Source organism: Nicotiana tabacum, chromosome 11 (assembly GCF_000715075.1).
Source record: "Nicotiana tabacum cultivar K326 chromosome 11, ASM71507v2, whole genome shotgun sequence".
In the NCBI taxonomy this organism is placed as follows: domain Eukaryota; kingdom Viridiplantae; phylum Streptophyta; class Magnoliopsida; order Solanales; family Solanaceae; genus Nicotiana; species Nicotiana tabacum.
In genome coordinates this window covers 177,251,456-177,323,544 of record NC_134090.1, presented here as the reverse complement: position 1 = coordinate 177,323,544, position 72,089 = coordinate 177,251,456, and the positions used below count along the sequence as shown (strand labels likewise).

The following is a 72,089-nucleotide window of genomic DNA, read 5'->3' as shown; positions in this document are numbered from 1 at the left end:
CCTTTAGCGCCTTGGGGACGAAGATTTATAAGGCTGTGTGGGTCAACTTAGACCAAAAATTCTAAACATGACCCGAAGGTGGCTATTTATGCAAAGTCAGCCTTCCGGCGTCCCTTTCGGGAACATTCGGCTATTTATGACAAAACAGCATCACCTGACTTATTTATGACTCTTTTATCGTTTTTCAAATTAGAAAACTCAATATTGCAAGCACGGCCTTTCAACATCCCGGGGACGAAAATTTTTAAGGCTGTGTGGGTCAACTGGACCAAATCTAAAAAAATGACCCAAAAGGTGGCTGTTTACGCAAAGTCAGCCTTCCGGCGTCCCTTTCGGGAACATTCGGCTATTTATGACAAAACAACATCACCTGACTTATTTACGACTCTTTTTATCGTTTTTCAAATTAGAAAAGTCAATATTGCAAACACGGCCTTTCAACGTCTCGGGGACGACGATTTTTAAGGCTGTGTGGGCCAATTGGACCAAATCCAAAATATGACCCAAAAGGTGGCTGTTTATGCAAAGTCAGCCTTCCGGCGTCCTTTTCGGAAACATTCGGCTATTTATGACAAAACAACATCACCTGACTTATTTATGACTCTTTTTATCGTTTTTCGAATTAGAAAAGTCAATATTGCAAACACGGCCTTTCAACGTCTCGGGGACGAAGATTTTTAAGGCTGTGTGGGTCAACTGGACCAAATCTTAAAAATGACCCGAAGGTGGCTGTTTATGCAAAGTCAGCCTTCCGGCGTCCCTTTCGGGAACATTCGGCTATTTATGACAAAACAGCATCACCTGACTTCTTTATTAAAATTTGACATATATATTTTTTGTTATTTATTTGTTTTTGGTTATTTTTTGAATTTTCGTTTTTTTTATTCTAAAGAAAAGAAGAAAATATTTTTCGGAATTTTACCTTTAATAAAAGAAATGCTTCTCAAAATGTTTTTTTTTTAATTTTGAATTTTCTTTTCAATTTTGAAAGAAGAATCAAAATATTTTCGGATTTGTTTTTTTTATATTATATTTTTTTTATTTTTTTTTATTATTATTATTATTTTTTTTTAAAAAAAATAATTAGAAAGACTTTCTAAAGAAGTCAAGAATGGAAAATATTTTTGGATTATTTCAATTTCGGCATTTTCATAAACAAATAAATAAACCTATTTTAAAAACAAGACTTTTTTATTTTATTTTTATTTTTATGGCAAGACAAACTATTTTCTTTCTATTTTTTTTTTTGAAAAACAAAACAGAACAATGATGATTTTTTTTCTACTTTTCCTTTGCTTTTAATAAAACTAACTAATAAGATATTTTTTTTTATTTTCTCAAAAATTCGGCAGAGTTTTGACAGTATTTGGGTATTGGATTTTTTCAAAAATAAACAATCAATTCCCTAACCGCTATTTCTTTTTTTTTCAATGTCACAATATTCATAATATTCAAACACCGGTCAGTGAGACAAAATAAATGCACGGAAAACAAATAGGATGCATCAGGATGGTCTTTTCATATCAGGTTGCTAGTCCTAGACGGACCCAACCCCTGTGTTGAGTCCCCTAAGTCAAATGCACATGATGCAAATAAGTGTTCCTACTAGGGATCCGGCATGAGGCTTTGTTATACTAAGTTTTAAAGCCTAGGTGTTTGTTCTAGATCTGGCTTACCCGAGCGGACAACTCGAGCCAAGGATGGGAGCTGTGTACCGGTAACCAAAAGGCCATCCGGTTTTGCAACTCCTCCGAATCCTCATTCTATTTTGGTATACGACACTAACAGAAAGAAGCCACGACCAGCGTGCACTCCTCAAGAGGGAAGAGAGGGGTTTCGGCACAGTTTATATATACAGTCCAAATAATATCAAAGCGGTAAAAGCAACATTTAGCACATTAGGCTCAAACATGTAAAAAAAATCAGATAAAGCTAAATAATAACAATTATTCTAAGCTCGAATTCTTAACCCTGAACCAGTGGTTCTGGGTGTAGTCCCCAGTGGAGTCGCCAGAGCTGTCACACCTCCTTTTTCCGCACCCGCGGGGGTGCAAGGGAGTTTTTTCCAATTAAAGGACAATCGAAACGGGATTTGTTTATTTATTTCAGAGTCGCCACTTGGGAGATTTAGGGTGTCCCAAGTCACCAATTTTAATCCCGAATCGAGGAAAATAATGACTCCATATTACAGTCTGCGTACCAGAAATCCGGATAAGGAATTCTGTTAACCCGGGAGAAGGTGTTAGGCATTCCCGAGTTCCGTGGTTCTAGCACGGTCGCTCAACTGTTATATTCAGTTTGATTATCTGATTTTATACAAGTGCGAACTTATGTGCAAAATTTAACTTTTAACCGCTTTTATCATTTACTATTTTTATCAAGAATTGCAACGTTGTGAAAATGTATCTCGAACCGCGTTACAATCAATGTACCCGTGGTCATCGACACACTTTGACTCCGTTGAGATTTGGATTTGGGTCACATCAATGTGCACCCGAGTTTAAGGAAATTAAATTATTAAAGGCGCGCCTAAAGCGACTAGCGTATTTATTTTGGGTAAGACCGTGGAATTTTACTAAACGGTCCATCCCGAAGTCTAAACAATTTTTAAAGCAAATATTTACTGAGGGCCCTGCAATTTGTATTTTATTTGGCGAGGCTCATCTCATTCTTATTTTTTAAAATGAATTTGCAACGTCATGGACACGCATCTCGAACCACGTCACAATCAATGTACCCGTGATTAGAAACACATTTTGACTCCTTTGAGAATTGGATTTGGGTCACATAAATATGCACCCGAGTTTAGGAAGGTAAGATTTATTAAGGCGCGTCTTAAAGAGTCTAACGTATTGTTATTTTAGGAAGAGGCCGTGAAGGTTCATTAAACGGCCAAATCCAAAGTCTAGTCAATGGTTATGTATTTTATTGAGGGCCCCGGCGGTTTGTGATTTATTTGGCGAGGCTCGTCTCATTTTTATTTTAAAAAGGATAAACCTATAGCGACTACATTTTTCTATTAAGTTTTTCTCTAAAATAAAAGAAAAATCTCCTAATTATTTACATGCTGAAAAACGCAACTTATTAGTTATTAAGTTACGGCTAATGTGAACGGAAAATTGCGATCGCGTTTGTACAAGGAAAAACTGCTTTCATTCCACATTTTATTATTTGCTAGAACATGAGATAAATACACAATAATATCAAAACAGATTAACTATTCTTCGATTAATGTAAACTAACATTATTAGATGAAGAAGTTATACATATGCGACATCATTGCTCATTTAATCAATCAACTACATTTTTACACCAAGAGAGGGAAATTAATATTCAAACACAAATCCAAACAAAAGAATTCAACAGGAACAGGAGCCTGATTAATATTTTATTTTTGCTTCGAACCAAGAGTGTACAAATGTGTACCTGAAAACAGCAGTACAAGAACAAAAGAAGTAGGAGTCAGCAGCAGTAATAACACAGCAACAGCAGGTTCAGCAACACCGCGAAACCAGTAACAACCAGTAGAATGACCCAGTAACAGATTGAAAACTCAGCAGTGCAAAAGTACAATCGCAGTCAAAGCAGAAGAGAGAAAAGATACGAGATGCAGCAGCTTCGGATTTTTGAATAACACTCGAAGAAAAGCAAACAGAATTGTTCGAGTGAAAGTTCTAATTGTCTTTCTCTTTTACTATCACAAACTCTCTCCAGTATAAAAGTATGTCAACTCTCAAGTGTAAAAGTCTCTCAACAATAATCTCTCAATAATGTTCAACCTTTTTTCTTTTCTCTAAAAATCCTCTCAATGTTCAAGTTCTAGTCCCCTTTTTAATGTCAAGAATGACTATATATATAGCAAGACAAGTCTTCCATTCCCAACCCCAAAATTATTCCCCCAATGGCATGCTTTGGCCCACTATTAAATGTCTTCTTTATTTTAAATTTTGTCCCCCATGCCTACATTAAATAACTAATACATTCCCAACCCATTACAATTTGTCCCCCATGCCTATATTAAAAAAGTACAAGATTCCTCCCCATTATGTTTTGTCTTGTCCCCCATTATATTAAACAAGTACATCAAAAACTCCACCCCATTATATTTGTTCCCCATGCTTAATCATAAAGAATCAAAATAATATTTAATTACCAAATTACCCCTCTGACATTATTGCAATTACCATTCTACCCCCGAATGCAATGCAATTTACCAAAACTACCCCCTCAGCTCTAAACAAACAATTAATCATAACTCAACCAAAATATAGTCAAGATGACCAATTTCTCAACAATCTTCAACAACAATTTACATGAACATGATGAACAACACAAACTCCAAATTAATGGAAATAAATCAACCATATCGGGAACCAATCCTGGTTAATTTAGACCATTAATGGATGAACAAAGAGACACTAATACAAACAACAATATGCATGATTCAAATTAGATTAACAAATCACAAACAAACATAAACTCACATTAAATCACTGAATTTACACACGAACTTCAAACCAAGACGAACATGAATTAAATCTATCTTTAAGCAACAAAACATGACAGATTTAATGATTCAAACAACATTACTAATTTTCGAAAAATACATAACAACATGAGACAAATTGAAGAGATAATTAATTAAATTCCAATTTGAATCTAACAAACATTAAACTAACAAATATACACTTGAACAATAATACGAACATGAAATAAACATGAAAAATAATTAATTAATCTCTCATTTGGAATCTGGAAAAAATTAATTTAACAAACAACACATGAACATGAACTAAAAATTAATTCAAACGATAAACAAAACAAACATTTGCCGATTTTAGATTCGAAAATATCAAAACAAAATACGGACAAACATAAAATTCAAAAACAAACTAACCGGATCAACACGACATATGTATGAACTGTTTTGACGACCAAAGCTTAGAACAAATGACGATGAACTTGGATGAAAAACAATCTGTCCGGAAATGAGTATCGCACCAAGATAACTTCACACCGAAGACGACCACGAACGGACGACGAACGAGAAGGCTGTTCTGTGCAGCCCTTTTCTTCTTTTATTTTTTATTTTTCCATTGGTGAAGAAAGCAACGGGGTCGACAAAACAGAAGCAAAAAAAAAACGTGGTCTGGGGTTCGTCCATGGCGATGTTTTGGCTGGTCGACGTAGCAGTATCTATGGGGGTTTGGTTTGGACTCAAGATGAAAGCGGAAGAAGCAGATATGGCAGCCATGGATGGAGGTCGAGACTCGAGCCATGAACAACAACTACGAACAACAGCAGCGACGCATCCATGGACGACGAGCTGGAACAGATGCAGCTCGGCCATGGATTCAACAGCGACGAGCTGTTGTGTCATTTGGATGGGGGATACGAAGGCAGTGACAACAGTAGCAGCTTGCGCGAGCTTGCAGCTGAAAGCAGAAGAAGCGAGGTGGAGGAGGGCAGTGTTGACGATGGGGGAGGGGACTGTTTGGTCGAAGGTGTTTGGACGTGAGGGAGTCCGGACTGCGTCTATGGTGGTGGTGTTCGCGGTGGGAAGGTGCTGGGTGGTGGACACAGAAGAAGGGAGCATGGTTTGGGAAGCCATGGATGCTTGGTGTGTTTGGTATCTCGGAGAAGAAGAAGAGAGGGTGGGGGGCGGATAGTTTAGTTTAGGTTTTTTAGGGTTTTTTGTTTGTGTTTTGTTTTGTTTTGTTTTGTGTTAGGACAAAAATGAAGAGTGGGTATTGGGTTAATGGGTTAATGGGGCGGACCGGGTCGACCCGGTCTGAAGTGGACTGGGTCATGGAGAAGATTGAGAAATTTTTTGGGCTTTTGGCTTACAATTGAAGAAGTGGCCCAATCCGACTTTTCTTTGTATTTTTGTTCTCTTTTCTTCTTTTATTTTTCTAAAACTAAATTATAAAAGTACTTAAATTATTATTAAGAACTAAATTAAGTTATAAAAGCACAAATTAACTCCCAATAATAATTAACGCACAATTAGGTAATAATTAAGCACAAAATTGTTCATTTGGACATTAAATGCTAAAAATGCAAAAATGCCTATTTTTGTAATTATTAATTTTTGTAAAACTAATTTAATTATTAACAATTGTAGAATTAAATCCTACATACAAAATGAGACATATTTTTGTATTTTTTATTAATTTAACAAATAAGCAAACACCGACAAATACAAATAATTATCCAAAAATATCACAAAAATACACAAAATTTCCCACCAAGGAAAATCATTTTATTTTGCATTTTTTGGGAGTATTTCTCATATAGGGCAAAAATCACGTGCTTACAACAAGGATTTGTGCTTGTTCCCAAATGTACAATTACCAGTTGGCTTCAAGATGCCTAAATTTGACCTATACAATGGGCACGGCGACCCAGTAGCCCACTTAAGGGGTTTCTGCAGCAAGATGCGAGGAGCTGGGGGAAATGACGAATTATTGATGGCTTACTTCAGTCAAAGTTTAAGCGGATCAGCTTTGGAGTGGTATACACGCCAGGACCATGGGAGATGGTACACCTGGGATGACCTGGCACAGGCATTTGCATACCATTTCCAATACAATCTGGAAATCATCCCAGATCGACTATCTTTGACAAAATTTGAGAAACAACACAATGAAAGTTTCAGAGAGTATGGCTTCCGGTGGAGAGAACAGGCAGTAAGAGTGGATCCTCCTATGAAGGAGAGTGAAATGGTAGACTACTTCCTTCAAGCCTTGGAACCAACTTACTATGCCCATTTGGTTTCAGCGGTAGGAAAATCATTCAACGAAGTAGTTAAGATGGGAAGTATGGTGGAAGAAGGCCTCAAGACAAATAAAATCATGAGTTATTCGGCTATTAAGGCAACTACTCAAGCTATTCAAGGCAGGGTAGGAGGAATCGGAAGAAAGAAAAGGGAGGAAGCAGCGGTAATTGATTCAGGAACTTGGTCGGGATCCAGAGGTTCACCTTCTTACTATAATCAACATCGACCTCACCAATCAACTCACCACCACAATTCACCTCAACACTACTATCACCCTTCGGAACCTCATTTTTCCATCAACCATGCACAAGCATACAATCATCCACCTGCTCACGCTAATTGGCGTGCTCCTGTCATACCAAGTACCTACCCTTATCCGCGAGCCCACTCCGGACCAGGTTTCAGACCTAGTCCAGTATTCAGGGGTGAAAGGGGGCAGAAAAAGAAAACCTACACTCCATTGGGAGAGTCCTACACTAGTCTGTTCCACAGGCTGAGACAGCTGGACATGCTAAGACCAATACAATCTAAGCTACCCAATCCTCCTCCAAAGAATCTGGACTACACCATTAGCTGTGAGTATTGTTCCGGTACACCAGGCCATGATACGGAAAAATGCTGGCATTTAAAAAATGCAATACAAGAGCTGATTGATACTAATAAAATCGAGGTTCAAACCCCAGAAGCTCCCAATATCAACAGAAATCCAATGCCAGCCCATCAGGAGGCTAATATGATAGAAATAGTACAGGTTGATGGGGAGACAAAGAAGCCGTCACAAACTATCATGATGATCAGGTCTCATAAAGCCAAGCCAGATAAGCAGTTAACAGAGGAGAAGCCGGTACCTAAGCAGAACAGAAATGGTGATGAACCATCTGTGGTAGTCGAGAAGGGATCTTCGAACAAAGTTGCCACAAAGCAAGAAAGGCCGAAAGTGATAGTACCAGGGATTGCCAGCAAACCCATTGTAGTCGTGGAAGGAGCCCGTATAGATCGGGTTATTATCAAACCTGTAACCCAGCTACCAGTGATCAACAACAAGGCCATTCCATGGAACTATGAACGGGTGACTGTAATGTACAAGGGAAAAGAAGTGAAGGAAGAAGTCTGTGAGGTGCAAGGCTTGACTCGTTCGGGAAGATGTTTTACTCCCGAAGAGTTAAGAAAAACTAAAAATAATCCAACACCAATAAAGAAAGCTGTGACGGAATAAGAAGCGGAAGAGTTTTTAAGAAAAATGAAGCTCCATGACTATTCTATTGTGGATCAACTGAAGAAGACGCCCGCTCAAATTTCATTATTGTCATTACTGATCCATTCAGAGGAGCACCGTCTGGCTTTGATGAAAATCCTGAATGAGGCTCACGTTCCCGATAAAATCTCTGTAAATCATTTGGGAAGAATAGCCAACAGAATCTTTGAGGCGAACAGAATTACATTTTCTGATGATGAATTGCCTGTTGAAGGGACTGAGCACAACAGAGCTCTTTACCTCACCGTGAAATGTGAAAACTCCGTAGTAACCCGGGTATTGGTTGACAACGGGTCAAGTGCAAACATCTGCCCTCTCTCCACTTTAAGCAAATTGAAAATCAAAGAGGAGAGGATCCAGAAGAATAGCATTTGCGTACGGGGGTTTGACGGTGGAAGCAGAGATTCATTTGGCGACATAGTGTTGGAACTGACAATAGGGCTAGTTGAATTCACGATGGAGTTTCAAGTACTGGACATAACTGTTTCTTATAATTTGTTGTTGGGTCGACCATGGATCCATGCTGCTAAAGCAGTCCCGTCAACACTACACTAGGCGGTCAAGTTTTAATGGGATCATCAAGAAATAGTTGTGCATGGGGAAGAAAGTTTAAATGCTCACAGCAATGCCATTGTACCGGTCGAGGGAATAGAAAATGACCAGGGACCATGGGTATACCAAGTGTCCGATACAGTGTCGGTAGAGAAAATTCCAGAGGGGAAGTACCTTCCGAATCCAAAGATAACCTCTGCATCAGTCATGGTAGCCTATGAAATGTTAAAAAATGGTTTTATACCCGGCAAAGGTCTGGGCTCATCTTTGCAAGGAATTATACAACCAGTATCTCTCCCCGAGAACTGGGGAACATTTGGTTTGGGATTCATACCCACTGTCACCGACGTGAGAAAGGCCAGAAAGCTGAAACAAAAGGCATGGGTTCTTCCAAAACCAGTCCCACATCTATCAAAGTCTTTTGTCAAAACCAGTGCTAAAAATCGCCCGATAACAACAATTCCTAAATCTCTGGTCAATCCTGAGGAGGAATTAACTGAAAGATTCGAGAAATTGTTTGACGATGTGAATGTGGTGGAAAGCAGGGAAGGTTGTAGCAACGCAGAAGTTCAATTCGTTGGGCCAGAAACAAAGCTTAATAATTGGAAAGTCACTCCTCTCCCCATTCGAAAGGAGTTTTGGTAGTTCATTTTTGATTTTCCTTCAGTTTGTTTGGGTTACCTCAGGGTTATAATCCTAATGCTTATCTTACAGTTTGTTTGAAGTGTGCAAACCTTGTTATCTTTCATCATCCAATAAAATACAGTTTCCTTTTTTTTATCATTCCTGATAGTTATCTTTTCCTTTTTCTTCTTTTTCTGTACAGTTCTTTTTACACTGGCTCTAGTGATATGGCATGCATGAGGAATCCTCAACCCAGTCTTAAAAATCAATATGGTTCCATAATAATAATTCAAGAAATATATTGTGATTATGAATCAGAATATGATGAAGATGAGTCTTTTGAAGAGATTAGTAAAGAGTTAATTCACTTTGAGGAAAAAACCAAACCTAACCTGAGTGATACCGAAGACATCAATATAGGGGACGCGAATAATATCCGGAAAACTAAAATAAGCGTCCATCTCGAACCAAGGATCCGAGAAGAGTTAATTAAAGCACTCATAGAATTCAAAGATGTTTTTGCATGGTCATATGACGACATGCCGGGCTTGAGCACTGATTTAGTGGTTCACAAATTGCCCACCGATCCAATGGTGCCTCCTGTCAAGCAGAGGCTGAGAAAATTCAAGCCTGATATGAGTGTGAGAATTAAGGAAGAAACCACCAAACAGTTGGAAGCAAAGGTCATTCGAGTCACTCGATATCCTGTTTGGTTGGCTACTATCGTTCCTGTACCAAAGAAAGACGGCAAAATTAGAGTATGTGTCGACTACCGCAATCTCAACAAAGCAAGTCCGAAGGATAATTTCCCATTACCCAATATCCATATTTTGATCGATAATTGTGCCAAGCATGAGATAGGATCTTTCGTGGATTGTTATGCCGGGTATCATCAAATTCTAATGGATGAAGAAGATGCAGAAAAGACGGCATTCATCACACCATGGGGAACTTATTGCTACCGGATAATGCCATTCGGTTTAAAGAACGCCAGAGCAACTTACATGAGAGCAATGACCACAGTACTTAGATAAAAAGTTTAAAAAATAAATAGAAAGTAACCGTTGGGCCCACTTAGGCCCACATAGGCCCAGGACCGGCCCACTTAGCCTGGGACCATTAGCTCGTGGTCCCGGTCCCGGGCTGGTTCTTACAAAAAACCCACGAAGTCCGGGACCACTTAGGACCGGCCCACGAAGCCCGGGCCCACTTAGGATCGGCCCTCGAAGCCCATTTAGACCGGGCCCGACCTACATTACAGCCGTACACAAAACTAATCTATTTTATTCTCATTTTAATTACAACATACATATATTTAATATTTAATGTTAATTTTTTTTTTGTTATTTTCGTTTTCGTTCTCATTCTTATGTGTAGTTGAAATTGAGTTAAAAAGTAAATTCTTGGGATTTAAACTTTCGGATAATTTCATAAGTTTATATAGAACTTTACCCTACATTTTCCAAAGCAATGTACAAGACTATCTATAAAGTATTTATGATCCAAGAATATTGTGTTTTGGATGACTTGAGACAATGAAGAGAAGCCTTTTAGCAACGGTAAAGTTCTTTTTGTGTGATCTATAGGTTATTGATTCGAGCCGTGAAACCAGTCACTAATCCTTGTATCAGTGTAAGCTGCATACATCACATCCCTGAGTGCGGCCCTTCCCTGGACCCTGTATTAATATGTGATGCCTCGTGCACCGGGCTACGCTTGAAACATCACGGTAGGCTGTCTGCATCACCCCCCTTGTGCTGCTCTTCCTGAGACCTGTATTAATGCGGGATGTCTCGTGCACCGGGCTACGCTTGAAAGATCACGGTAGCCTGCCTGCATCACATCCCCTTGTGCTGCTCTTCCTGAGACCTGTATTAATGCGGGATGCCTCATGCACCGGGCTACGCTTGAAAGATCACGGTAGCCTGCCTATAATATACCCCTTGGGTGCGACTCTTCTCGGGACCCTGCGTTAACGCGGGATGCCTTGTGCGTCGGGCTGTCCTTGAGACAATAAAATCAAAGCAGCTCCTAGCTTGAAAATGGTTGAAGTTTAACTGGCTGGATATTAGCAGGCAGTAGAATAAACATTAATCCATGAAATTCTTTGCACAACATAGGAGAGATATTGAACTATGGTTAAATATATCAAGCTGTGGTTACTGGTTAGCTTAGTTTACTTAAGCTTAGGTCGGTTAAGCTATCAAGCTATCTGGCAAACTTGTATAGAGTATATATTTAGCTCTTGTACAGATATTGTAATAAGGATTCATTTTGATTTATTTTCTAATATTGTTGATTAAATCTCTATCAATGATAAAGAAGCTAAAATCCGGTGGGAGTCTCTGACTTAGAACATAACTTTTACATCTTTTAGGCAATACATTTTTTATTTATTATTTTATGGCTAGAATATTACTTGAGAGTTGAGAAATCTCGCATAGGTACATAAATTACTGAGCACATTTTATGCATTAAAGAGAAATAAACACTATTTTAGAATTTAAATCTCCAAATAAAGATCAAAATATATTCGTCTCAATATACTTCTTTTGTGTTTGGTCACTGGGATTTGTTCATTGTGTAATAACTCGCAAACCACACAGGAAATGTGAACCATATTAGGCAAGCGCGGTGTAACAAACTCGGACCGAGAAGGCTACTGGTAAGGAGAATCAATCTCAAATCTCCCGTGTTGAGAACCACTCACCCAACCAACTCAGTCAACCGCACACATACAGATAAAGAAGATAAATCCGGTGGGAGTAATGCTGTACGGTGGGCCGGGTTGGGATCAGGACCGGACTGGACCCGCGGTCCTAACGGGCTAAACGGGCCTGGCGGGCCGGTCCTTAATGGTTCAAAAAGCCCGTGGCGGGCCGGGTATGGTAAAAAAGCCCACGAGCCCGGGACCGGCTGGCGGGCCTGGGCCGGTCTTACCGGGCCTAACGGCTACTTTTTTTTAAAAAAAAAAAATTTAAAAAAATAGCAACGGTCAAAAATTAAAATTATAGCCGTTGGGCTGCAATTTTGACCGTTTGGAAGTAATAGCCATTTGGCCCCCAAACTTTATTTTAACCCCAAACTTTATATAATTACACTTTTTCCCAATTCTCAACTATAAATACCCCCTCATTCTTTCATTTTTACTCACCAATTCATCAATCTCTCTCAATCTCTCTACTATAATTGCTTATTTTATTGTTGAAATTTCGTGAAAAATTGTGAAGTTGGTGAATTGAAGTATTCAAGTCTTCAACGATTTTCAATTTTCAAGAAGTTGTTCGGCAATTCGGTAAACGCGTTCCAACTCTTAAGTTTTAATATTATAGTTTTGTTAGTTTTATTTAGTATAATTATAATTAATATGACATTTTCTTTGAAAAATATTTTTGGTGATAAGGGTAAAGCTAAAATTGGTGAAAGTAGTGGCCAACCTACTACCCTTCCCCCGGCTGCCCGACCCAGATCCGGTAGACTTCCTGCTGCTCCTATTATTCTTGATAGTGATAACCCCTGTTTTTAATTTTTCGATAGTCAATTTTGCTATAATGTTGCACCAGGTGAAAATTTAGATGATGAAACTATGAATACTCTTTATCCTAATGAAACTATCTTTGAAAATGAGGATGAAGATGAAACCCAATCGGATTTAGATGATACACCTACTAGTCCTTTTAATAACCCAACTGATGTACCGCCCGACCCACCTGTAGAAACCCCTAGTTTTAATAGACAACCTCCTAAACACCTAGAAACATCATTAGTTTGGAATTTTTTTACTCAAGTAAGAGAACAAAATAAGGCTAAGTGTAAAACATGTGGGAAATTACTGGCGCATAAATATACTGGAGACCGTAGCGGCACGGGTAGTTTGACTAGGCACATAAAAACACACCCTAGAGATAAAGCTAGATATTTACAAATGAAAGCGCAGCTAGAGGGAACACATGTAGATTCTGATGTTAACCCTAGTACAGGTTCAAATCTAGTTCAACCAGGAATTAACATTGTGACCGGAGGTATTTTATATTACGATCCAAATAGAGATCGTGAAGAATTAACAAAGATGGTTACCGTTATGTGCTTACCCTATTCTTTTCCCTCTAATCCTAATTGGGTGCATTATATTAGAAGAGTTTTTAATCCTACTTATAAAGGTTGGCCTCGCGCAACAGTTAAGAGCGATATTTATAAATATAAACATGAATATGAACAATATTTGCGGTATTTATTTACTCATATAAGTAATCGGATTTCTATTACTACTGATATTGGTAGAAGTGGTAATGATTGTGATTATCTAACTGTTACAAGTCATTGGATAGATGAGGAGTGGACAATGCAAAAATACATTATTGCGTATAGAATAATTAATTCATGTCACACAGGTAAGTTTATAGCTAACACTGTTGCAAATATTTGTAGATATTTTTGCTTTAGAGATAAAATAATGACAATTTCTATGGATAATGCTTCTAGTAACACTAGTGCTATAGACATACTTACAACAACACTAAATCCCGCATTTAGGAATATATTCCATGTTAGATGTATTTGTCATATTTATCATTTAATTGTCGGTGATGGTATGCGAATTTTAAATTTAGAAATTGAAAAGGCTAGAATGGCTCTTAATTGGCTTTTTTATTCAAACCGTAGAAGTAGACTAAGAGAATATTTTAAAAAATGTGATGAATATGACCTTAGAGAAAGAAAGGTTCCTAAAGCTTGCCCGACTAGATGGAATTATATGTACGAAAGTTTAGTAGTTGCATATGAATATAGAAACCCAATTAATGCAACGTTTAATGCTCGGGTGGGTGGTGAGGAAGATGATGAATATATACATCATACAATATATACTACAAGAAAATTTATAAGATAATATATATACATAACATACAATATATACTACAAGAAAATATATAAGGTAATATATATACATAACATACAATATATACTACAAGAAAATCTATATATATACTACAAAACATTATAAGAAATTATATTTGGAAATATATATACATAACATACTATACTAGTATACTATATATACTACAAAATAAGAATTTTCAAAATTCAAAATGAGGGCCCCACCCCCAATGACCACCAACGGCCATATTGCACAAATAGCCGTTTTTTTTAATTTACAAAACTAACCTTCTCTAACACTATAAATACCCCCCCTCTCTCTTCTTCATTTCAATACTCAATACTCATTTATCAATCTAAATTTCTCTCAATCTCTCAATCTCCAATTTTCAAGACTTCAAGTCTCAATCTTAATTTTCAAGTTACATCATGCCTCGTTTGGAAAGAGTGCGCTTATTTGTTTCGCACTACTATGAAGTGCTTGAAGAAAATGAAGAAGGCCAAATATTAAAATGCAAGAACTGTGGAAGAGTCTTAAATTTTCGTTCAGGGTGTACCACATGCATTTTAAGGAGGCATATAACGTATTGTGTTGATGGTATTTATCCGCAAATTCGTCTTTAAGATATTTCAACAATTTGTGTTATTTTAAAATTATTAGACGTATTTATGCTTCATGTTGTACTTTCTTATTAATTTATTATGCATGACAATTTAGTTTTACTATTGTTTTGTTATTTTACTTTTTCGTCAAGCACTTTAATAATTAGATTTCTACATATATATTACATATATATTTTTTATATAGCAATGATATGGTTTACAAGAAATTGCCTTAAACAAATTTTTTTTAAAAAAAGCCCGGAAATAAAAAAGCCCGTTAGGCCCGCTAAGCCCACGAGCCCGGCCCGTTTAGCCCAGGACCATATGGGCTTAGGCCCGTCACGGGCTGGTTCCACCCGTTGAGCCCACGAAGCCCGGGACCGTGAGGCCCGGGACTGCCAGAGCCCAGGCCCGTTTGACCCATTTAGGCCCGGGCCCGGCCTAGAATACAACATTAGGTGGGAGTCTCTGGCTTTCTTTTCTTTTAATATTTTTTTAGCAATTGTTTATTTTAATAGAAACTTTTATATCTCTTAGACAATACATTTTTCTTTTATTATTTTATGGCTGGAATATTACTTGAGATATCTCGTATAGGTACATTTTACCGTGCACTTTGCATTAAAGATAAATTAACACTATTGTAGAATTTAATATCCAAATAAAGATCAAATTCATATTCAATATACTTCTTTTGTGTTTGGTCTTTTATAGGGGTAGATTTAGCACGTCATGGGTTTGACTGAACTCAATTACTTTAGTATTTTTTTTAAAATTTTTATTTAAACCTTTAATATTATTGCATCAAAAGGGAAACAAAGTAACAAAAGAAAACTAGCTAGAAATCAAGCGAGGGAATGAAACCCCAATAATATTTCCAGCAACACGCAAAAAAATGCTAGAAGGTACAAGTGCAGGCCATTCAATGCAAGGCTCTTGACTAAAAGCCAAACTGGTTAAACTATCAGCTACTGAAACCAACAGTTTTGGTTCGAACTTTGTATCTGTCTTTAAGAATCTATTGTATATATATAAATTATTAATTTAAAATACAATAACTTAAAACGATTAAAATTTTGAAACCATAAGCTTCAAATCTTGGTTGCGCCTTTTACCGTACAATGAAATATTCATGAGAATAGTATTTTGAAATGTAAATGATAATTATATACAGATTGAATGATAGAAAGTTGAATACTATTACCACCCACAGAAATTTTTTAATCATAATCCATGTCCCTTCAGAAGAAGTAAAAGCTCACACGTACTAATCAAATTAAAATGCATTTTATTAATTGCCATAAAATAAAACAATCTAATACAAAACAAATCTCCAAAATTAGACAGAAGGAGATAGGTATAAAGAATTGGGAAAAAAAAACAAAAATAATAAGGGAAGATGAAATCTAATCTCCTCAAATTTATGATACTTTTATTAACAACATATATAGTGCAATGGGAGCAAAACTAAATTAGAAAAAGGGAAACACATTTTCAAACACTTCTGTAGTTAAACTTTCCATTATTGGCTCAAGCTCCAACTGATTTCAGGGACTCAACTTTTCTTGGCCTGCCAAAGTACAAAAACCAAAAAAATAAAAAAATAAAAATAAAATTAACATTTCAAAAGATTAGGCCTGGTATTTTATATCAAATCAAGTAATTTAATCATAAAAGTTAGTACAAATTAAAGTGATAATGTATATCTTTTTTTATATAAACATATCATATCTGAAACCTACTGGCCGATTAATCTTCGTTTGCATCAAGTAGAGCCCATGTAACTTGTAAGGGGGAAAGCTTCCTACCAGGGTTTTCCTCCGTTCTCAGGGCTCGAACCGAACTTGTAAATGGTGGAGGGATCTTATCCTATACTCCTCATTAAACCATATAGTTAAATGATAAAAGTGTATATGAAAACACATGTTCTATATAACCATATAGTATTTGAAACCTACTGGACCAAGTAGAGACCATGTAACTTGTAAGGGCCGGGGAAAGCTTCCTACTAGGGGTTACTTCATTTTCAGGGCTCGAAACCGATTTGTTAATGGTGGAGGATCCTATCCATTCCACCCGACCCCTTAGTGGTGATGATATATACTCCTCATTTAACCATAGTTAAATGATAAAAGTTTATATAAAAGGCACATGTTTTACATCATTTATTCGGCAAAATATAAAATTGAAACTAATTGCATTCGCTAGCCAAAAAGGCAGCTCGACGCACTAAGCTTCCGCTATGCACGGTACTCGGAGAAAGGCCGGACCACAAGGGTCTATTATACGCAGTCTTACCCTGCAATTCTACAAGAGGGCAGCCCGGTGCACTAAGCTCCCGCTATGCGCGGTGTCCGTGGAAAAGCAGGACGTAGAAGGGTCTATTGTACGCAGCCTTACCCTGCATTTCTGCAAGAGGCTGTTTGCACGGCTCGAACCCGTAACCCTCATTCGCTAGCCAAAAAGTGAACCAAAAATGTATATTTTATGTATATAATACACATATATACAAAAAAATATATATTTTATCGGCTATTATTTTTTAGAGCGACTAAAAATACCTGGTGTAAGGGTCAAGGTCAAAGGCAGGATTAGGCTCCTGGATTCGGCCAACTTTCCTCAAGACAGATTTGTCAATATACTTATTAGCAGAGCCAGCTGTTGCATCTGGAAAATCAACTTCAGCTAGATTTTCTCTCTTCTTTTTGCTGATATAAACTCCTGGGCCATGAAACAATTGCTGTTTCATTGTGAATAAACACAATGCTATTGCCACTGATAAGGTTCCACCCAATACATACACTGGTGCCAAATCCCCACTCATAGAAAACCTTTAGAAAAAAAAACAGAAGAAGAATTAACCAATATAGTGGTTCACCCAATTGCTTAAGATTGCTTAAGTTAAAAATAGCCGATCGATGTATAGTATATGTATAATAAGTATATAACTATGTATAACAACAACATCAACAACTACCCAGTAAAATCCCACATAGTGGGGTCTGGGGAGGGTAATGTGTACGCAGACCTTACCCTTGCCCCGATAAGGGCAGAGACGCTGTTTCCGATAGACCCTCGGCTCAGCAAGACGAAAATAAAGTAAAAAAAAACAAACAAGAGGAGAGTGTATAACTATGTATGATCAGTATATAATCTAAGAAAAATGACACACTATAACCGCACTCACAATAATAGCCGAAAAATGTATATTTTTTTTGTATATATATTTATACATTTCTGTATGTTATGGACAAAAAAAAATATAAATTTTATACACTTTTAATACTACCGGATGTAAATAGATTCTGTCGCGGGCTAAAATGATCTTTGCCCTATAATCTATAAATACCAACTAGAAAAAGCAAACAGTGAATCCGACCTACTATTATATAAAGATCCCCCAAAAAAGGAGCATGATGATCAAACATTAAGGACTATATTGTCTCATTAACGTAATGAATGGGTTTTAGAGTACATTTGTCAAAACGACTAATTTTCGTTGTGAATTCAGATAGTATTAATTATTATTTTTTTCTTTTTAAAAAAAATACATTTACATATTTAAAAACTATACAAAAATACAATCAATTGCAGTTGTTATAATCAAAAATATTTTAGAAGTGTTGTAAAAATATAATAGTGAAAATTTATATGTTTATTTAGCTAGTAATATTACTATGTCAAGATACATGTAAATGTTACACACTTATGGCAAATTATCAAAAATATTAGCTAGGCCATCAAGAATTTCTTTGACAAATCAAATGAAAGAGTTACATATCCAATATAAATTCCTAAAAATAAGGTTAAATGCAGTTGAAAAAATTAAATTATAGGGTAAGAATAAGAGACAAACTTGGATTTAGGGGGTGTAGGATTGGCATTATGCATAGAACCACCACTAGTAGCAGTAGCAAATTTTGGAGCAGTAGAAGAAGGAAATGAACGATTTGCCTCCACAGCATTCACCACAGATTTCCAGTACCTCTGTTGCAATAATTTTAGACAATAATAAATACAGAAGTTATCGTCAATAATAAAGACTTTTTTTTGGTACGTGTTGGTAATCAAAGCATGAAAAGGGTCAGAGTACTATACGAAATACAACAATTATATTCTCCGTTTAAAGTTGGTAGTAATTTTGCCCCTGCCGTTAGGGGTGTACATTGGTGTAGAGTCCGTTGTGAGAGGCGCTTAAAAGGCTATAAGTCGGGTTGGTTTGAATTTTTTAATTACCAAATCAAACTAATGGTATCGGGTTTTTAAATTTATAACCAAACTAAACAAACAAAGTCGGGTTTGTCAATCTCGGGTTTTCGATTTTTTTCGTGTTTTCGAATTTTTCGGTTTAAGAAATATTTATAAATTATATTACAATAAATATTTATATGTATAAAATATTTTTAAAAATTGTATAAATGTACTATTGGGTTGGTTTGGTTTCAGTTTGATTTTTTTAGTTAAAACAAAACCAAACCAATTATAGTTGGATTTTTTTCCAATACTAAACTAATTATGGTCGATTTTGTTTTCCAATACTAAACTAATTATGATCGGATTTTTTTTCCAATACCAAACCAAATCAAACTAAACCACAATTAGATTTGTTTTTCCGATTTGACTCGAATTATCGATTCGGTGCGGTTTATCGATTTTTTGCACACCCCTACATGTGATGACCAATCGGGGTCATCCTTACCCTTCCCGACTAACAGATCAATTTTCCAAAAAATTTAAATCCCGGAAATTATTTTCTCCATTTTTTCAATTCACGTGGCATTCATAAAATACCCCTTCCCCCCCGCCCCCCCCCCAAATCTGTTTTTATACCCTTCCACTGCCCCTATTTCACGCGCATATATATATAATACAATTGCATTATCATGTCATAATTTTACAGATCGTTAGATTTTATATTTTTCAATATATACCGAGATTTAGATAAACAATAAAAGATCTAGTAATTCAAACTATAAGACATAAGAGTTTAATTTCCCATTTAACATTCAAAAAAAAAATTCAACAAAAGAAGAAGAAGGAGAATAATAAAGGGTTTTTTTACTTACCATTCTGAAGGCCATTTTCGAAGTGATAGAATTAGAAAGAATAGTTTCATAAAAAGAAAAAGAAGTCAGTTTTTTAAAAAGGAAAGAGAGTTGATTAGTTCTAAATATAGAGGATGGATGAAGATTAGAGATTTAATTTGGGTAGTTATTAAAATTCCTAAAAGAATGGTAAAGAAGACAGGCAAGTTTTATATGCTCGATTTGCATGGAAAATGCATGGGATTTACGGAAGGAAGTTATTTTTTTTTTCTTCCTTTTAAATTTAATCCGATTTACTAGATTATACGTGTGTGAGATATATTTTACCAATCGAGTCACATGTATATAATATATTGTGTGTGATACTATTTCACCTATCGATTAACAGATATGTAATATATCCATATTTGTTACATATGAGAATCGTTAACAAAGAATTAGAAGAGAATAGTGAGAAATAAACTCACATGCGCTGTACCACTAATCTATAAGTCTTAGTTGTAGTTTATTTTTTCATTATTATTATTATTATTATTATTATTGAATGTTGTATCAAATTAATTCATGACGAGCTCTATTAAATTCACATCTATGGTGCGATAAATTCACAGGAGTACCACTAAACTACAAGTCTAGTGGTAGAATTTTTATTATTATATTTACGTGAGTGTTATCTATTAATTAAAATAACATATGCAACAGTTATGCTTGTTCATAAAAACAAGCATAACTGATTTTTGATTTCTGCCGTTTAGCTTACTGTAAAATAATTTCTTAAAAAGTAAAAACTGTTTCCTTAAGTTCAAACCAAATGTAAGTTTTTTCGCTATGCCTTTGTTCGGAAAGTGCAGCTTAAGTCGCATTTCAGGAATGGGATTTGTAGCTATCTCGAATAAAAATCTATATATCTATATAAAGTTGAGAATAAAAAAAATTATCTGGCACATATCATAAGTCATGAAAGTACCTTGTCTTTTTTCTCCTTTTTTGGGCTTTTTTCTTTCATTTGATGTCTACAAAATCTGGAGAAAATTTAATACTTCCTATTTATGTCATTCCTTATTATCATCTATGATAATAGAGGAAGAGGAAAAATGACAGTTACAAAACTGAAATCATCTTTCAAAGTCAGCCTTTTATTCATTTAATTATACTATATTCTCTTCCTTAACGGTTACAGAGATAATTACTCACCTTTATTGCTAATTTCAATGGGGATTCATTACGTATAATAATTCAAGAATTTTTTGCCTTATAAAAAGGTCCAACTCTTCTGTTAGATCTTATCTTTGTTTGCTAATTTTATAGGATGAGAAGCATGATATTGGCCAACTCAATTGTTTATGAGTTTTAGCATTTTACTATGCTTTCGTACAAATTTTATTGATGTTTTATTACTCTGTTATTCATTTGCCATTGGCAATGGACATTTAAACCATGAATCTCTCTTCCACTTTGATAAAAAACAAAAGTATATTTCTGAGCAGAAGAAACTTCAATTAGCAACATTATTTTTGCAGTTTTGTGGAAAACGTCTGATTAGCAACATTTAAGGAGGAGTAGTAAATGCTAATTTGTAACAATTATTTTCTAGAGTTCTTGAAACCGTCTGCAACGTTTCGGGAAAAGTTGTAAATCCAAATAGTCCCTTCGCTTAACCATTATTAGTAAATGGTAATTAGTTACAACGATTTTTGGGACTGTTCCTTTCGTTAATGAGGGGAGATTATATTTAAGTTTTTTATACCAGGAAAAAAAAGGTAATGATCACCTGATTTAGAAGAAAGACTTCATTTTTGGTTTAGAGGAGCAAACTTAGCAAGGAAAACAAGTTTTTCATTTGCGGACGAGGAGATAAAATCTTATGTTCACACAGATAAACTCCAACAAATTTATGACAGTTAAATGAGATAAGTTTGTAAACTTTTAAATGTTCTCTTAAAGTTAGAGGAAAGAGGGCTGACTTGATACGGTGAAATGTTGAGCTTTCATGCAACCAGTACCAAACACATGTTAGCAGCTTCTTTTTATATATAGTATTGTTAAAATTAACTTTATATATATATATAAAAGTTACGTTTAAATTTTATTTACAGTATAAAACTTCTTGGTAGTTAATAGGGAGGGTTTTACTAAGGACTTATCCGGTACAAATCTCAGTTAATTACATTAGTAAGAAAATATTGTCGTTGGAGAATATGCAAAAGATAAAATTGTTTAAAGAGTACTATTTTCGTGATAATATATTGAATACTCTTGAAATACAGCTATGATATTATTTGGATAAAAATATAAGGATGTCAATAAAATTATAATGTAATTAATCTTGAGGACTGTGAGAAGCGCGGGCAAATTAACTAGTGCTATTTATATAAGACGCAGGGTTAATGTTAATTCGGAAATGATACGTTTCAGTGTTTCCTCTTCCATTCCTGTTTTGCACTTCCTTATCAGTTAATAAATTTTCTTTCCAAAATGTCACTCTTCATTTGTAATTCTCCAAAAGAGAATGATTGCTTAATCATGTTTAGGAAAAGCATTTTCTCATGCCCTTTATATCGATGGAAAATTCAACGCGATGTCTGGGTTAAATACACGTCACAAGTTCGAATCTTACTAGGGACAAAATCTTGATATTTAAGTGGAAAAGAGTAAACGAACGACTTTTTATCTTAGGGATAAGTGTTGGGAAGAAGAAACCATATCCTAATTCTAACAGTCATGGAGATTCACTTAAAAAAGAAGGGTGAAGAAGAAGAAGGGTGAATTGATCGTGCATGTTAAGTCCTTAGATAGTGGGGGACAAAATTAATGGGTTAGGGAACATCAATTAGTGGGCATGAGGGACATAAATTAATGGGGGTTAGTAAGAAGATTATAATATTAGGAGACAAAAGTTAGTATGTTAGTATGAGGGAATAAATATATATGTAAGTGTATAATATAAACATGTACAAGAGCAAGAAATGAAAATGCGGAAGTTTTTCCTCAATCAAGTTTCTCTTTCAATTTCTTACATGGTATCAGAGCAATAAGCTCGATCCAACAGTCCAATCATCAAATCCATTTACATCAGATTCATCATCATAGTCAGTAACCTAAAATGCCTGAAACAACCATCATCTCTACTAGTGATACGAGCAATGCTGCAAAACCAGTCAGCTATGATGTCAATCACCCTTATCATCTCAACAACTCTGATTCACCTGGAATGACTCTAGTCAACATTGTGTTTGATGGAAGAGGATATCCAGGGTGGAGGAGATCTATTCTCTTGTCATTGTCAGCCAAGAAGAAACTTGGTATCATCAATGGAGCGAGTCAATCTCCAGATCTGAAATCTCCAGACCATGAACAATGAAATTGTGTGAATGACATGATCATCTCTTGGATTTTAAATGCTCTCTCAAAGGATATTGCAGACAATGTGATATATTCCAAAACTGCAAAAAGAACTTTGGGACAGTTTGGAGCAGAGATTTGGGAGATCAAATGGAGCCAAGCTTTATCATCTGCAGAAGGAATTAATAGGTTTAGTACAGGGAAACAATGACATTGCAACATACTACACTATGCTCAAACGACTGTGGGATGAATTAGATGCTTTAAATGTTATCATATGTTGTTCATGTGTGTGTGTTTGTGAAAGAAAGGCAAAATTGACTAACTCTCTTGAAGATCAGAGATTGATCCAATTCCTTATGGGATTAAATGACATCTATGCACAAGCAAGAGGAAATATCCTCATGATGAACCCTTTGCCTAGCATAGATGTTGCTTATTCACTTCTCTTGCACGATGAAAATCAAAGAGAAGTTTATGCAAATACACATTTTAATTCTGAATCAGTATTGTCATACCTCCTTTTTACCTACACCCCCGGAAGGGTATAAGGGAGTTTTTTCCAACTTAAAGTGACAATCAAAACGGGATTATTTTTATGTAAAATTCGGAGTCGCCACTTGGGATAATTTATGGTGTCCCAAGTCACCGGTTCAAATCCCGAATCGGAAAGATTGACTCTGTTTTATAGTCCGCGAACACAGAAATCCGGGTAAGAAATTCTATTAACCGGGAGAAGGTGTTAGGCATTCTCGAGTTTAGGAAAGTAATTTTTAAATAGCACGCCTAAAGCAACTACGCACTTTCAAATTTGCGAGGACCGTGGAAATTCAACTAAGTGGCACGCCTCGAATTCTAAGGATTAAAATACTAACTAAGCGAGGGCCATGCATTTTAAGATTTTATTCGGTATGGCATACCTCGATTCCAATTTTAGAGGGGAACTCAAACTAAGCTTTTGAGGGCCATAACTGAGCTTATTTAACATGGCACGCCTCAAATATACTTTTAAGATCTAATATACTAATTAAAGGAGGTTTTGGGAAAATTGTAACCACAATAGGCTAAAGTTCGGGCTTGATTTACTAAGTGGAAAGGTGTAATGCAATTGTTCTAGTTACCCAAATGGCTCGAGCCTGGCCTGAAGCCCAAAGCTAAATGCTGGATACATAGTAATAGCGAGCAACACAGTTGGGCTCAGCATGAAGCCCAAATTGAAGTTTAATGGCAAGAAAGGGATTTTGGCACAACTGGGCCAACGCTAGAGGCCCAGGTCTAACATTTCATCATCAGTACTTAAAGGCCATCTTCACTAAAGATTTACCATTTTTGCACAAATGCTGGCAGCCATGAACAAATTCGGAGCATTTTTTTTAAAAAATGAGCATACCATGTGATGGTCAACAGCAACTCGTATGCAACTTATTTTTGTCATTCAATACCCAAACCGAAAATCATGCAAACTATACGCAATCGTTTCAAACTTACGCCAAAAAAGAAAACTACTTTTATAATGGAAATATAAGAACATGTTTTTCCCTTTTAAGCCCAGACTAAGAGTTTCAGAATAAAAGAAACATGCAAACTATAGCAATATGGAGAATCAGAACTATTACTAACCATGGCTAAAGCTAAACACCTAATGAATATGCTTCAGAATACTATAATCCATCACCCCCTTTGATTACTATATTCAACAAAGGAATTGCCAAGCAAATAACAAAATAAAATTTCTGAAGCTCACATTAGCCTCTTCAGTACTCATATATACAGCAAACAGAAGCTCCTATGTTCAAATAGTTTTCATGTCCTTTTAATAACAGATCATCTAAATTGAAATGCTACTTGAAACTTTCAAGAACTCAAGGGGAATTGAACAACGAGGAAAAGAAAATCAAATGTCCACACATAATGGAAACCAAACTAAAATACAACAATTAACTAGTTTCAAAGGTGCAGAAATATCATTTAACCAACTGCTCAATTACAAATTTTGGCTTGATCAAACCAACTTCACGTTCATCCGTTCTCATACATTAAGAGGTGTGATGAATACCTGGAAATCGAAAGAGAAATAGAAAGGGTGAAGAATCAGCAGAGCAGCAGCAGAAAATGAGCCCAGATTTAGTCAATGAAACAGCAAATCCAGCTCAAGAACAATCAATGGAACAGTAGAGGAGTAATAAATGCAAAAACCAACTTCAAACCAGAAGCTCAAGCCATTTCTCAACTAGTGGTGTAGCTAGGAAATTGTTTTAAGTATTTTAGCCAAACAAAAAGACACCAGGGATCCAAATAAGCTGAATTTGGATAGTTCTTTAACAATGGAATGCAGGAATTTCAGAGTTTCTAAAGAATTCAGCCGTTTTTGCTTTCAGGGTTTTTTGTCTCTCCCCTCCCCCCCGAATATCAAGTAATGGTGCCTTTATAGCAAGCTATTAGGGTTGCAGAGATTGAACTAAGTTTTGCCCTTAGGATCTTTTCTAATTTTTATTGTTGCCTAGAAAACTTTCTTCAATTTTGGTTTTTGCTCAAGTACCCTTAATTTAAAAATCAGAAATTCAGAATAGTCCATATTCCCCCTTCCTAGAAGCTTCTCAAATCAGTTACTAAGATTCTTTTCACCTAAACTTCCTAAACTACCCTCCAAAACCCTGTTAGTTACCCCCAGGAAATCAAATGGAATGTTGACCCAAGGTCCAAACCCCAAATGAACAGGCCAGAATTGAACTTATGGCCCGAACATCACTCAAAAACCCATTTAGCTAAATCAATGAGAAGCTGAAAGGAGAAACAAATAAACAACTTCAAAAGTCCAAAATCTAAACTAACAATTGATTTTCTTTTTAAGCTAAAATACCAAATCAGAATTAAACTAAATTAAAAAATTAACAAAGGTCTAACTTAAGCTAATTATAAAAAGGACAGTGTTATAATTAACCGAAAGAAAACAGATAACATCATTCAAAAATTTAAAGAGGAAAACTGAGAATTCATAGGAACAAATACGACCACTGCTTTAACCAACATGGAAAACTAGACTTGAGACTTTTTATCACTTTTCAATCGGAGAAACAAGCATTAGAAGAAACGAAATAGAAGAAAGAAGTAGGAAGATGAAATAGCACGAAACCGAAAAGAAAAAATGAAGAAGACTTACCAACTTAAACTACGAACCCAAACTGATTTAATGAAACTAATGTTATTCATTTGTTCTTTGTCAAGAACAAATGAACAACATCAATTTGTGATGAATCAAAGCTCCAAACTTGAGATAAACGGAGTCCCCTAGTCATGCATGCCAATGGAGTCAGAGATAAGGCGATTTGATATTCTAGGGTTCCGAACTCAGATTTGGGATTCGAAGAGATCGAGAGGGATTCAAGAGGAACTGTGTTTTGAGTTGGAAAGAGGAAGGTGAGGGGGTTCAGGGGTGTGATTTTGGGGTGATTTGGAGGCGCCGCCGCCGAGCTCGAGGCGGTGGAAACTGGGCGGCGTCTCTAGGGTTCTTCATAGACGATGGGGTTCTGAGAGATGAGACGGGGGAGGGGGGGTTCTGAGGGGGGTGGTCCGTTTCGGACAGTTAAATAGTGTCAACACCCAGCTTCACGACCGTTGGATTAAAGAAGATTAATGGCTGAGATACACTCAATGCAAAATGGGGTCGTTCGGATTGTATGGGGGTGGACCAGGTATTGGGAAGGTTTGGGCCAATTCGACCGGATTTTTAAAGGGGAAATTGGTTTGGGACTAGAGATTTTGAATTAAAAAAGGCCCAAGAAATCTGAATCTCTCTAGTCCCTTTTTTCTTTTCTTTTTCAATTTCAAATCCCCTTTTTCTCAAATTAAAAATAAAATCCTAATATTAATTCTTACAACTAAATTAACCTACAAAATTATATTAATTACCCAACATAATATTCACCACAAAATAAATTAATTCCCAAAAGAAACTACAAAGTTTAAGGTTAAAAAATGCAAAATGAGTTATTTTTGTGATTTTCTATTTTGGTAAACAACTAAATTACTAATTTAATTCAAAAATATAAAATTAAAGCCTAAACGCAAATGCATTATATTTTTATATTTTTCATGAATTGAATAAAATAAACGTGCACAAACAAACTCAAACAGTCGACAAAAATGCCACAAAAATTTACAAAATTACAAATAATGTGAGAAATTTATTTTCTTGAATCTATGGGAGTAATTCATATAGGGCAAAAATCACGTGCTCACAGCTGCCCCTCCTTACTCGGAAACCCGAAGAGTTTTCGTGAAAAGATAAAGTGAGCGGATACGAGCGATTTTTGCCCGTTTGAATACTCCATGGGAAGTATTTTTGAAAGATTTGACCGCACCCTTCTTTCGAGACTGCCTACATATTCTTGGCTATAAAAGAATCGGGTCAGTGTAGTTCGGAAAGTTTCGGTAGCTGGGACTACCAGGAAGCTGTGATTTCACTGTTGTTGCTGCTGCTACTGCTTATTGAACCCCTTATTACACCAAGACAAAATAAATGAAGCTAGACTAAACTATGATCTATGCATTACAAGAATTCTATCTATATTTTCAAACTTGATCTTGCAGTTCCTGTTGCTCTGTCGACTCGTACTCTCCAGGTGAAATTCCTTTGTTGCTGACTTGAATTGTAATCTGAGATGCTTTCCCTTTTCTTTAGGTGGACGCCTGATTGATAAACTTGAACCGTCTTCCTTTGAACATTGTTGTTTCCCTTCGTTCTTCAGGTGGGCTCCTGATTACCAACACTTGAACTGTTTCCCTTCGTTCTTTAGGTGGGCTCCTAATTACCAACACTTGAATTGCTGCTTTGTTCTCCACATGGGCTCCTGATTACCAACACTTGAATTGCTGCTTTGTTCTCCACGTGGGCTCCAGATTACCGACGCTTGAATTGCTTTGTTCTCCAGGTGGACTCCTAATTACCGACGCTTGATTTGCTTTGTTTTCCAGGTGGGCTCCTGATTACCGACGCTTGAATTGCTTTGTTCTCCAGGTGGGCTCCTGATTACCGACGCTTGAATTGCTTTGTTCTCCAGGTGGGCTCCTCATTACCGATACTTGAATTGCTTTGTTCTCCAGGTGGGCTCCTGATTACCGACACTTGAGTTGCTTTGTTCTCAGGTGGGCTCCTGATTACCAACACTTGAATGCTTTGTTGTCCAGGTGGGCTCCTGATTACCGACAACCGATACTTGAATTGCTTTGTTCTCTAGGTGGGCTCCTGATTACCGAAACTTGAATTGCTTTGTTCTCCAGGTGGGCTCCTGATTACCGAAACTTGAATTGCTTTGTTCTCCAGGTGGGCTCCTGATTACCGACACTTGAATTGCTTTGTTCTCCATGTGGGCTCCTGATTACCGACACTTGAATTGCTTTGTTCTCCAGGTGGGATCCTAATTACCGATACTTGAATTGCTTTGTTCTCCAGGTGGGCTCCCGATTACCGACACTTGAATTGCTTTGTTCTCCAGGTGGGCTCCTGATTACCGACACTTGAATTGCTTTGTTCTCCAGGCGGGATCCTGATTACCAACAATTGAATTGCTTTGTTCTCCAGATGGGCTCCTGATTACCGACACTTGAATTGCTTTGTTCTCCAGGTGGGCTCCCGATTTTGACAAAATATACAAAACAAAGAAAATTTTCTACCCCAATTTGGTAACTGGGCACATCTATGAGTGTTAACTGAATCATGTTACCAAATATCACTAAGAATTTGAAAGCTAGATCCCATTATCCAGGAGGGCCCTGAAAACTCCTAGTTAAATGACAGTTTTAAAGCTGAATTATGTTTTCTAAAGGTATGACTTTCGCTAAATCTTGTTATCTAAGAAGGTCTTAAAACTACATCCCATTATCCAGGAGGATCCTGAAAATCTAAATCAAGTCTTATCTTAAGAGTGACAATTTTTAAGGCTGAATTATGCTTTCCTACAGCAGAACTTACGCTAAATCTTGTTATCTAATGGAAATCTTAAAGCGGGGTCCCATTATTCAGGAGAGTCCTGAAAACTCCTATTTGAATCCTATCTCAAGGATGCAAACTTTGAAGCCAACTTATATTCCTTTGGGGTACATTTATGCTAGATTTTTCTACTCATGGTTATTTTGAATTTAAACTAGGTCCCATTTTCCAGGAGAGTCCTGAGAATTTATGGTCAAACCTGTCTGGTGCTTGCTTTTTCTTACGGAGGTTTTCTCCGAAACAAACGAAATTTTCTGCCTTTGTTTTAATCAAAAAAAACTTGTAAATTTAAACATGGTGGTTGGTTTGTGGCCTTGAACTTTGAGGGCGATTTCTCCTTCACTTCCTATGGTAACTTCGGTTTTAACTCGAAAGATCTTGCCTATTTATTGACTGACCACTTTTCTCTATCACCTTTATCACGGAGAATACCTCTAATCCGTTCAAACCCAATACCATTCATCTGTTGCATTGTGCTCATGTACTGAACCTTTGTGTTTCTCATGAATCCCAAAGCACGTCAATTGCCATTCACTCAGTGTGCATGCTGTTCTTTCCTGACTCAAATCACTGGCCTTGCCCTTGAGGTCTATTGCTCCATCACTTGCCATGATAACTTTGATTTCTGCTTGGAAGACCTTGCTTGTCACTGGTTAACCACTTTCTTTGTCAATCTTATCACAAAAAATACCTTTGATCCGTTCACCCTACACCCTCTATCTGTTGCATTGTTCATGAATTGATATATACCAAACCTTTGTATTTTACATGAACCCCAAAGCATGTTGAATGTTACTAACTCAGTGCGCACGTTGTTCTTTCCTGACTTATGTCACTTTGATGTGCTAGCCAGATCCCGTTTTGTGCAATTGAAAAGCTGGTGGAAAATTTTGAAGTCATTTCTCACTTGTTCTGACCAAACAGACTCAGGAAAAGGAAGTAAACAAGACAAAAGGAACAGAGTAAAGGACAATGGAAAGAGGTTATTCCTAACAAGAAAACTACAAAGTAGAAACCTATCAAATGTGGATACCAACTCTAATGACCATGACATGCACCTGTGGATTAAGTGGCCTAATCTATCAAACAAGTCTGATGTTCGACTCTTGTTGTACCTCTAAGCTGTGAAACTAAGCTTTCATGCTCCGATTATCCTATCTGATTCACGACCTTTATTCGACTTGTAGTGCCCGAAGGGTTTTCACCATCAAGCCTCTCTCATTTTGTTCTTTTTCTTAACTCACCGTCGCCTTATGGTGCCTGTGAAGGTTTTCACCAATAAGACTTTCTCATTTTGTTCTTCTCTTTGTTCAGCACGGAGTGTTGCCCCTAATATGAATCACCTCTACTTGCTCGACTTGGCATCTCTCGAAGACTAGTCGGAAGGTCTTTCTTTGGACCAAAATGTGGGATTTTGGATTGGGTTAGAAAGAAAGGGTATCACGAAGGCTCAAAACAACTTGAATGGGTTCAAACTTACAACTTTTGGAATCAGATCTTTTACATAACCCCAACTTCTGCCCCAGTTTCTTTGCCTGGGGGATTTTGGATTTTTATTTTGATGGGACCGAACCATGAGGCTGCCTACGTATCCTTAAAAGGAATCAGGTCGAACGTAGTTCATGAAATAAGAATTACTTTGTTGTTGTGATTTTTCTCTTTCTTTTTCTTTCTCTCTTTTTCCTTTCTTTTCTTTTTTTTTCTTTTTATTTTCCTTTTCTTTTCCCTCTCTTTTCTTTCACTCCTTTCCATTCTTTTCTTTCTCTTTTCTCTTTTTCTTTTTATTCACCTTTTGCGCTCGTGTTTCTGAACTTTGCTACTGATTTCAAAAGAGGGGTATGAAAGAAAATAAATAAGGCTCAAAGGAGTAACAAAGGATAAAGTGTTTAGATAGCAAAACAAAATGCCTTCGTCATTCCAATCTTTAAAACATGCCAAATACAAACAACAACCATTTAAACCAAAGAGATCATACATAATATCTTAGACTGTATCAGAATTGATAGCCATATCCATACATTTGACTTCTACATTTGCTAAATACAAAACACCATTGGATAACACTTTCATTACCACGAGTGGCCCCTGCCAATTAGGGGCAAACATGCCTTTAGCTTCAACCTGATGCGGCATGATGTGTTTCAATAGTGTTTCTCTATGTTCTATCTGCCCCAGTTTTACACAATTCGGGCTTGAAGTGATCTCAAAATCCTTTCACTTATTTTCCTCAAATGTCCCTATCATCTTCAAATTGTTTCAATGCTTCATGACTAAACTACCTTTTAAGACCAGGCCTAGAATTACGCATGCATGTCATGTCACTAGAGTCAGCAGGAAAAGAACTATAAAAGGTGGAGAGAACAACAAAAAAATGATGAGAAATAACAGAAGATAGGAAATTGCATTAGACAGACGGTGAAACGGTTCGAACAACAAAACAAGCAAACTACAACGGGGTTACAACCTTAGAACAAACCTAGACAATACTAAATGAGTTACTATGACTAAACGAACTAGGTAAACTAAAAGGATAGAAGGGTTTGAGTCACAAGACAATATACGGATACAACCCTGAAAATAATCCGGATAACAGAAATGACAACAAAATAAATCACCAAGACTCCTCCCCAGCTTGCCAAGAGAGGAGCGTCTTTCCAGTTACCAAGCTCTGCATCTTAGCCACTGAGTTCAACATCAACATTGCTAGAACCTTCACAAGTCTTCATCTCTTTGTTCTTAGCAAATTGCTTTTGGGTCCCTTTAGCCGGCCCGTTCTTATGATCAACTTCCGGAACAAAGAGTGATAGCGCTGAAAGCTTTGCGGCAAGTGGTCCTCCGAGGATCTCAGAATAGTTCATATATTCCTTTTCCACACAAATCATGTCCTCCATATGAGTCTTATTGTGAACAGGCAATGGACTTTGGCTAGTATCTGCTGCATTTGGATTTTGCACGGTAATGTCACCTGCATCAATAAGCTTCTGAATCGCATTCTTCAGGCGCCAACACTTTTCTGTACTGTGACCCGGGGCATCGGAGCAATATGCACACCTTTGAGAAAAATCAAACTTCTTTGGCAGAGGGTTTGACATTTTTATCTGAATTGACTTTAACATATCCAATTGCCTCAACCCTTGGAAAAAACTGGCATATGATTCTCCAATAGGGGTGAGAGCCTTTTTTTTTTCCAGTAGTCTTTTCAATTTGTATTCTAGCCTCGGTTGGAACCTTTTGCGGGTAGGTGGTTGATATGCCTGAGGGGGCGGGTGAGACATTTATGGAAGTGGCGCGGGCCATCGCGGGCCTCGGGTATGTGGAGCATATGGTGGTGCATTGTGGACGGGGTATCGAGGAAGTGATGTACGATTTTGGGGGTTCTGTGGAGAGAAGTAGCCGTGGGGAGGATTACAAGGATATCTACGGGGTCGACATTGAGGCTGAAAGCGTTTAGCAAGAACGACCACTGGACACTGTCATCGGTGGGGCTCAGTAACATCTTTTCTATCAATGAGAGGACTATCCCGAGCAACTTGTTCGTTCCATCTGATCCTAAAATCCCTAAAACTTTCCTTGGGTTTCTTTTCCATCTGAGATAAGGAGGAGCGGTCTGGAACAATGTCTATATTGTACTGAAAATGTCGCACAAAATCTTGAGCCATGTCGCCCAATATATGCCACTTACCGAAATCTTGACGATTATGCCATTCCAAAGCTGCCCCAGTCAAGCTCTCACTAAAATACGCCATCAACAAATCATCTTTCCCGCCAACACTTCTCATTTCACTGCAATAATCCCTCAAGTGGGCTACCGGATCTCCACACCCATCATACAAGTTAAACTTTGGTACTTTAAACTCCCCGGGCAAGCAAACGTCAGGGAACATACACAACTCTTTGTAAGACATGTTAACCTGGTCTCCCATCCCTTGCATGTTCTTTAAGGATTGTTCTATGCTTCTCAGCTTTCTGGATATCTCATCTCGCCCTTCTTTTCCTGTGACTTTTTCATTTTCAGCATGAAGCTCATCCCGAGGGCTCTTCTTGTATGAGTCAGGGACCTTGTGGGCAACCTCTGCGGGGTAGTATTGGTCATCATGAGCTTTGAGTGGATATTCATTGTTGGGAATAATGGATATGATAGGAGGGCACTTTTGGAGAGAGGTAATTGGAGGATGAGTGATGGAGCTACTAGGGTGGTTGGGAAAGCTATGATAAACGGGTGGATCTGGAGAGTATGGGGGATCATCTGACACTATGACCGGAGTTTGGGTAAGGGTAGCATCTAAGAAGCTAGGTGGTGGCGGGGGTGGTGCCTTCTCAGTCATCCAGACTTGATACATGTCCGTCATGTGTTGTCTTAACATCCTTACATCATCAGCCAAACCAGTGTCTTGTTCAACTAACTACTTTCGGGAACCGGTATCTACCAACCCAATTTTGTTGTTATCCGCCACTGCCTTTTGACTTTATATTGTGGAAAGGAGTTACTACTTCGAGAACCACAAACCAACCACCTTTCTGCTATGAAGATATCAAAAGGAACAAAATGGAGTCATCCCGTTAGCGTTAGGGCATTTAACAACAAAAAAATATCACATTGCATGCAATGCACCTAGCAACAATTAATGGTTCTAGAATGACTTCGAGGGTCATAAGGTCACTTGGCATCATCCCAATTTGTTCATTTGAATCTTCTCTTTTCTTTTCTTTCCTCGCACTTCTTAGCTCGCTCATTTTCTTTTCCTTTTTTTCTTTCTGATTATCGCTCTTTTTCTTCCTTCTCATTTCTCACATCCCATAATTTCACCATCTTTTTTCTTTTTTTTTTCCTTTTTTTCCTTTTTCTTTTCTTTTTCTTTTGGTAAATAAAAAAAATAATTTGATCGAACCTTATGTAGGTTGCCTACGTATCATGATGTCGCATGAATCAGATCTTTGCGTAGTTCTGGAAGAACGGGAATAAAGTAAGCAAACTGACATTCTCTTTTTTTTCTTTTTTACCTTAATGATTACTTTGGTAAGAAAAGAGAAACAAAAAAAGCAAATTTTCTCTAGACTGAATGTTCTATACCTATTCTAAACTCAAACTTAACGACCAGGTCCTTTTTTTCTTTATGTTTTTCTTTTTGAAACAAATACTCTATGAGAAATTATTAAGGAAAAAACCCTACAAGAGAAAAATATTTTTGATTCTTTTTTTTTTGTTAGGAAGAAAATCTAAAGAATAGACCAAAGAAAAATATTTTGAATTTTCATTTGATATCCTGAAAAACGATTTAGAATAGAAGAAACAAAAATATTTGTGGATTTCAATTTTGATCACCTAAAGACGAAACTCTAAAAATAAACCAAAGAAAAATATATATATTTTTTTCTATGTACAATATCCTAAAGTTCTAATGAACAATAAGAAAAGCTTTTTTTTTCTCATTTTTCATTAATTTCCGAAAGAAGAACCTCAAAGGAAAATCTTTTTGGATTTTTTTGGAATTAATATCTTTAAATTTTTTTTAAAAAGGCACTAAAAGAAAATTCTTTTTTCTTTTTGATATTTTAGTCTTAATATACTAAAGGAAGTATAAAAATAATTTTTATTTTGAGTTCTAGATAATAATTGGCTAAAGGAAAAAATCACCTCAAATGAACTTTTTAAAATTTTTAATTCCTAGAATTAGTATTCTGAAGAAAACTTCTAACGGAAATATAAAAACGCAAAATTTCTTGTTTTATTTTGGATTTTTGAGTTACACCACACTTTTTCAAATACAAAATAGAAAGTACAATAACAAAAGACTCGACATTACTATACAAAACTAAAAAGTAAACGACGACGTAAAATGAAGAGCATACTCAAAACATAAAAACTAAAACAAATCTCCTTAAGCAACTCCTGAATGAGCGATCCTGACTAGATGGTCACGGGGTGTCTGTCATGCTCAAACCCCGGTAAGTAGATCCACAACTGTATGAAAAAAAACTCAAACCAACACTAGGTGAGAAAATAAAACTCCCTATTGGACACATATAAGACCTATTTGACATATGCAAGACATAATTGAGGCATTTTTGGCCAAAAAGTGGCTAGAAGTGCAAAATTTGGCTATGACCCTGCAAAGCCAAAAACCTAAGATTTACTAGGAAGACCGGACCCTATGTGGGTTGCCTACGTATCACGCCCCGAAAGACGAGAATCAGGTATGCGTAGTTCGGGCAGATTGGATATGGCCGAGAAAAAAATAACAACTGATTCATAGAACAAAAAATATTTTTTTTGTCTTTTGTTTTGAAAAAAAATGATGAAACATGTAAACATCTTTTTTGATTTTCTTTTTCCTCTTTTTTCGATTTTTGATTTTCGGAAAATGATGAAAAAGTGCAAAATCTTTTTGAATTTTTCCTTTCATTTTTTTTGCCTTTTTCTTATAAGAAATTTGACAGAAAACATAATTGGGCCCTACTTGCTTTATTTTCACACTCTATCCTCTCTTTTCTCTATTAATTTTTTTTCATTTGCCCTCAACTATTATTGGTCCGCCAAATAACCCTTTTACCCTGGAAGATTGCAACATGTAGCACATTAGGATGCATCAGTATGATCTTTTATTTTTAGGGTACACCTGTCCTAGACGGAGCCAACCCCTGTGTTGAGTCCCCAAAGTCAGATGCACGTGATGCAAACAAACGTTCCTACTAGGGATCCGACATGAGGCTGAGTTATTCTAAGTTCAAAACTTGGGTATATTGTTCTAGACTTGTGTACCCGAGCGGACAACTCGAGCCGAGGAGGGGGCTACGTACCGGGAACCAAAAGGTCATCCGGCTTTGTAGCTTGTCCGAGCCTCTTTCTTATTTAAAGGTATGACACTAACAGAATAGGGAGTCACGCCAGCGTGTACATCCTTGAAGATGAGAAGAGAAGAGTTTTGTAACAGTTTATATAAAATTCAACCAAATATCAAAGCGGTAAAAGCAGCATTTAGCACATCAGGCCCAACCATGTAAATAAAAACCAGACAATAAATAAAGCCAAATATAACAATTATTCTAAGCTTGAATTCTTGAACCCTGAACCAGAGATTCTGGGTTCGATCCCCAGCAGAGTTACGAGAGCTGTCACACCTCCTTTTTACCTACAAACCCGGAAGGGTATAAGAGAGTTTTTTCCAACTTAAAGTGACAATCGAAACAGGATTATTTTTATGTAAAATTCAGAGTCGCCATTTGGGATAATTTATGGTGTCCCAAGTCACCGGTTCAAATCCCGAATCGAGAAAAGATTGACTCTATTTTACAGTCCGTGAACACAGAAACCCGGGTAAGGAATTCTGTTAACCCGGGAGAAGGTGTTAGGCATTTCCGAGTTTAGAAAAGTAATTTTTAAATAGCGCGCCTAAAGCAACTACGCACTTTCAAATTTGTGAGGGCCATGAAAATTCAACTAAGTGGCATGCCTCGAATTCTAAAGATTAAAATACTAACTAAGCGAGGGCCATGCATTTTAAGATTTTATTCGGTGTGGCACACCTCAATTCTAAATTTAGAGGGAAACTCAAACTAAGCTTTTGAGGGCCATAACTAAGCTTATTTAACATGGCACGCCTCAAATCTACTTTAAAGATCTAATATACTAATTAAAGGAGGTTTTGGGAAAATTGTAACCACTCTAGGCAAAAGTTCGGGCTTGATTTACTAAGTGGAAAGGTGTAATGCAATTGTTCTAATTACCCAAATGGCTCGAGCCTGGCCTGAAGCCCAAAGCTAAATGATGGATACTTAGTAATAGCGAGCAACACAGTTGGGCTCAGCATAAAGCCCAAATTGAAGTTTAATGGCAAGAAAGGGATTTTGGCACAACTGGGCCAACGCTAGAGGCCCAGGTCTAACATTTCATCATCAGTACTTAAAGGCCATCTTCACTAAAGATTTACCATTTTTGCACAAATGCTGGCAGCCATGAACAAATTCGGAGCATTTTTTTTAAAAAATGAGCATACCATGTGATGGTCAACAGCAACTCGTATGCAACTTATTTTTGTCATTCAATACCCAAACCGAAAATCATGCAAACTATACGCAATCGTTTCAAACTTACGCCAAAAAAGAAAACTACTTTTATAATGGAAATATAAGAACATGTTTTTCCCTTTTAAGCCCAGACTAAGAGTTTCAGAATAAAAGAAACATGCAAACTATAGCAATATGGAGAATCAGAACTATTACTAACCATGGCTAAAGCTAAACACCTAATGAATATGCTTCAGAATACTATAATCCATCACCCCCTTTGATTACTATATTCAACAAAGGAATTGCCAAGCAAATAACAAAATAAAATTTCTGAAGCTCACATTAGCCTCTTCAGTACTCATATATACAGCAAACAAAAGCTCCTATGTTCTAACAGTTTTCATGTCTTTTTAATAACAGATCATCTAAATTGAAATGCTACTTGAAACTTTCAAGAACTCAAGGGGAATTAAACAACGAGGAAAAGAAAATCAAATGTCCACACATAATGGAAACCAAACTAAAATACAACAATTAACTAGTTTTAAAGGTGCAGAAATATCATTTAACCAACTGCTCAATTACAAATTTCGGCTTGATCAAACCAACTTCATGTTTATCCATTCTCATACATTAAGAGGTATGATGAATACCTGAAAATCGAAAGAGAAACAGAAAGGGTGAAGAATCAGCAGAGCAGCAGCAGAAAATGAGCCCAGATTCAGTCAATGAAACAACAAATCTAGCTCAAGAACAATTAATGGAACAGTAAAGGAGTAACAAATGCAAAAACCAACTTCAAACCAGAAGCTCAAGCCATTTCTCAACCAGTGGTGCAACTAGGAATATTCTTTAAGTATTTTAGCCAAACAAAAAGAAATTAGGGATACAAACAAGTTGAATTTGGATAGTTCTTCAACAATGGAATGTAGGAATTTCAGAGTTTCTAAAGAATTCAGTCGTTTTTGCTTTCAGGGTTTTTTGTCTCTTCCATCTCCCCCCGAATATCAAGTAATGGTGCTTTTATAGGCAAGGTATTAGGGCTGCAGAGATTGAACTAAGTTTTGTCCTTAGGTCCTTTTCTAATTTTCATTTTTGCCTAGAAAACTTTCTTCAATTTTGGTTTTTGCTCAAGTACCCTTATTTTAAAAATCAAAAATTCAGAATAGTCCCTATTCCCCCTTCCTAGAAGCTTCTCAAATCAATTAAGATTCTTTTCACCTAGACTTCCTAAACTACCCCCCAAAACCCTGTTAATTACCCCAAAAGAAATCAAATGGGTATGAGTCAATGTTGACCCAAGGTCCAAACCCCAAATAAACAGGCCAGAATTGAACTTATGGCCCGAACATCACTCAAAAACCCATTTAGCTAAATCAATGAGAAGCCGAAAGGAGAAACAAATGAACAACTTCAAAAGCCCAAAATCTAAACTAACAATTGATTTTCTTTTTAAGCTAAAATACCAAATTAGAATTAAACTAAATTAACAAATTAAAGAAGGTTTAACTTAAGCTAATTATCAAAAGGACAGTGTTATAATTAACCGAAAGAAAACAGATAACATCATTCAAAAATTTAAAGAGGAAAACTGAGAATTCACAGGAACAAATACGACCACTGCTTTAGCCAAGAGGGAAAACTAGACTTGAGACTTTTTATCACTTTTCAATCGAATAAACAAGCATTAGAAGAAATGAAATAGAAGAAAGAAGTAGGAAGATGAAACAACACGAGACTGAAAAGAAAAAATGAAGAAGACTTACCGACTTAAACTACGAACCCAAACTGATTTAACGAAATTAATGTTATTCATTTGTTCTTTGTCAAGAACAAATGAACAACATCAATTTGTGATGAATCAAAGCTCCAAACTTGAGATAAACGGAGTCCCCTGGTCATGCATGCCAATAGAGTCAGAGATAAGGCGATTTTATATTCTAGGATTCCGAACTCAGATTTGGGATTCGAAGAGATCGAGAGGGATTCGAGAGGAACTGTATTGAGAGTTGGAAAGAGGAAGGTGAGGGGGTTCAGGAGTGTGATTTTGGGGTGATTTGGAGGCGGCGCCGCCGGGCTCAAGGTGGTGGAAACTGGGCGGCGTTTCTAGGGTTCTTCAGAGACAATGGGGTTCTGAGAGATAAGACGGGGGGAGGGGGTTCTGAGGGGGTGGTGGTCCATTTTGGACAGTTAAATACTGTCAACACCCAGCTTCACGACCGTTGGATCAAAGAAGATTAATGGCTGAGATACACTCAAAGCAAAACGGGGTCGTTCGGATTGTATGTGGGGTGGACCGGGTATTGGGAAAGTTTGGGCTTATTCGGCCAGATTTTCAAAGGGGAAATTGGTTTGGGCTTAGGGATTTTGAATTAAAAAGGCCCAAAAAATCTGAATCTCTCTAGTCCATTTTTCTTTTCTTTTTCAATTTCAAATCCCCCTTTTTTTTCAAATTAAAAATAAAATCCTAAATTAACCTACAAAATTATATTAATTACCCAACATAATATTCACCACAAAATAAATTAATTCCCAAAAGAAACTACAAAGTTTAAGGTTAAAAATGCAAAGTGAGTTATTTTTGTGATTTTCTATTTTTGTAAACAACTAAATTACTAATTTAATTCAAAAATGTAAAATTAATGCCTAAATGCAAATGCAACATATTTTTATATTTTTCATGAATTGAATAAAATAAACGTGCACAAACAAATGCAAACAGTCGACAAAAATACCACAAAAATCTACAAAATTGCCAATAATGTGAGAAATTTATTTTCTTGAATCTGTGAGAGTAATTTATATAGAGCAAAAATCACGTGCTCACAAGTATCATTAATGGCAGTTGGAGAGGCCAAGCAGCCTAATGCACAATTTCTAGCTGATTTTGCAGCTTTTATGATCATAGGACAAGGGAAGAATTATTAGAAACTTAGAAGCCAAACACAAAGAGGAGCAGGAATATCACCCAAATACAACAACTCAGGGAAAAAGTTTGTTAAACTTCAACAAAGGTTTAAAGGGAAAAAGAAGTACAATCCAAATGTGTCTTGTACTTATTGTGGGAAAACGGGGCATATACAAGAGGACTACTATAGAATTATTGGATTTCCAGAAGATTTTGAGTTCACTAATCACAAAGGTTATCAGACTCAAATTAAAGGAAATGCAGTCCTAGCACATGAGGAACGCGAGAATTTAGCAGGACAAAGCACTGAGCTCAACAAAAGTAATTTTGGACAGCAACTCATCAAGGAACAAATTGAAGAAATGATGCACATGTATAAGCAGACAAAATTAGCACATGCAGGAAATACAGGAATCAATGCTAATGCAGTTGTTGGTACTATTCTAAAATTCTCAGGTTCAGTGTTTACTAGTCTAAAATCAGACACCTGGATCATTGATTCAGGTGCCTCAGAGCATATGTGTTTTGATCCTAATTCATTCCTGTTTCTAACTCCGCTTCCTGTACCTTTGAATATCAGTCTACCTAATTTTTTCAAGGTAATTGTTACTCATATAGGGAGTATTTCTATTCTGCCAGGTCATATCCTTAACAATGTGTTACATGTTCCAAATTTCAAATATAACTTATTATCGGTTAATAGGTTTTATGTTCAGTTCAAGTATGATGTCCTATTAACATCTATTGGGTGTGTATTGCAGGGCCTTTTAATGAAGAGTCCACAAGTTCTTGGTGAAGTTAGGGAGGGTCTCTACTTGTTGGAACCAAGTAGCCTCAAGTCTAAGGGGCTATTCAGTAGTAATGTACTTTCAATTCCAAAAGAAAGAAATCATGTTTCAGAGTCTATTTCTTTTTCTAGTGCAGTTCAAGTTAATGGTATTCCTGATGTTAAACTTTGGCATGTATGATTAGGACACCTCCCATTTTCAGCAATGAAACATTTAGATTTCCTTCATTGTAAGCCAAATTCTGAGTTTATATGTGATGTTTGTCATAAGGCTAAGCAAACCAGGAATCCTTTTCCTGTCAGTAGCATAAAATCCAAGCATATATTTGAAGTTATACATGTAGATACACGGGGACCTTATAAGTCAAATACGTACAATGAATTTAGATATTTTCTTACTATAGAAGATGACTATAGTAGAGGAACATGAACATTTTTATTAAGTGCAAAAAACAATGCTTTTCCAATGCTTAAATCTTTTCTGTGTATGGTTGAAAGGCAATTCAATGTGAAAGTCAGAATGATAAGATCTGACAACGCATTAGAATTGGGAAAAGGTACGCAAGAGGCTGCTTTCTTAGCTTCAGAAGGAATTCTACACCAACTATCTTGTGTAGCAACCCCTCAACAGAATGGAATTGTTTAAAGGAAGCATAGACACCTTTTAGAGATTGCAAGAGGGTTAATGTTTCAATCCAAGCTACATATGTCCTATTGGGGTGAATCTATTCTAACTGCCACACATCTTATTAATAGGATGCCTTCTAGTGTTCTTAAAGGAAAGACACCATATGATGTTTTATTTCAAGAGAAACCTAAGTATGATCATTTAAGGAATTTTGGATGCCTCTGTTATGCCTCAACAATAGCCCAGGGAAGAGGCAAGTTCGATGATAGGGCAACAACTTGTGTTTTGCTTGGTTATCCACTTGATCAGAAGGGATATAAGCTATTAGAATTGTCCACAGGAAGAGTATTTGTGTCAAGGGATGTGACATTTCATGAATCACATTTCCCTTTTGTTGAAACCAGCACATCACAACATCCTATATTCCCTAGCTCAATATTTACTATAGAACCTACCTATTCACCTTCATCACAGGATCAATCCTCACCTATCTCTTTAGAACTTGAAGTTTGTGAGACTTTCTCCTCACCATCATCACCAAGTTCTTCATACACTCCCTCTCATCACCAATGGTATACTAGCTCAATTCTTTTTTAGTCTATCCTAGATACACCACACACTACCTCATCTATGTCTATACTCAAGCAGCCTATACCATTGAGAAAGTCAGGAAGAATTTTCAATCAACCAGCCTACTTGAAAGGATTATGTATGCAGTAATATCATATTCACAAATGTAGTAGCAGCTTGTTTCACTCAATCAAGTAAGACTAGGATTTTTTTTTCTTTTCTCTGTCACCCAACAATCAACATGTGTTGTAATCCCTCTCTACTCTCACAGAACCTAACAATTTTGGACAGGCTTGTCAACATCCATGTTGGATAGAAGCTATGAATTCAGAGATTAAAGCTCTAGAAGACAACCACACATGATATGTGGTTGAATTACCTAAATAAAAGAAGGCTCTACCTTGCAAATGGGTGTACAAGGTAAAATATTTATCGGATGGAAGGGTTGAAAGGTTGAAGGCAAGACTGGTGGTTTGGGGGGATATCCAAAGAGAAGGAATAGATTATAGGTGAGACTTTTTCAATGAAAACCATACGGTGTTTACTCACTATTGCAGCCAAAAGAGATTGGAGTGTGTGTCAATTAGATGTCAACAATGCATTTTTTCATGGTAAACTACAAGAGGAGGTGTACATGAGGTTTCCAATAGGGTTAACACCTCCTAGTCCTAAGTATGTTTGTTTACTAAGGAAGTCAGGGAAGATTGTAACACTCCTCAAATCTGTAAAAGTTTCAAGACCCGCTAAATAAAGAATTTAATTTTCATAATCTTAAATTATACTTCTATTACAGATTTAAACCCTTGTGATTGATTTTGAGTTACCTCTCTATTTATAAATAATTGAATATATTATTAGGAGAATATTAATAATTTTAATATTATTAATTAGTAAAAGTTGGTATCATTAATTATTAGTTAAGTGAAAACAAAACAATAATAATAATAAGAAAACATAGAAAAATAAACAAAGGCCTAAAGACTTGAAAAAGGTAAGGAACAATACAGAACAACTGTGTTGTTCTGTTTTAGTCACGACACAAAAGAGAAAAGGCTTAAAACCTTAAAAACATTAAAAGCCTAAAGCCTCTTCATTCAAAAGAGAAAAGGCTTGAGGCCTTAAAAGCAATACATAACATTCACGACACAAAACATAGAAAATGCAACCTTACGAACGACAGCAGCCAGAAAATTCTAGGGTCCTTCACAACTCACTTATTCTTGAACTCAGGTATGTAAAACTCCTTATTGTCAATTACCCTATAGTGGTAATTGGTAAGAAGTGAATATTTAATTCTCTTCTTCCTCTATAGCAACAATAATTCTCATGTTTAGGTGTGAAACCTAAAAATCAATTAAAATACACTTGTTATAGAATCAATTATTTGACGGGTATAAATTGGACTGGGGTCTACGCATTGGCTCAAGGAATTTTGAGATGAGTGGATATAATCCTTTACTAAAGTGGTTCTACTCACAAAAACATGCCCACAAAGTATTTGATAAAATGCTTTAAAGAGTCAACATGTGCTTAATTGGAACAAGTTAATACATGTTGACTAAGTATATTCTAGTTCAAGCTTATATATTTTACTTGAGAAGTATAACCGTCTATTCTTCATATTTTTATGTTTTTTTACATGATCTTACATGTTAAAGTTTCAGGAGTTAGATAGAGCTTTTAGACATACCTTGAGTAATTTTATTTCATGTTGATGTTATGCATACACTCAAGTATATTATTGTAAATACTGATGGAGCACTTTCAAACAAGATTTAGACTTGAAAAGTCACAAGAAGAAGTTTTAGAAAGAAAAGATTTTTGGGAGTATCCTTTATTCTGCGAAGGGGTCATCGCCCAGGCCGAGGGTCCTGATATAGGCATTGACTTCCTGAAACTACTTGTGCCAAAGTAGGGAGTACACGAGCCGAGGGTATCGTTGCTGAGAATTTACTTAGCCATGCTAAGGTATGAGACATGAGTGCTGAGAAACATGAAGCGAGTGGCACCTCGTGGATTAGGCCTATTCGATCAGGTTGGGATCGAACCCGTGCCGATCACACGATGACCGAGACAGAATTAAGTCAGGATAGTTGGAACTCCCAAAGTATAAAGTGAAGTAATATTTTTTTTATAAGTAAGAAAAAGAAAAGAATTTCTTAGAATATTCATGAACTGCTATTATGCAATTATTTTAGAATTATTCTTATAAGCTTTATGTTTTACATGAATTTAGAACCTTTGCTCATAATGTATATGTTATTAAAGTTTCGCCCCCTGTTGTTGAGACTCACTGAGTACAATGGATGGTACTGATGTTCTCTTTTGGGAACCTACGTTGGTCTGCGGTACAACGGGGAATCGGATTTGCAGGCGAGCAGGCTACGAGTTAGGACTTCCTTCTCTTCCAGTGCTATTGGTGAGCTCCGCTTTTGTTCGTGGAGTATTCCTTAGAGTCATCTTTATTTAGTTATTTCTTTGTTACTTAGAGAACTGGCCAGAAAATCTCATGTCCTGAGCAATGCGTCGGTTTATCAGTAGAGGCTTCATAGACATAGTCAATGGGTTAAGATTCAGATTTTTTTTATAATAACTTAGCATAAATTTAGTAGTTATTACGAATAAAGTTTTGGAGTTAATTTATTTAAATATTTACATTAATCAAAAGTATTTGGTTGGAGTATTGCCTTGTTGCATATAAAGTTTGGAGTTATAATAGATTTGATAAGCAGAGATGGTTCGCTCGGTCATGTTTAGTGATCGAGTGCCGGTCTCTGCTTGTTCAGAAAATAGGTCATGACAGACTTGGTATCAGAGCCTAAGGTTTATGGAGTCCTTGGGGTCTATGAAGCCGTGTTAGTAGAGTCTCGTTTATGTGTATGAAGCGCGCCATACTTATGAAGAAGAGGCTACAAGCATTTAGGAAAAGTCATTTTTTTGCCATACTTTAGATTGTGCAGTAGAGTCTACCTCTAAGGAATTATCTAATTTATTCGTTTCTCCAAAACTCGCAGAAATGGCTCGTGCTCGCAACTTTGACACCGACACTCAGGATGCTGCTCAAGAAACTATCGCTACTATTGTGGCTCAAGGTAGAACTAAGAGGGCTTCGACTCAGAAAAGGAGGGGAAAATCCACAAAGGGAGTCCAAGTACACCGGGTTGAATGAGAAGAAGGGGTGGAGCATGATGATCCAGTACCTCAGGATCCAGTACCGCCCTCAGCAACAACTCCAGCTCAGGCAACTATATCTCCCAAGGTGGGTCAGATGTTTAATACCGTCAACAGTGCTATGGAGATGTTTAAAGCCTTTATGGACAACCAGAACGAAAGAAGAGATGAGATTCCACCTCAATCAAATAGACAGAGTAATTCTGAGTCCTCAAGAGTGAATGAATTTTTAAAGTTGAGTCCTCCAGTGTTCCATGGTTCTATAGTTGATGAAGATCCGATGTTGTAGCTGGAGGGTGTCAAGAAAGCCCTCCAAGTGATGAAAGCATTTGATGATGAAGCTATGGAGCTAGCTACTTACCAGCTTAGAGACGTGGCCGGTGCTTGGTTTGAGATGTGGGAAAAGAAAAGAGATGAAGATGATGGTCCGCCTACTTGGGAAGAATTTGAAGAGGCCTTCATGGCTAACTTTATCCCAAAAGAGGATAGAGAAGCTAAGGCTACAGAGTTCGAACAGCTCAAGCAAGGGAATAAAAGTGTGCAAGAGTACTACATGGAATTCATACGGTTAGCTAAGCATGCTCCTCACATGGTGAAGACTGAAAAAGCAAAGATTCGCATGTTTGTTGGCGGTTTAGCTTACCACATTAAGGATACGACATCAACTGCAGCAGTAGGGATGAAAGCCTTCTCCTCTGTTGTGGGATTTGCCAAGCACTTAGAGAAAGACAGACAATTAAGGAGAGAAGAAAAAGAGCATAACAAGAAAGCCCGGACAACGGGCAAGTTTAATGGTACATCCAGCGGAGGTGGAAGGGATTCCTCTAATAAGGAGTCATTAGCACCAGCTCAGTCCAGTAATCAGTCAGGTGGTGGGCCTTCCTTCAGACATACTCAGAGTAGGGCTGCTCGGTGGGCCGGGCCTGAACCGGACCGGACCGGGCCCGCGGTCCTAACGGGCCTGGTGGGCCTGGTGGGCCGGTCCTGGGTGGGCCGGTCTTGGTGGGCCTCCTGAGCCCGTCACGGGCTGGTCTCCATGGTTGAGCCCACGAGCCCGGGACCGTTTGGCCCGGGACTGGCAGGCGGGCCTTGGCCGGTCCTGGCGGGCCTGGCGGGCCCAACGACTATTTTTCAAAAAAAAAAAAAAAAAAAAATCTCCAACGGCCATATTTAAAATCTAGCCGTTTGAGCTGAAAATATGACCGTTTTTTAAGTTAAAAAAATGGCCATTTGGCCCCCAAACTTTATTTTAACCCCAAACTTTATATAATTACACTTTTCCCCATTTTTCAACTATAAATACCCCCTCATTCTTTCATTTTTATTCACCAATTCATCAATATCTCTCAATATCTCTCAATCTCTTTCAATCTCTCTACTACAATTACTTAATTTATTGTTGAAATTTCGTGAAAAATTGTGAAGTTGTTGAATTGAAGTTTCAAGTGTTCAACGATTTTCAATTTTCAAGAAGTTGTTCGGCAATCCGGTAAACTCGTTTCAACTCTTACGTTTTTAGAATATATTTTTGTGTGGTTTAGTTTGCATAATTATAATTAATATGGCATTTACTTTGAAAAAAATGTTTGGTAAAGGAAAAGATAAAACCGTTGAAAGTAGTGGCCAACCAACTACCCTTCCCCCGGCTTCCCGACCTAGAAAAGATAAGCAAGTTGAAAGTAGTCGCCAACCTAGACGTCCTCCTCCTTCCGTAATTCTTGATAGTGATCACCCTTGTTTTCAATTTACCGATAGTGAATTTTATCATAATGTTGCACCAGGTGATAGATTAGATGATGAAATTATGAATGCTCTTTATCCTAATGAAACCATCTTAGAAAATAATGAGGAAAATGAGGATGATGATGAAACTCAAGCACCGGATTTAGATGATACACCTACTAGTCCTCTTAATAACCCAAGTGATGCACTGGTCGACCCACCTGTAGAAACTCCTACTTTTAATAGAGAACCTGCTAAACGCTTAGAAACATCATTAGTTTGGAATTTTTTTACTCAAGTAAGAGAAAAAATAAGGCTAAGTGTAAAACTTGTGGGAAATTAATGTCGCATAAATATGTAGGAGACCGTAGCGGCACAGGTAGTTTGACTAGGCACATAAAAACACACCCTAGAGATAAGGCTAGATTTTTTCAAATGAAAGCGCATCTAGAGGGGACAAGTGTAGATTCTGCGATTAACCCTAGTACAGGTTCAAATCTAGTTCAACCAGGAATTAACACTGTCACTGGAGGTATTTTATATTACGATCCAAATAGAGATCGTGAAGAATTAGCAAAGATGATTACTGTTATGTGCTTACCTTATACTTTTGCTTCTAATCCTAATTGGGTTCATTATATTAGAAGAGTGTTTAATCCTACTTATAAAGGTTGGCCTCACGCAACAGTTAAGAGTGATATTTATAAATTCAAACATGAATATGAACAATATTTGCGTTATTTATTTACTCATATACCTAATCGGATTTCTATTACTACTGATATTGGTAGAAGTGGTAATGATTGTGATTACCTAACTGTTACAAGTCATTGGATAGATGAGGAATGGATAATGCAAAAACGCATAATTGCATATAGAATAATTAATTCGCGTCACACAGGTAAGTTTATAGCTAACACTGTTGCAGATATTTGTAGATATTTTTGCTTTAGCGATAAAATAATGGCAATTTCAATGGATAATGCTTCTAGTAACACCAGTGCTATAGGCATGCTTACAACAACACTAAATCCTGCATTTACTAATATTTTCCATGTTAGATGTATTTGTCATATTTATCATTTAATTGTCGGTGATGGTATGTGAATATTAAACATAGAAATTGAAAAGGTTAGAATGGCTCTTAATTGGCTTTTTTATTCAAACCGTAGAAGTAGACTTAGAGAGTATTTTAAAAAATGTGATGAATATGGCCTTAGAGAAAGAAAGGTTCCTAAACCTTGCCCGACTAGATGGAATTGTATGTACGAAAGTTTAGTAGTAGCATATGAATATAGAAACCCAATTAATGCAACGTTTAATTCTCGGGTAGGTGGTGAAGATGATGATGAAATGCTTACCACTCAAGATTGGACTAATGTTAAAATTCTTTTAGATTTTTTAGAACATTTTCAAATTGCAACAAATGCATTTTCTGGGCAATATTATCATACTATTTCAAACTGTTTAGTTTATATTGCAGCACTATCTGATTTGTTTGTTGAATTTAGTGAGGGTGGGGATATTTATGAACTTGCTATAAATGAAATGAAACAAAAGTTTAAAAAATATTTTTTTCCTATCCCTCCTATTTATGGTCTTGCTGCAATGCTAAATCCTACAATGAAATTGGGAGGTCCTCATTTTTGGTATTCAAATATTTATAAGGCTTTAGATCTTTCAAATGAGGAAATTGCGACACTTGCAGATGCAAAAGCTTCAATTAAGATTAACGCTCAAACAGTTTATAATGCTTATCAACTTGCCTTAGAGCATGCTAGACCAACTATTCCAACCCCTACTTCGTCTAGCTCACAATCCTCTAAAAGAGTTGCGGGCTTAAAAGCTCTTAAATCTTGGACGGAGTTCAGGGGGTCTCAAGGTGAAAATTATGATGAAACTTCACATCTAAATGAGCTTCAAGTTTATTTGTCTCAGGGACTTGAAAAGGAGAATCCAGACAGCTCTTTTGATCTTTTGGAATGGTGGAAGGCAAGGGAAAAACATTTTCCTGTTCTTGCAAGAATGGCTCGGGATATTTTATCAATTCAAGCTTCAACTGTTGCATCAGAGAGCGCTTTCAGTCAAGCAAGACTGCAAATAGGTGATCATAGAGCGTCTATGAGGGATAGCTTGGAAAAATCAGTATTGTTTAGAGATTGGATCCGCTCGGAAAGAAGAAACTTTGGAATTGCAGAAGCACAACCGGCGATAGATGAAGCTTATGAAGAAATGATAGCGGAACTTGCGGAGGATTCGGCTTCGCCCGGAAGTGGTGATGAACAAGCTTCTTTTCCACCACCACCAACGCAACCTCCTCCGAACCTTGAAGGATTTATGAGATTTGTTAGAGATAATACATAGAATAATATGTAACTTGTATTTTGGCACATCTTCCTTAGTTTTTTTTCCTTCTAATGGTGGTATTAGTACCTTGTTGTGCTCATTCCATTGGGGGAAGGATGACTAATAAAGATATGTCATTTTTTGGTAATAAAATTTATTGCTTCTACCCATGAGCTTCTTTTCGCAATATTTCTTTGTCTATACTTAGAATTATTTATAAGCTACAATATATACATAATATACAATATATATACTACAAGAAAATATATAAGAGAATATATATACATAAGATACAATATAATATACTACAAGAAAATATATTATGCGAAAATATATACATAATATACAATATATATACTACAAGAAAATATATTATGCGAACATATATACATAAGATACAATATATATACATAAGATACAATATATTATACAATATATATACTACAAGAAAATATATAAGAGAATATATATACATAAGATACAATATAATATACTACAAGAAAATATATTATGCGAAAATATATACATAATATACAATATATATACTACAAGACAATATATTATGCGAATATATATACATAATATACAATATATATACTACAAGAAAATATATTATGCGAATATATATACATAAGATACAATATATATACTATAAGAAAATATATAAGAGAATATATATACATAAGATACAATATAATATACTAAAAGAAAATATATTATGCTACAATATATACATAATATACAATATATATACTACAAGAAAATATATTATGCGAACATATATACATAAGATACAATATATATACTACAAGAAAATATATTATTATGCGAATATATATACATAAGATACAATACATATACTAAAAGAAAATATATAAGAGAATATATATACATAAGATACAATATAATATACTTCAAGAAGTGATATTTATGCATGACAATTTAGTGTTTTACTATTGTTTTGTTATTTTCTTTTTCGTCAAGCACTTTAATAATTAGATATACATATATACTACATATATATTTTTAATATAGCCATGATACTACAAGAAATTGTCTTAAAAAAAAAACCCGCTAGGCCCGCGAAGCCCACGAGCCCGACCCGTTAAGCACAGGACCATGTGGGCTTAGGCCCGTCACGGGCCGGTTCCACCCATTAGGCCCACGAAGACCGGGACCGCCAGGCCCGGGACCGCCAGAGCCCGGGACTACGAAGCCCGGGACCGCGAGGCCCGGCCCGTTAGGCCCACTAAGGCCCGGGCCCGGGACAAAATACAGCATTAACTCAGAGTTATGGAAATCAGTCTCGCCAGAATCAGAATTTTAGGACATCATCCTCACATAGCCAGAGTCATGCTGAGCAACATTCACACCAACAAAGTCTTTGTGGAACATGTAAGCGGCAACATTCAGGTCAGTGCAAGCTCGGGTTTCATGGTTGCTACTATTGTGGAGACATTGGTCTTATAAAGGCCAACTGCCCAAAGTTACAACGTAATTTCAGTGATGGATCAACTCGTCCTTCTAGTTCCTCAGCTACTGTAGTTGCACCCCCTCAGGCTCGTGGTTCTCATAATCAGACCTGGCATAGAGCAGGAAGAGGTGCAGACCGAGTTACTCAAGGAGGGGTACAACCCCGTTTGTTTGCTACACTTGATCGTCAGAGTGCAGAAGCATCTGCAGAAGTTATTACAGTTATACTTTTAGTCTGCTCACATAATGCTTATGCCATAATGGATCCAGGTTTAACGTTTTCATATGTGACTCCATACTTTGCAATTAACCTTGGACTAGAACCTGAATAACTTAGTGAGACGTTCCTAGTATCTACTCCAGTTGACGAGTTAGTGAAAGTCACCAGAGTCTATAGAGGTTGTATAGTTTCGGTCCAAGGTCGCAACACCAAAGCCGATCTCATAGAGTTAGAATGGTGGATTTTGATATAATCATGGGTATGGACTGGTTGTCGTCCTGCTATGCCATGTTAGATTGTCATGCCAAGATAGTCAGGTTCCAATTTCCAAATGAAGAAGTCTTAGAGTGGAAGGGTAGTTCAGCATCGCTGGTAGGTAAGTTTATTTCTTACCTTAAGGCACAACGAATGATCGGTAAGGGGTGTCTCGCCTATTTGGCTCACATTATTAATCCAGAATCAGAACCACCAGCTCTTCATTCAGTGCCAGTTGTTAGAGAATTTATAGAAGTTTTCCCAGATGACCTTCCCGGACTTCCTCTTGAAAGAATCATAAATTTTGGCATTGATCTTGTGCCAGCCACTCAACCCATATCTATACCTCCTTATAGGATGGCTCCAGCAGAACATAATGAGCTGAGAGAACAGTTGAAAGACCTTCTTGACAAGGGCTTCATCAGGCCGAGTGTGTCACCGTGGGGTGCCCCGGTCCTATTTGTCAAGAAGAAAGATGGGTCTCTCAGAATGTGTGTCGACTATCGGCAATTGAATAAAGTTACCATTAAAAACAAGTACCCACTACCAAGAATTGATGATTTATTTGATCAACTGTGCAAAGTACTTTTCAAAAATAGTCTTAAGGTCGGGGTACCATCAGTTGAGAATCAGAGAAGAAGATATATCTAAAACAGCCTTTAGGACTCGCTACGGGCACTATGAATTTCTAGTAATGTCCTTCGGGTTGACAAATGCTCCAGCTGCATTCATGGACCTCATGAACAGAGTCTTCAAGCCATTCCTGGATACCTTTATTATCGTGCTTATAGACGGTATTTTGGTATACTCTAAGAGCAAGGAAGAACATGCAGAACACCTCAGAATAGCCTTGCAGACCTTGACGGAGAATGAGCTTTATGCCAAATTTTTAAAATGTGAGTTCTGGTTGCAGTCAGTGGCATTCTTAGGCCACGTGGTATCTAGTGAAGGAATAAAAGTAGACCCTTAGAAGACAGAAGCAGTCAAGAACTGGCCTAGGCCGACAACGCCAACCGAAATCAGGAGCTTCTTGGGGTTAGCTGGCTACTATAGAAGGTTTGTAGAGGGGTTTTCCTCACTTGCAGCTCCATTAACTAAGTTGACTCAGAAAGCAGTTAAGTTCCAATGGTCAGATGATTGTGAGCAGAGTTTTCAAGAGTTAAAGAAGAGGTTGACCACTGCACCGATGTTAACCTTGCCGACAGGTTTGGGTGGATTCACAGTGTATTGTGATGCCTCCAGAGTGGGCCTTGGTTGTGTTCTTATGCAAAATGGAAAAGTTATTGCTTATGCTTCCAGGTAGTTAAAGAATCATGAAAAGAACTACCCCACACACGACTTGGAGCTTGCAATAGTGGTGTTTACATTAAAAATATGGCGACACTACCTTTATGGCGAGCATTCTGAAGTGTTTACAGATCACAAAAGACTCCAGTACATTTTCAAGCAAAAAGAACTAAATTTGAGACAGAGAAGGTGGCTCGAGCTATTGAAAGATTGTGACATCAATATCCTTTATCACCCCGGCAAAGCTAATGTGGTAGCAGATGCACTTAGTAGGAAGTCAATGGGTGTCTTGGCCAATCTTGCAGTACAAAGGCGATCTTTGGGTCGAGAAATTCAAAAACTAGCTAATGATGGAATTAGATTAGATGAGACTGAAAAAGGAGATATAACTGCTTATGCCTTAGCGCAATCCTCCCTTGTTGCGTATGTTAAGGCTAAGCAAGACGAAGATCCGTACTTATTGAAGTTAAAAGAAGGATTCAGAAATAAAGAAATCACTGCCTTCACTCTAGAAAGTGACGGAGTTTTGAAGTTGAATGATCGGTTATGTATGCATGATGTAGATGGTCTTAGGAAGGCCATAATGGAAGAAGCTCACAGTTCGAGATACTCTATCCATCCAGGTGCTACCAAAATGTATCTAGACTTGAAAGAGTTGTATTGGTGGAAAGGCATGGAGAAACAAGTAGCAGATCAAGTGGCTAAATGTTTAAATTGCCAGCAAGTCAAAGCCAAGCATCAGAGGCTGGGTGGCGTAGCTCAAGATATAGAGATACGACAGTGGAAGTGGGAGATGATTAATATGGATTTCGTAGTAGGTCTACCTCGCACGTACCGTAAGCATGATTCAATTTGGGTTATTGTAGACCGACTGACAAAGTCCGCGCATTTCCTACCAGTAAAGACGACAGACTCCGCAGAGCAGTATGCGCAGTTGTACATCAAAGAAATAGTCCGATTGCATGGTACTCCAGTTTCAATCATATCTGACAGAGGCCCTCAGTTCACGGCGCATTTTTGGCAGGCATTTCAGAAAAGATTAGGTACCAAGGTCAATTTAAGCACCACTTTTCATCCATAGACCGATGGCCAGGCAGAAAGAACTATTCAGACTCTCGAAGATATGTTGCGTGCGTGTGTTATAGATTTTGGAGGTAATTGGGATGATCACTTGCCACTTATAGAATTTGCTTACAATAACAGCTATCAGGCCAGCATTGGTATGGCTCCTTATGAAGTGTTGTATGGGCGGAGATGTAGGTCTCCAGTGGGTTGGTTTGAACCAGCAGAGGTGCGGTTGATTGGTCCAGAGTTTGTTTGTGAGGCCTTGGAGAAGGTTCAACTAATTAGAGAAAGACTTAAAGCGGCTCAGAGTCGTCAAAAGTCTTATTCTGACAAAAGGCATCGTGAGTTTGAGTTCATGGCTGGTGATAAGGTGTTTTTGAAAGTTTCACCAATGAAAGGAGTTATGAGGTTTGGTAAGAAAGGGAAACTTAGCCCTAGATTTATCGGACCTTATGAAATTCTAGAAAAGAAAGGAAACGTGGCTTATAAGCTAGTGCTACCCGTTGAGTTGTCCTCTGTTCACCCTGTCTTTTATGTGTCTATGCTTAGAAAGTACATTCATGATGAGTCGCATATAATACCTGCCGATATCATAGAAATTAAAGAAGGCTTGACTTATGAAGAGGTACCTATAGAAATTCTCGATAGGAAAGTAAGAAAGTTGAGAACAAAAAATTTAGCATCGGTAAAAGTTTTGTGGAGTAATCATGATTCAAAAGAGGCTACGTGGGAGGTCGAGGAAGATATGAGAAGAAATATCCATATTTATTTGAGGAAAAAGGGTTAACCTATTTGGATTGACATTTATATTTTATTTATTAAATACAAGTTAGCATGTGTTTATGTCCTTGCTAGATTATACGTAGTTGTTGAAGTAATTTAGTTTTTGTCAGAGTATATTTAGTTATTTAATAATTTAGTGCCATGCCAGAGTACATTTAGCTCCTTAAATTGATTTACTTTTGCTAAAGTGGTGTGCTTTAGATTCTTGTTGGTTATTGTGGTACCTCCTTGTCGGAGTGTGAGTAATTAATTTATAAGCTGTGTATGGTGCCTAAGAATGACCGGTTATAGTATATTTGGTTGTTATTGGTGTAGTTGTGGTATTTGCGACAGGGATATTTTTTTGGATAGCCCAATTTGCAAGGGAAACTCTGCCGAAAGTTTTGAAAATTTAGGGAGTTAGCCAAAATTTTGAGTCCATTGGAAAAGTGAGTAGTACTAAGAAGACTTAAGAGGTTCAAGGACCTAAGGAATGAATGATTGTTAGCTTAAGAATAAGTCTCTAGCAACATTCGAGGACGAATGTTTTTTTTAAGGAGGGAAGATTGTAACACTCCTCAAATCTATAAAAGTTTCAAGACCCGCTAAATAAAGAATTTAATTTTCATAATCTTAAATTATACTTCTATTACAGATTTAAACCCTTGTGATTGATTTTGAGTTACCTCTCTATTTATAACTAATTGAATATATAATTAGGAGAATATTAATAATTTTAATATTATTAATTAGTAAAAGTAGGTATCATTAATTATTAGTTAAGTGAAAACAAAACAATACTAATAATAATAAAACATAGAAAAACAAACAAAGGCCTAAAGACTTGAAAAAGGTAAGGAACAATACGGAACAACTGTGTTGTTCTGTTTTAGTCACGACACAAAAGAGAAAAGGCTTAAAGCCTTAAAAGCCTAAAGCCTCTTCATTCAAAAGAGAAAAGGCTTAAGGCCTTAAAAGCAATACAGAACATTCACGGCACAAAACATAGAAAACGCAACCTTACGAACGACAGCAGCCAGAAAATTCTCACGCACGGAAAATTCTAGGGTCCTTCACAACTCACTTATTCTTGAACTCAAGTATGTAAAACTCCTTATTGTCAATTACCATACAGTGGTAATTGGTAAGAAGTGAATGGTTAATTCTCTTCTTCCTCTATAGCAACAATAATTTCCATGTTTAGGTGTGAAACCTTAAAATCAATTAAAATACACTTGTTGTTATAGAATCAATTATTTGACGGGTATAAATTGGACTGGGGTCTACGCATTGGCTCAAGGAATTTTGAGGTGAGTGGATATAACCCTTTACTAAAGTGGTTCTACTCACAAAAATATGCCCACAAAGTGTTTGATAAAATGCTTTAACGAGTCAACATGTGCTTAATTGGAACGAGTGAATACATGTTGACTAAGTATATTCTAGTTGAAGCTTATATATTTTACTTGAGAAGTATAACCGTCTATTCTTCATATTTTTATGATTTTTTACATGATCTTACATGTTAAAGTTTCAGGAGTTAGATAGAGCTTTTAGACATACCTTGAGTAATTTTATTTCATGTTGATGTTATGCATACACTCAAGTATATTATTGTAAATACTGATGGAGCACTTTCAAACAAGATTTAGACTTGAAAAGTCACAAGAAGAAGTTTTAGAAAGAAAAGATTTTTGGGAGTATCCTTTATTCTGCGAAGGGGTCATCGCCCAGGCTGAGTGTCCTGATATAAGCATTGACTTTCTGAAACTACTTGTGCCAAAATAGGGAGCACACGAGCCGAGGATCTCATTGCTGAGAATTTACTTAGCCATGCTAAGGTATGAGACATGAGCATTGAGAACCATGAAGCGAGTGGCACCTCGTGGATTAGGCCTATTCGATCAGGTTGGGATCGAACCCGTACCGATCACACGGTGATTGAGACAGAATTAAGTCAGGATAGTTCGAACTCCCAAAGTATAAAGTGAAGTAATATTTTTTTATAAGTAAGAAAAAGAAAAGAATTTCTTTTAGAATATTCATGAACTGCTATTATGCAATTATTTTAGAATTATTCTTATAAGCTTTATGTTTTACATGCATTTAGAACCTTTGCTCATAATGTATATGTTATTAAAGTTTCGCCCCCTGTTGTTGAGACTCACTGAGTACAATGGATGGTACTGACGTTCTCTTTTGGGAACCTACGTTGGTCTGCGGTACAACGTAGCAACCGGATTTGCAGGCGAGCAGGCTACGAGTTAGGACTTCCTTCTCTTCCAGTGCTATTGGTGAGCTCCGCTTTTGTTCGTGGAGTATTTGTCACACCTCCTTTTTCCGCGCCCGCAAGGAGTACAAGAGTTTTTCCAATTAAAGGACAATTGAAACGGGATTTATTTATTTATTTCAGAGTCGCCACTTGGGAGATTTAGGGTGTCCCAAGTCACCAATTTAATCCCGAATCGAGGAAAAGAATGACTCTGTATTACAGTTCGCGAACCAGAAATCCGGATAAAGAATTCTGTTAACCCGGGAGAAGGTGTTAGGCATTCCCGAGTTCCGTGGTTCTAGCACGGTCGCTCAATTGTCATATTTGGCTCATTTATCTGACTTTAAACAATTAAGGACTTATATGCAAATTTAACTTTTAAACCCGCTTTTATCATTATTTATTTTATACAAAATTGCAACGTTGTGAAAACGCATCTCGAACCACGCCACAACCAGTGCACACGTGATTAGTTGACGCATTTTGACTTCGTCAAGATCGTGATTTGGGTTACATAAATGTACACCCGTATTTAAGAAAATAACCTTATTAAATATGCGCCAAAATACTACGCGTTATGATACTATTAGGTAGGACTGTGAATTTTACTAAATCGCCCATCTCGGAATCTAGGTATTTTCTTATATTAAAATAAATAAATAAATAAATAAGATTGGAGGACTGCAATTTTTGTATTGTTTATATTTATTTATTTTTTAGCGAGATCCTCCCTTATTTTATGAATACCCTTTAATGACTACATCTTTATTATTACTAAGTTTGTCTATAATTATGAAGTCAATCTCTACATACTTAAAAATAATATATTAATTACTAATTTAAAACAAATATTAATGGAAAGTAATATTACTAAAATTATAATTACAAACAACATGGAATTGTCAAAAAAAATAAAAATAAAAAAACTAACTATCCCATAGTTGGATTAAAATTCATATTGTTAGTATGACTTAAGCTTATTGAAATTAATTATTTACAAATACTGAAAATTAAAAAAAAAAAACTTGATTACTAAACCATATTTCTAAAAATTAAACAATTTAACCTTAACTAACCTTGTTTTAATTCACATCATGTCTTAATACTTGATTCACAAACTAATTCACGATTTAACTGAAATTAACTACATAATTCTGATTAACTTAACGTTGAAAAAAAACCTTATGAATAAGGAACTTAGTCAATTTTTGCCAAACTGATTCAATAATGCCATTTTTATGTTATTTCTTCTATTTTGATTATTAAACAGTTTTAATTAGTAATCAGGCTTAAATATATTTCCTAATAATCCGGTTAAGGCGTTATTTAATATATCGCTATAACATGCCTAGTTATGCCAAATGACAGTGATTTACAGAATAATAATACATGAATAATCTAAATGCAATTAATAAAAAAAAACTAAATTAAAAATTTAAACTTCCATTTTTCACTTTCAGCTTACGAAAGGCCAAAATTACAGCTGTGTACCTGGTATTGCCAATATAAGAAGAAGAAAGTCAGCCACGCAGTACGTAACACAGCAACAACAATAATAACCAGCAATCCAGTCAACAGAAATCCCAGTGACAGATTTGAAAATCAAAATAAAATCCAGAAACACTGTCAACAAACAACGGGCAGAAACCAAGGGAATTTTCAGATTTGAAAGGCTAATTAATGTTTAACCCTTAATTTCTAAACCCGTATATCAGAATATTTATCATGTGTTCACTACTCTCTCTTCTAATTTCCAGAATGTTTTTCTTTTTATTTTCTGAAGTCTTAGTATTTTTTTCCGGAATTTCCTCTCTATTAAGATTTTCTTCTGTATTCTCTTATTCTCTCTTTTTAATTCCCCTCGTTTTTCTCTGTTATTCTCTTCTCTCCTCTATCTGTCAGATTTTTTCCTCTCTCTGTATTCTGTGTCTTTTTATTTTGTGTTCAAGACTTCCTATATATAATCCCAACCCTTTAATCAATTAAAATCAATCACTTTCTCCTACCAAACCCATTATCTTCCCACTCACCCCCATTACATTAAATAAATATATCATCCCCACCCCATTATATTTTGTCCCCCATGCTTCACTAAACAAATACAAGATTCCTCCCCACTAAATTTTGTCTTGTCCCCCCTGTATATTAAACAACTATATCACAACCCACCCCATTACATTTTTTCCCCCATGCTTCACATAAAAAATTACAAAATGTACAATTCCTAAACTAACCCTCCGACCTTATTGCAATTACCATTTTACCCCTGAACGTACTACAAATTACCAAACTACCCCATCAGCTATAACAATCAATTAATCAAACTTAGCCAAAATATAGACAATATGATCAATTTCTAACAATGTTCAAACAAAAAATCACATGAACATGATTTCTTCAACATTTCAACAACAAATCACATGAACATAATTTCTTCAACATTTCAACAACAAATCACATGAACACAAATTAACAACAAAGAAAAACTAAAATTTGATTGAACAATATTTTAGCAACAAACAAATCTATTTTCAGATTCAACAACAACAATCAAACAAGTACATTTAGATTTCTAAATTCAATAATATTGAACTTAAAATCAACTCTAACAACATTACAACAAACAATTCCTATATTAAACTTTAAATAATATTATGAGACAAATTCAAGAAATAATCATAAATGGTAAACAAGAAATCAAGCTATACAAATTTCGGATTCAAGATCAAACAAATAAAGTATGAACATGAATGAATCTATATTTTTTTTTAAAAAACAACAAACATGACGGATTAAATGACTCAAACAACATTAATAATTTCTGGAAAATACATAACAACATGAAACAAATTGAAGAAATAATCAATTAAATTTCAATTTGAATCTAACAAACATTAAACTAGCAAATTTTTACCTAAACAATAAACAAGAACGATAAAACAAACATGAAACAAACTGAAAAATTAATTAATCAAAGTTCCATTTGAAATCTGAAAATTAATTCAACAAAACATATGAACAAACTAGAAAATTATTTCAATGACGAACAAATCAAACAGGAATTGAATCATTTATCGATTTTGGATCCGAAAAATACCAAACAAAAATATGGACGATAAATGAGATTCAAAACCAACTAACCGGAAATGAAACGACGAACAACGATTGTAAACAAATCTGTCCGGGCCTCGACTCAACGAAAAACCTTTGAACTTTGACGATTCGAAATAGATGAAGCAACAGCAAAACAGAAGCAACTGCTGCGACGAGCAGCAGCAGCAGTCTGTCGAGAAGCAGCCTGACGCAGATGCCCCGGTAGAAGCACGATGGAGGAAGAAGAAGCAACATGAAGCAGTAGCAGCTGGGAGCTGAAACAGCTGCGTCAATGGCGGACGCGGGCAACAACTGGTCGTTGGCGAGGCAGCTCGGGGCTTGAGGTTGGGATCGACGCAGCAGTAGCCTGCGATAAAACTGCCATGGCAGCGATGGGAACAGTAGCGGCAGCAGTGGTTCAGCTTGGCCGTGTCGAAGCAGCGGCGACGGAGCTGGAAAACGCAGTCGCGACAGCAGCCATGGCGACTTCCTGTTTTTTGGAGGAGGAAATGACGCAGTGACATTTGTATTGAAGTGAGGAAGAAGAAGCAATAGGGTCAGCCATGGCTGGTCGTTCATGGTGGTGAGGTGTTGCTTTCGACGAAGAAGATGAAGACATGGCGACCAACGACCATGCAAGCTCATGCTCGAGCTCGACGAGGCAGCGACGATGGTGTTGGAGCTTGTTCTGGGCGTGAAGAGGTTGAAAGGCTGCCATGGGAGGTGGGGTTTGGAGCTTTGGGGAAGAAGAAACCAAAAATGGGGGGGGGGATCCTTTCTTAGTTTTTTAGGGTTTTCTTAATTTTATTTTTATTTTTATTTTGTAAAAAATGAAAAATGAAAAATGAAAATGAAGAGGGGGAGTTGGGTTGTTGGTACTGGACTGGGTCGACCCAGTTCGAAATGGATTGGGTCGTTTGGGAAGATTGGGTCATTTTTTGGGCTTGTAGCTTGAATTTGAAGAAGAGGCCCAATTCCGAATTTCTTTATTTTTTGCTCTCTTTTCTTCCTTTATTTTTCTAAAATTAAATTATAAAAATACTTAAATTATTATTTAAGAACTAAATTAAGTTATAAAAGCGCAAATTAACTCCCAATAACAATTAACGCACAATTAAGTAATAATTAAGCATAAAATTGTATATTTGGTCATTAAATGCTAAAAATGCAAACGATGCCTATTTTTGTAATTTTTATTTTTTGTAAAACAAACTTAGTTACTAACAATTGTATAATTAAATCCTACATGCGAAACGCTATATATTTTTGTATATTTTTTATTAATTTAGCAAATAAACATGCACAGACAAATACAAATAGTTACACAAAATATCACAAAAATTGCACACCAAGAAAAATTATTTTATTTTTGAATTTTTTGGGAGTAATTCTCATATAGGGCAAAAATCACGTGCTTACAGCTGCCCCTCTTTGCCCGAAGACACGAAGGGTTTTCGTGCAAAGATAAAGCGAGCGATTTTTGCCTATCCGAGTACTCCGTGTGAAGCATTGTTTTTTGAAAAAGATTTGACCGAACCTTTGCTTCAAAGGTTTCCTACATATCCTGGGCTAAACAGGAATCAGGTCAATGTAGTTCGGGAAGTTTTGGTAGGTGGGACTACCGTGGGACTGCAATGTTACTGTTGTTGCATGCTATTACCACTGCTTACCGATCTCCTTGTTACATCGTGCTTAAAAGAAAACAAGAAGCTAGGCTAGACTGCAATTTGTTCTTGTTGCCTTGCTTTCTTGTCTGCTTGCATTTCTTCCGGTGCTTTTCTTCTTATTGACACATGCATTTGACTTTGTGCTGGGACCTCTTGTTGCAACCTTCTGCTTCCCGGTGCCGGGGAATTTTATTGTTTCCTGCTGGGGATTCCTATTGTAATCCTCTGTTTTATTGTCCTCTGACTTGATCTTGAAATGTATGCCTCTGTTGTATGGGCGGGCTCCCAACTTCAATACTTGAAAATTAAAGACTGAAATGTATGCCTCTGTTATCTGGGCGGGCTCCCAACTTCAACGCTTGAAATGTAAAGACTGAAATGTATGCCTCTGTTATCTGGGCGGGCTCCCAACTTCAATGCTTGAAATGTAAAGACTGAAATGTATGCCTCTGTTATCTGGGCGGGCTCCCAACTTCAAATAAACAACTTTTGAAATAAACGCCATTCCTCTCTTCAGGCGGGCTCCTGACTTCAACAACAACTTCTAAAATAAAATGCCTTTCCTCTCTTCAGGCGGGCTCCTGATTTCAACAACAACTTTGAAAATAATCGCCATTCCTCTCTTCAGGCGGGCTCCTGACTTCAACCAATAAATCACCATTCTATTCTTTTCTCTCTTCAGGCGGACTCCTGATTTCAACAACAACTTTGAAAATAATCGCCATTCCTCTCTTCAGGCGGGCTCCTGACTTCAATCAATAAATCGTCATTCTATTCTTCAGGGGGCTCCTGACTTCAACAACTTTTCAAAAATGCCATTCCTTTCTTTGGATGGCGAGATTTCAACAACCCCTTTTTTAAAAATGCCTTTCCTTTCTTCAGGCGGGCTCCTGACTTCAAACAATAAATTCGTCATTCTGTTCTTCAAGGGGGCTCCTGACTTCAACTAATAAATCGCCATTCTATTCTTCAGGGGGCTCCTGACTTCAACATCTTTTCAAAAAATGCCATTCCTTTCTTTGGATGGCGAGATTTCAACAACCTTTTTTAAAAACGCCTTTCCTTTCTTCAGGCGGGCTCCTGACTTCAACCAATAAGTCGCCATTCTGTTCTTCAGGGGGTCTCCTGACTTCAACCAATAAATCGCCATTCTATTCTTCAGGGGGCTCCTGACTTCAACAACTTTTCAAAAAATGCCATTCCTTTCTTTGGATGGCGAGATTTCAACAACCCTTTTTTTAAAAACGCCTTTCCTTTCTTCAGGCGGGCTCCTGACTTCAACCAATAAATCGCCATTCTGTTCTTCAGGGGGCTCCTGACTTCAACCAATAAATCGCCATTCTGTTCTTCAGGGGGGCTCCTGACTTCAACAACTTTTCAAAAAATGCCATTCCTTTCTTTGGATGGCGAGATTTCAACAACCCTTTTTTAAAAACGCCTTTCCTTTCTTCAGGCGGGCTCCTGATTTCAACCAATAAATCGCCATTCTATTCTTCAGGGGGGCTCCTGACTTCAACCAATAAATCGTCATTCTATTCTTCAGGGGGCTCCTGACTTCAACAACTTTTCAAAAAATGCCATTCCTTTCTTTGGATGGCGAGATTTCAACAACCCTTTTTTAAAAACGCCTTTCTTTTCTTCAGGCGGGCTCCTGATTTCAACCAATAAATCGCCATTCTGTTCTTCAGGGGGGCTCCTGACTTCAACCAATAAATCGCCACTCTATTCTTCAGGGGGGCTCCTGACTTTAACAACTTTTCAAAAAATGCCATTCCTTTCTTTGGATGGCGAGATTTCAACAACCTTTTTTAAAAACGTCTTTCCTTTCTTCAGGCGGGCTCCTGATTTCAACCAATAAATCGCCATTCTATTCTTCAGGGGGCTCCTGACTTCAACCAATAAATCGTCATTCTATTCTTCAGGGGGCTCCTGACTTCAACCAATAAATCGCCATTCTGTTCTTCAGGGGGCTCCTGACTTCAACCAATAAATCGCCATTCTATTCTTCAGGGGCTCCTGACTTCAACCGATAAATCGCCATTCCTTTCTTTGGATGGCGAGATTTCAACAACCCTTTTTAAAAAACGCATTTCCTTTCTTCAGGCGAGCTCCTGACTTCAACCAATACATCGCCATTCTATTCTTCAGGGGGGCTCCTGACTTCAACCGATAAATCGCCATTCTATTCTTCAGGGGGGCTCCTGACTTCAACAACTTTTCAAAAAATGTCATTCCTTTCTTTGGATGGCGAGATTTCAACAACTTTTTTTTTTCAAATTCAAACTTTTTTTTTCAATTTATCCTAGGAGAAAATTCATCAGACTAGATTTTGATCCTAGGAGAAGATTCATCCGACTAAGATTTTATTATACTATCTTGGGAGAAAAATTTCATCGGACAAAGATTTTGACTCTAGGAGATAAATCGTCAAACTAGGTCCATTTTGTTGTGATCTTAGGAGAAGGATTCATCGGACTAAGATTTGATATCTTAGGAGAAAATTTCATCGGACTAAGATTTGGTATCTTAGGAGAAAATTTCATCGGACTAAGATTGTGACTCTAGGAGATAAATCGTCAAACTAGGTCCATTTTGTTGTGATCTTAGGAGAAAGATTCATCGGACTAAGATTTGATATCTTAGGAGAAAATTTCATCGGACTAAGATTTCTATCTTAGGAGAAAGATTCATCGGACTAAGATTTGATATCTTAGGAGAAAAATTCATCGGACTAAGATTTGATATCTTATCTTGGGAGAAAAATTTCATCGGACCAAGATTTCTATCTTAGGAGAAAGATTCATCGGACTAAGATTTGATATCTTTTCTTGGGAGAAAAATTTCATCGGACCAAGATTTCTATCTTAGGAGAAAGATTCATCGGACTAAGATTTGATATCTTATCTTGGGAGAAAATTTTCATCGGACCAAGATTATATCGGGAAAAAGATTCATCAGATTAGGACTTTTATCCTAGGAGGAAAATATAAAGATCAATGATTTGAGAAACTTACCTTCGTAATTTCTTCTTTTCTTTTCTCCTTCCTTCGCGCTGCTTTGTTCTTGCTTGCTGGGGATAATACCACTGTGGGAGTCTCCTTTCTTCCCCTCCTTCAAATTCAAAATTTTTTGGTTTTTTTTTATTATTATTTATTTTCTCTCAACACCGCTGGGGATAAAAGTGTTATCTTCTTGGGATAACGTTGTTGAGGATAACGCTTCTGGGGAATTTTATCCCTTCAAATTGATGCTTCATTCTTCTGGAAGCTGCTGGGGATGATAATGGCTCTTTGCTTTTCTGAGCACAAATGTCATCCCTTTGTTCTGTCTGCTGGGGATAACTTCCTCCATTGAAACTTATTATGTTCAGGGAAACCCTGGTTCAAAGACCACTTCCCTGGTGCTATCTTTATTCTTCCTCGAATGGGTACCTGATTTCCAGAAAATTTCCCAAATGAAAGAAAAATTTTCTGCCCCAGTTTGGCAATCTCCCTTATGGCATGTATTTCCGACATCGATGCCATTTCCTTTACCTGCTTCAAATCAAACAAAATTTGTTAGTTTAAAACCCGGTGGTTGGTTGTGATGCTCCTACTGAGATGGTTTTTCCCTTTTTCCTTCCTTGCTCTGCGTCCCACAACTTGTTGGGGATGATATTATTTGCTGGGGATAATCTATTTCTGCTGGGGATATTCCTCTTCTTTCGTGGCATGGCTCAGAAACTTGCATTTTCCCGACCTTTTAGTCTCGCATGAATTTCCCAAATCATGCTTATTGCTCTCCTTGTTTGTCCACGGGCCTTGGCCTTGAGGTTTTAATAACCTTTGATTTTGGCAAGGATATCCCTCTTGACACTCGTTGATCCTTTTGTCAATCACCTTTTGCTGGAGATATCTTTCTTGATATTGGCCTCGCGCTTGTTCCTTGCTGACTATACCATTTGTATGTACTAGTCAGATCTTATCTTGGAAAGCTGATGGCCTTTTTTGAAGTCATTCCCACTGGTTCTGACCAAACAGACTCTACTGGGGAAATTTCTATGAAAGAAAAAGATAAAAGGAAACAGAATAAAAGACAACGGAAAAAAATGACTCTTTAACAAAAGAAACTATAAATAAAAACCTATCAAACGCAAATACCCACTCTAATGGTCATGACATGCACCTGTGGCCTATCCTCTGCCGTCAATCGTCTTTCAAGACCTTCAATTGGCAATTCCCCATCTAATTCCCAATCTTATTCGACTTGTAGTGCCCGAAGGGTTTTCACTATCAAGTCTCTCTCATTTTGAGTTTTTCTCTCAGCTTTCATCGCCTTATGGTATCCGTAAAGATTTTCACCAATAAGACTCTCTCATTTGTATCACTTTCCAGCTGGGGATTTGGAGTGTTGCCGGTATGACTCTCTCTGCTGGAGATTGGAGTCCTTTCTGTCATGGAACAGAGTGTTATGTTCACCGGTAAGACTCTTATTTGTCTGACTTGGCATCTTTTGTAGACTGGTCAGAAAGTCTTTCTTTGGACCGTAATGTGGGTTTTTGGACAAGCTAGAAAGAAAGGGTATTAAAGGCTCAAAAACAAAATAAATTTGGGGTTTAAAATTACAACCTTCGGAACCATATTTGTTTACCACAAGCGCAACCCTTGCCCCAGTTTCTTGCTTGGGGATTATTTTTTTTATTATTATTATTATTTTTTTTTTACTTTTTATTACACCATGAACACTATGCATACTATGCACCCTATGACCGAGCCGTGAAGCGCCTGCGTATCCTCTTTGAGGAATCAGGTCAAACGTAGTTCCCAATTCCTCTTTTTCTTCTGACTTTCTTTTGTTTTTGTTATCATTTTTCTCTTCTCTTTTTTTTCGTTTTTTTGTTGATTTTTTTTTCTTTACCTTCCAGGCTCGTATTTCCTAGTCGTTGCTATCGATTCCGAACGAGGGGTATGAAAGAAAATAAATAAGGCTCAAAAAGGGTAACGAAGGATAAAGTGTTTAGGTAGCAGAACAAAATGCCTTCGTCATTCCAGTCTTCAAAATATCCCAAGTGCAAACAACACATTTGAACATAGATTTATAGTCTCTTCCGATGGTGCTGGACTTGACAATTATGTTAAACATTTGCTTTTTCATTTGTCATTTCTAAAGCACTGTTGGGCGACACTCTCACTTTTATGAACGACCCTCATGCCAATTTGGCGAATCTTGCATTTAACGGTTTTCTTTATGTTTTACTTGCCCCAGTTCCACATGACCCGGGCTTCAAATAATCTCAAACCGTTCTTATTTCCTTTAAATGCTTTGATCACCTTCCCCGGGTTTTATGATTAACTTTTAAGATTAGGCCCAAACTGTGTGCGCATGTCATGTCACGAGAATCGGCGCTGATCAAAAATGATAAAAGGACTAAACAAAAGATGACTGGAATAATAAAAGACCGGTTTTTGTATTAGACTACCGGCGAAATGGTTTGAATAATAAAACAAACAAAACAACCAAAATAAAATCCTAACACAGCCTTGACAAAACTTAAACAAACCGTAATGACAAAACGGAAAGATAAGACAGTTTGACACAAGACAATATCTGAATTACAACCCTAATAATCCGAACACCAGAAATGACAACAAAATAAGCCACCACAAGCTTCTCTCTTGCTGACCAAGGAACGGAGCGTCCTCCCACTTTATCAAAATTGACATCTTAGCCACTGAGCTTCGCATCAGTATTGCCTAGACTATTACCAACTTCAATATCATCAACCTTAGGCAACAAGTCCCCAATAGGATTTGAGTGCTTCTGCTATCAGGCCTGATCCCCGCAAAGTGTGCTTCTAGGTCTTGTATTTTCGGCTTACCACAAACCAACCACCTTCTTTCTTTGCGATTCAAAACAAAACAGGTTAGAATGGACTCAGTCGGTCCCCATTATTAATAACATCTTTTTTTTTCTTTCTTTTTTTTCCATTTCTTTTTTCGATTTTTTTTTCATTTTTTTTTCTCGATTTTTTGTTGTGGTCGAATCTTATGGAGATTGCCTACGTATCATGACCCCGCATGAATCAGACCTTGCGTAGTTCGGACCAAATGAAAGGTAACAACAATGAGACATTTTTTTTTCTTTCTCAATTTTCATAATAAAACAAACTGGGTTTCAAAGGTTGAAAGATGACCAACAAACTCAAAAATCAAACAACCCACATATTCTAGTCAAAAGATTTACAAACTCAAAAACAAACGGCCAGCTTCCTTTCTCCGTTTGACAAATGCAACCAAACGGTTATTTTTGCAAATGTGGCCCCTTCCAAATTTCACATGAATTTTGAGGTCGGGAAGGATTATTTTTATGACACTTTACAAATTTGTTCGTTCTTTTACGAAAATAGCCTTTCGACAACTGAAAGATACTCTAAGGCTATTTTGGCAAGAACGGTTTAAGACGCGGCCGAAGCTGGCTCGGCTTATTTTGACCAAAAGCCCAAATGGTGTTCACCTGACCGCTGACTCTTTGTTTTTTTCTAATTATAATAAAAACCTGGTGTTGCAAACATGGCCCTTCAGCGCCTCGGGGACGAAGATTTTTAAGGCTGTGTGGGTCAATTGGACCAAATCTAAAACAATGACCCAAAGGTGGCTGTTTATACAAAGTCAGCCTTCCGGCGTCCCTTTTGGGAACATTCGGCTATTTATGACAAAACAACATCACCTGACTTATTCATGACTCTTTTTATTGTTTTTCAAATTAGCAAACTCAATATTGCAAACACGGCATTTCAACGTCTTGGGGACGAAGATTTTTAAGGCTGTGTGGGTCAACTAGACCAAATCTTAGAAAATGACCCAAAAAGTGGCTGTTTATGCAAAGTCAGCCTTCCGGCGTCCCTTTTGGGAACATTCGGCTATGTCTTGATAAAACAGCGTCACCCGACTTCTTTATGACAAAATTGAAATATTTTTTTTGGCTATTTGTTTTAGCAAAAGGGGAGGCTGGACACTGCCCGACTTATTTATGACAAAATTAAAATTTTGACACGTTTTTTATTTATTTATTGGTTTTTGGCTATTTTAGCAAAAAAGGGGGTTGGACCCGATGAGGATTGCCTACGTATCTCACATCCGGTGAGAATCAAACCCGCACAGTTCGGGCAAAATAACCGAACTATTTTAAAACAGATTTTTTTTTCTTTTTCAGCAACAAATAACAAAAACACTTTCCAAGCATGACTCTTTCATTTTCATTTTGGCATTTTCGGAAAAATAAAATAAAAAAACTATTTTAAAAATAAGACCTTTTTTTTCATTGTCATTTTTCAGAGGAAGACAAACCACAAACTATTTTCCCTTTTTTATTATTTTTTTTTTTTTTGAAAAATAAGACAGAACAACGACTTTTTTTTTCTTTCTATTTTTTCTTTGCTTTTAATAAAACAAACTAATAAGACACATTTGTTTTTCAAAATTTCGGCAGAGTTTTGACAGTATTTGGGCATTGGTTTTTTACAAAAATAAACAATCAATTCCCTAACCGCTATTTCCTTTTTTTTCTTTTTTTTTTCAATTTCAAAATATTATTCCTGATATTCAAAAGTCAGTCAACACACAAATTCGGATCAAATAAATGCGCAAGTAGCAGCAAGTAAGATGCATCAGGATGGTCATTTTCATTTTTTGGTACACCTGTCCTAGACAGACCCAACCCCTGTGTTGAGCCTCCAAAGTCAAATGCACGTGATGCAAACAAGCGCTCCTACTAGGGATCCGGCATGAAGCTGAGTTATTCTAAGTGAAAAAAAACCTGAGGCATATTGTTCTAGCCCTGGCTCACCCAAGTGGACAGCTTGAGCCGAAGTGGGGGCAACGTACCGGGAGCACGAAAGTCTACCCGGCCTAGTTACTTGTCCCAACTTCATCTTATTTGGTATGACTTCTAACAGAAAGGTGGGCCACGCGCACGTGTACACCATAAATTCGGAAGACTCAGAAAGAAGAAGGGTTTCGTAGCAGTTTTATATACACAATTCAGATAATATTAAAGCGGTAAAAGCATCATTTAGCACATTAGGCATATATCATGTAAAAATCAGATAAAGCCAGATATAACAATTTATCTAAGCTCGAATTTCTAACCCTGAACCAGTGGTTCTGAGAAATAGATTTTCCCCAACAGAGTCGCCAGAGCTGTCACACCTCCTTTTTCCGCGCCCGCGAGGGGTACATGAGTTTTTCCAATTAAAGGACAATTGAAACGGAATTTATTTATTTATTTCAGAGTCGCCACTTGGGAGATTTAGGGTGTCCCAAGTCACCAATTTAATCCCGAATCAAGGAAAAGAATGACTCTGTATTACAGTCCGCGAACCAGAAATCCGGATAAGGAATTCTGTTAACCCGGGAGAAGGTGTTAGGCATTCCCGAGTTCCGTGGTTCTAGCACGGTCGCTCAATTGTCATATTTGGCTCATTTATCTGATTTTAAACAATTAAGAACTTATATGCAAATTTAACTTTTAAACCCGCTTTTATCATTATTTATTTTATACAAAATTGCAACGTCGTGAAAACGCATCTCGAACCACGCCACAACCAGTGCACACGTGATTTGTTGACGCATTTTGACTTCGTCAAGATCGTGATTTGGGTTACATAAATGTACACCCGTATTTAAGAAAATAACCTTATTAAATATGCGCCAAAATACTACGCGTTATGATACTATTAGGTAGGACTGTGAATTTTACTAAATCGCCCATCTCAGAATCTAGGTATTTTCTTATATTAAAATAAATAAATAAATAAAATTGGAGGACTGCAATTTTTGTATTGTTTATATTTATTTATTTTTTAGCGAGATCCTCCCTTATTTTATGAATACCCTTTAATGACTACATCTTTATTATTACTAAGTTTGTCTATAATTATGAAGTCAATCTCTACATACTTAAAAATAACATATTAATTACTAATTTAAAACAAATATTAATGGAAAGTAATATTACTAAAATTATAATTACAAACAACATGGAATTGTCAAAAAAAATAAAAATAAAAAAACTAACTATCCCATAGTTGGATTAAAATTCATATTGTTAGTATGACTTAAGCTTATTGAAATTAATTATTTACAAATACTGAAAATTAAAAAAAAACTTGATTACTAAACCATATTTCTAAAAATTAAACAATTTAACCTTAACTAACCTTGTTTTAATTCACATCATGTCCTAATACTTGATTCACAAACTAATTCATGATTTAACTGAAATTAACTACATGATTCCGATTAACTTAACGTTGACAAAAAAACCTTATGAATAAGGAACTTAGTCAATTTTTGCCAAACTGATTCAGTAACGCCATTTTTTATGTTATTTCTTCTATTTTGATTATTAAACAGTTTTAATTAGTAATCAGGCTTAAATATATTTCCTAATAACCCGGTTAAGGCGTTATTTAATATATCGCTATAACATGCCTAGTTATGCCAAATGACAGTGATTTACAGAATAATAATACATGAATAATCTAAATGCAATTAATAAAAAAAAACTAAATTAAAAATTTAAACTTCCATTCTTCACTTTCAGCTTACGAAAGGCCAAAATTACAGCTGTGTACCTGGTATTGCCAATATAAGAAGAAGAAAGTCAGCCACGCAGTACGTAACACAGCAACAACAATAATAACCAGCAATCCAGTCAACAGAAATCCCAGTGACAGTTTTGAAAATCAAAAATAAAATCCAGAAACACTGTCAACAAACAACGGACAGAAACCAAGGGAATTTTCAGATTTGAAAGGCTAATTAATGTTTAACCCTTAATTTCTAAACCCGTATATCAGAATATTTATCATGTGTGCACTACTCTCTCTTCTAATTTCCAGAATGTTTTTCTTTTTATTTTCTGAAATCTTAGTATTTTTTTTTCGGAATTTCCTCTCTATTAAGATTTTCTTCTGTATTCTCTTATTCTCTCTTTTTAATTTCCCTCGTTTTTCTCTGTTATTCTCTTCTCTCCTCTATCTGTCAGATTTTTTCCTCTCTCTGTATTCTGTGTCTTTTTGTTTTGTGTTCAAGACTTCCTATATATAATCCCAACCCTTTAATCAATTAAAATCAATCACTTTCTCCTACCAAACCCATTATCTTCCCACTCACCCCCATTACATTAAATAAATATATCATCCCCACCCCATTATATTTTGTCCCCCATGCTTCACTAAACAAATACAAGATTCCTCCCCACTAAATTTTGTCTTGTCCCCCCTGTATATTAAACAACTATATCACAACCTACCCCATTACATTTTTTCCCCCATGCTTCACATAAAAAATTACAAAATGTACAATTCCTAAACTAACCCTCCGACCTTATTGCAATTACCATTTTACCCCTGAATGTACTACAAATTACCAAACTACCCCATCAGCTATAACAATCAATTAATCAAACTTAACCAAAATATAGACAATATGATCAATTTCTAACAATGTTCAAACAACAAATCACATGAACATGATTTCTTCAATATTTCAACAACAAATCACATGAACATGATTTCTTCAACATTTCAACAACAAATCACATGAACACAAATTAACAACAAAGAACAACTAAAATTTGATTGAACAATATTTTAGCAACAAACAAATCTATTTTCAGATTCAACAACAACAATCAAACAAGTACATTTAGATTTCTAAATTCAATAATATTGAACTTAAAATCAACTCTAACAACATTACAACAAACAATTCCTATATTAAACTTTAAATAAGATTATGAGACAAATTCAA

At 36.6% G+C, this 72,089-nt stretch overlaps 2 protein-coding genes across 2 annotated transcripts; one reads left to right on the top strand and one right to left on the bottom strand.

The window, feature by feature from the left end:
• Positions 1-15,954: 15,954 nt before the first annotated feature.
• LOC107812330 (uncharacterized) lies at positions 15,955-19,852 on the bottom strand. The gene is made up of 4 exons (XM_016637389.2): positions 19,754-19,852; positions 18,544-18,674; positions 17,249-17,518; positions 15,955-16,257 (listed from the first exon to the last, which is right to left on the bottom strand). The coding sequence occupies exons 1-4, from the start codon at positions 19,766-19,768 to the stop codon at positions 16,218-16,220; spliced, it is 456 nt and encodes a 151-aa protein (XP_016492875.1). The 5' UTR covers positions 19,769-19,852; the 3' UTR covers positions 15,955-16,217.
• Positions 19,853-22,835: 2,983 nt separating this feature from the next.
• On the top strand, positions 22,836-41,411 carry LOC142166147 (uncharacterized). The gene is made up of 6 exons (XM_075224575.1): positions 22,836-23,034; positions 23,155-23,263; positions 23,382-23,580; positions 39,999-40,577; positions 40,740-40,936; positions 41,264-41,411. The coding sequence occupies exons 1-6, from the start codon at positions 22,836-22,838 to the stop codon at positions 41,409-41,411; spliced, it is 1,431 nt and encodes a 476-aa protein (XP_075080676.1).
• Positions 41,412-72,089: the final 30,678 nt, after the last annotated feature.

Coding starts and splice junctions, on each gene's coding strand:
- LOC107812330 (XM_016637389.2), bottom strand. Junction 17,519..18,543: donor CCTACACCCCCTAAATCCAA/GTTTGTCTCTTA, acceptor TTTTTTCTAAAG/GTTTTCTATGAGTGGGGATT. Junction 16,258..17,248: donor GACCTTGACCCTTACACCAG/GTATTTTTAGTC, acceptor GTACTTTGGCAG/GCCAAGAAAAGTTGAGTCCC.
- LOC142166147 (XM_075224575.1), top strand. CDS start 22,836: ATGCCTGAAACAACCATCATCTCTACTAGTGATACGAGCAATGCTGCA. Junction 23,581..39,998: donor CACATTTTAATTCTGAATCA/GTATTGTCATAC, acceptor AAGAATTATTAG/AAACTTAGAAGCCAAACACA. Junction 40,937..41,263: donor ATTCCTGATGTTAAACTTTG/GCATGTATGATT, acceptor TATGGTTGAAAG/GCAATTCAATGTGAAAGTCA.